General features: G+C 42.2%; 3 protein-coding genes across 4 annotated transcripts; 1 reads left to right on the top strand and 2 right to left on the bottom strand.

Annotated features, from left to right (window-relative positions):
• Window positions 1-8,842: 8,842 nt before the first annotated feature.
• On the bottom strand, window positions 8,843-20,978 carry LOC116365842 (zinc finger protein with KRAB and SCAN domains 1). Of its 2 annotated transcripts, XM_031818235.1 has the most exons (5): window positions 20,778-20,978; window positions 13,156-13,425; window positions 12,733-12,830; window positions 12,420-12,597; window positions 8,843-9,983 (listed from the first exon to the last, which is right to left on the bottom strand). In XM_031818235.1, exons 2-5 carry the CDS (start codon window positions 13,331-13,333, stop codon window positions 9,517-9,519), a joined length of 921 nt encoding a protein of 306 aa, XP_031674095.1. In that variant the 5' UTR covers window positions 13,334-13,425; window positions 20,778-20,978; the 3' UTR covers window positions 8,843-9,516. The 2 variants fall into 2 exon arrangements, with proteins under 2 accessions (XP_031674095.1, XP_031674096.1); XM_031818236.1 differs by lacking the exon at window positions 20,778-20,978 and having other exon boundaries at window positions 13,156-13,950.
• A 3,502-nt stretch (window positions 20,979-24,480) lies between these two features.
• On the bottom strand, window positions 24,481-30,247 carry LOC116365841 (piggyBac transposable element-derived protein 4-like). The gene is made up of 3 exons (XM_031818234.1): window positions 29,801-30,247; window positions 28,892-29,132; window positions 24,481-27,262 (listed from the first exon to the last, which is right to left on the bottom strand). Exon 3 carries the CDS (start codon window positions 26,910-26,912, stop codon window positions 25,902-25,904), a length of 1,011 nt encoding a protein of 336 aa, XP_031674094.1. The 5' UTR covers window positions 26,913-27,262; window positions 28,892-29,132; window positions 29,801-30,247; the 3' UTR covers window positions 24,481-25,901.
• Window positions 30,248-39,460: 9,213 nt separating this feature from the next.
• LOC116365843 (zinc finger protein OZF-like) lies at window positions 39,461-44,558 on the top strand. Its single transcript, XM_031818237.1, has 4 exons — window positions 39,461-39,470; window positions 41,470-41,567; window positions 41,701-41,878; window positions 42,821-44,558. Exons 1-4 carry the CDS (start codon window positions 39,461-39,463, stop codon window positions 43,894-43,896), a joined length of 1,362 nt encoding a protein of 453 aa, XP_031674097.1. The 3' UTR covers window positions 43,897-44,558.
• Window positions 44,559-69,314: the final 24,756 nt, after the last annotated feature.

Here is a 69,314-nt window from a genome sequence, read left to right as displayed (position 1 = left end):
TTGACAAAAATGGGGCAAAAAGGGGGTAAAAAAAAAGTTAAACATTCGCCCCAAATATTTCATTATTTTTATTTTACCCAAATACCATTTCATTAGTGATTAGTCAAATGATTAGTCTAAATCAAAAAAATTGCCATTTCAAACATCATGTGTCAAACCCTTGAGACAACGGGGAGATGTTAGAGGTGCTTTGTGTCTCCAATGAAAAAAAATTGTTTTGGAAAAAATTACTTTTAAGGAAGTGTGTAGATCGCATTCTGTATCCATACAGCTACGAAGGTTATATATTTAGAACCACCTGCTCGATAGGAATCCAGAGATGTCTGTGTCTTGAGTGTTGTAGAACTGTTTAGTTTGTTGTGTCTGACTTCTAAAACAGAATGAAAAATAAGAATATGAATATGAATAAGTAAGTAAACATATTACAAGGAAGCTCTACAATATTTGTTTTAAAATCACACCAAGATTGTTTTAAATGATGAAATGTTTGAAAACGGACCTCAGGTTATTGAGGGATCTGATTTGGATTAAACCTCATAATAAGGCAGTTTATGATGTTGAGATTTCATTCTGTTCTCTCTTTAAATAAACACTGTCTTTGGCAGGAGGAAAACCAAACTTGACGAACCAGAGACGTCCAAACCAGCAAGACGACATCTCTGCTCCCAGATTGGGAAAGAGTTTTGCCAAGTTAGGAAGCCTGAAAAGACATAAGAGTCTCACAGGGGAAAAGCCATACCACTGCTCCTTGTGTGGAAAGGGTTTTAGACAGCAAGGAAGCTGAAAGCTCACGGCCGAATACACACAGGGGAGAAGCCTTACCTGCTCCCATTGTGGAAAGGGTTTTAGACAGCAAGGAAGCCTGAAAGTTCACGGCCGAATACACACAGGGGAGAAGCCTTACCACTGCTCCATTGTGGAAAGAGTTTTAACAGGTTAGGAGGCCTAATAACTCATGAGCGAATACACACAGGGGAGAAGCCATACCGTTGCGCCCAGTGTGGAAAGAGTTTTGGCTCGTTAGGAAACCTGCAATCTCATGCAAGATTACACACAGGGGAGAAGCCATACCATTGCACCCATTGTGGAAAGAGTTTTCGCATGTTAGGAAACCTGCAGTCTCATCTGCGAATACACACTGGGGAGAAGCCATACCATTGTGCCCAGTGTGGAAAGAGTTTTAGCATGTTAGGAAACATGAAAGCTCATCAGCAAATACACACAGGGGATAAGCCTTACCACTGCTCCCAGTGTGGATCTAGGTTTACCAGGTTAGGAAGCCTGAAAAGACATGTGGACACACACCGAAGCCTTTCCATTGCGCCCTGTGTGGAATGAGTTTTAACCATTTAGGAAGCCTGAAAAGAAATGAGAGAATACACACAGGGGAGAAGCCTTTCCATTGCGCCCTGTGTGGAATGAGTTTTAGCTTGATAGGAAACATGAAATATCATGATCTAAATACACCCATGGGAGAAGCCTTACAAATGTCACTTATAAGGCAGGTGAGGATCCACACAGAGAAAAATAACTTCTCCTACTGTGTAAACTGATATTTCACATCACATTGACTTAAAATTCATCAGAGAACATACACAGTGCTCCCATTGTCTTATTTTAATGACTGTGTTTAATTGTTTATACCATATGAAATTGAATTGTACAAAGCATACTCTAAAATATATTTGTATGTTTTTATTAGAAAATAAAACTGAATATGGAGTCTGTCCGTTTGAATATAGAGTAGATCAGATTCCGTGTGTTTAAATGGTCCTTTTTTAAAGTCTGACATTGTGTGTTTATCTGGATGTGTCATTCCTCCAGCACCATTGATAATCAGAATAAGACCTTCAAATATGTCACCATCAATCATCATGTCACCACAACAACAGACATTTACAAGCCTACCACTGGTTGAATAAACGTTGTTACCCGAATGATGAGATTATTATTTTATTTGTCAAATGGCAACCAAGCATCGATCATCATGTCACCAGAATAAGGCCCTCAAAATGTATTGGAATGGAGCATTTTTATTTATAACTAGTCAAGTCAGCTAAGAACAAATGTTTATTTTCAATGACGGCCTAGGAACAGTGGGTTAACTGCCTGTTCAGGGGCAGAACGACAGATTTGTACCTTGTCAGCTCGGGGATATGAACTTGCAACCTTTCGGTTATTAGTCCAACGCTCTAACCATTAGGCTACCCTGCCGCCCCAAGCTCAACACATGCACTTTCACCACCCTGTGAAGTTCATAACTTATTTAATCTGTAGCCTAATAAACTACATGGGTTCCCAAGTTGTAGTGGGAGGACCACACAATATATCATCACGTGACTCCAAGTTAATTAAGATCTATCTGATTTAACTTCGATGTGATGGTTATTATATAAATATTTGCGCATAAAGGAGTTTCCATCGCCATTTCTCACTTATACATTTTTACTGACACAAAAACACCCAACCATGTCAAACAAACTAACAAATTGTCTGTTGGCATTGAAGATCAGTCAGTGAAGAGACTCCAGGGATGGTGATGAAGGCTGTAGGAATGAAGATCAGACAGTGAAGAGACTTCAGGGACAGAGATGAAGGCTGTAGGAATGAAGTCAGGTGGGGGAGTGGTCGAGGCAGCCAATGATTGTGAGGAAGCATGCGGGGAACAGGCTCCTTTCTACTACCATTCTGGGGTCTGGATGCATGCCAACAAAGACTACAACTGCTTCAAACAATGGGAGAGGCTTCCATTGACCACCACACTTTCTTTCATAACCAGGAAGCCCATATTGAGTCAGCAGAAGTTATTCAGGTGCATAATACATTGACCTCCTGTATATAGCCTCCACATTGACTCTGTACCGGTACCCCCTGTATATAGTCTCCACATTGACTCTGTACTGGTACCTCCTGTATATAGCCTCCACATTGACTCTGTACTGGTACCCCTGTATATAGCCTCCACATTGAGTCTGTACTGGTACCCCTGTATATAGCCTCCACATTGACTCTGTACTGGTACCCCTGTATATAGCCTCCACATTGAGTCTGTACTGGTACCCCTGTATATAGCCTCCACATTGACTCTGTACTGGTACCCCCTGTATATAGCCTCCACATTGAGTCTGTACTGGTACCCCTGTATATAGCCTCCACATTGAGTCTGTACTGGTACCCTTGTATATAGCCTCCACATTGTCTCTGTACCGGTACCCCCTGTATATTGCCTCCACATTAACTCTGTACCGGTATCCCCTGTATATAGCCTTGTTATTGTTATTTAAATAAATAAAAATTAAACTTGTTTATTTATTAAATATTTTCTTAACTCTTATTCAGAGTTTGCACACATGACTGCAAATCACTTTGGATAAAAGTGTCTGCTAAATGGCATATATTCTAGTCTGGAACAGCTGATGCCCTCATGCATGCCTCAGTTTTGCTTGCCTCGAAGCGAGCATAGAAGTGATTTAGCTCGTCTGGTAGGCTCGTGTCACTGGGCAGCTCGCGGCTGTGCTTCCCTTTGTAGTCTGTAATAGTTTGCAAGCCCTGCCACATCCGACGGGCTTCGGAGCTGGTGTAGTATGATTCAATCTTAGCCCTGTATTGACGCTTTGCTTGTTTGATGGTTCATCGGAGGGCATAGCAGGATTTCTTAGAAGCTTCCGGTTTAAGAGTTCCGTACATGGAAAGTGGCAGCTCCTACCCTTTAGCTCAGTGCGAATGTTTCCTGTAACCCATGGCTTCTGGTTGGGGTATGTACGTACAGTCACTGTGGGGACGACGTCCTCAATGCACTTATTTCTAAAGCCAGTGACTGATGTGGTGTACTCCTCAATGCAAAACAGTCCTGGCACTACACACCTGGCTAAAAGACAATTGTAGCTCTGCTGGAGTCACTTTTATTGATAACTTTGACACCTTCTGGAAACAGACGATACTCTACAGGAATGACGGAGTCCATCCAAATCTTCTTGGCTCCTGGACTGTGTCCACGCTTTTCAAGGCTGTGTTGAAACAGTGACTGGTAAATGATCCTAATCATCTTGGCTCTTGATCCAAGATCAGCTCAGTTAATCCCTTCCATTGTGACAATGAGTCATCATAATGCTGCATCAAATGTATATGATTTTAGGTGTATTGGAAAACACAATATAAGTCATTTAATTTATGTACCCCTAATTGCACCGAATACATGTGTTTCTCCTACAGCTATTGTAAGCAGTAATCATGAGTAATCATAAACCATTGTTACACTGTTAGCACTGAGGCAGTGTGCAATAGCAGTAAGACCACTTCATGCAGCTCACCCTATACTATCAGCTCCAATGTAAATAACAGGAGTAAGTCTATCTCTGATAAGCATTAAAAACCTTTGGTGATACAGTGGCAGCAACACATGGTTATAACATCTACCGAAAAGACAGAAATGCCAACGGAGGCAGTTTATATTCAGAACCACATTCCTGTAAAGATTAGAGACGATCTAATGTGAAATACTGTTGAAGTAATATGGCTACAGGTTCATCTGCCTCACCTAAAGCCCATTCTGGTGGGAAGTTGCTATAGACCACCAAGTGCTAACAGTCAGTATCTGGATAATATGTGTGAAATGCTTGATAATGTATATGATATCAACAGAGAAGTATATTTTCTGGATGATTTAAATATTGACTGGCTCTCATCAAGCTGCCTACTCAGGAATAAACTTCAAACTGTAACCAGTGCTGGCAACCTTGTTCAGGTTATCAGTCAACCTACCAGGGTAGTTACAAACAGTAGAGGAATGAAATCATCAACATGGTTTGATCATATCTTTACTAATGCTGCAGAAATGGGTTTTAAAGCAGCATCCAGATCCATCAGTAGTTGTGATCACAATATAGGAGCCATGAGTAGCCGCTAACTCGTCCAGTTTGTTATTTAATGACCTGCACATTTTGACAGGGTGATCACCCGGAGCGGGTGAGTTCTTCCCCGCCTCCGTAATCTGTTCCTGATAACACCTCTTGAGCCTCACTTCTTCTTAGCTCACCTTTTGTTTGTTTGTTGATTTTGTAGAACAACCATCTGGCAAGGCCATGCTGTTTTGGAGAGTGTGCGCTCCTTCTCCTTCTTCTCTTCTTTATCTGGGAAAGAGAACAGAAACTCACGGGAGTAGGTGATAGTGGTTGATTTACTCACTGAATCCATACAACCTCCGGTAGTGATTGTAACATTTCCGCATATTACAGCGATTAGGTGTCACGCCCTGACCTTCAGAGAGCTTTTCTATTTCTCTATTTGGTTAGGGTGTGATTTAGGTGGGCAATCTAGTTTTCTTTCTTTCTTTTTTCGGCCTGTTCTCAATCAGAGGCAGCTGTCTATCGTTGTCTCTGATTGGGGATCATACTTAGGCAGCCTTTTTTTTCCCACCTTAGGTTGTGGGATCGTGATTTTGTATAGGTGCTGTGTAGCAGAAGTTTACGTTCGTTTTTTTTTGTTCATTTTAAATAAAAGTAAGATGTTCGCCTACCACGCTGCACCTTGGTCTCATTCCAACAACGTACGTAACATTAGGATTAAGGTCGTCACACATGCCACCGAACAATATACTTTTAAACTGGCGACGGATTTACACAAAACGAAACAAAATGTAACATATAAGCAAACAAACAATTCACGCAGGTGAGCTCAGGGACTGGCGACGCCCCCAACAGGACACAACAGGTTCTTACTCATACAACAGGTTCTTACTCATACAACAGGTTCTATCTCATACAACAGGTTCTATCTCATACAACAGGTTCTATCTCATACAACAGGTTCTATCTCATACAACAGGTTCTATCTCATACAACAGGTTCTATCTCATACAACAGGTTCTATCTCATACAACAGGTTCTATCTCGTAGTATTGTGATCCTAGCGAGGCAACACAAACATTCTAAATTCTAAATGTTCTTTATGAGTAGTATTGTGACCCTGGGGTGGCAACACAAACATTCTAAATGTTCTTTATTAGTAGTAATGGGACCCTGGGGTGGCAACACAAACATTCTAAATGTTCTTTATGAGTAGTAATGTGACCCTGGGGTGGCAACACAAACATTCTAAATTCTAAATGTTCTTTATGAGTAGTATTGTGACCCTGGGGTGGCAACACAAACATTCTAAATTCTAAATGGTCTTTATGAGTAGTATTGTGACCCTGGGGTGGCAACACAAACATTCATTCAGTTGTCCTGAGTCTGCACGAAACTGCCAGGACCTCAGATAAATGGAAACACTAGATTTTTTAAATCTTGTATCGCTTGACACATTCCATTAAAATAGTCATGGCCTCTAAACCTTCAAGCTGCATACTGGACTGTATTCCAACTAAACTAGTGAAAAGAGCTACTTCCTGTGTTTGGCCCTCCTACATATACCAAACTCACTAAAAGTGACAGTAATAAAGCAGATCTGAGTCAAAAAAACAGAAGACACCTTGTCAGATATAGAGTTGAAATGTATTACATTTTGAGTTTGCATCCCAGTACTACAGTTTATATACAGGACCAGTCAACAGTTTGGACACACCTACTCATTCAAATCAAAATCAAATCAAATTTATTTATATAGCCCTTCGTACATCAGCTGATATCTCAAAGTGCTGTACAGAAACCCAGCCTAAAACCCCAAACAGCAAGCAATGCAGGTGTAGAAGCACGGTGGCTAGGAAAAACTCCCTAGAAAGGCCAAAACCTAGGAAGAAACCTAGAGAGGAACCAGGCTATGTGGGGTGGCCAGTCCTCTCCTGGCTGTGCCGGGTGGAGATTATAACAGAACATGGCCAAGATGTTCAAATGTTCATAAATTACCAGCATGGTCCAATAATAATAAGGCAGAACAGTTGAAACTGGAGCAGCAGCACGGCCAGGTGGACTGGGGACAGCAAGGAGTCATCATGTCAGGTAGTCCTGAGGCATGATCCTAGGGCTCAGGTCCTCTGAGAGAGAGAAAGAAAGAAAGAGAGAAAGAGAGAATTAGAGAGAGCACACTTAAATTCACACAGGACACCGAATAGGACAGGAGAAGTTCTCCAGATATAACAAACTGACCCTAGCCCCCCGACACATAAACTACTGCAGCATAAATACTGGAGGCTGAGACAGGAGGGGTCAGGAGACACTGTGGCCCCACCCGAGGACACCCCCGGACAGGGCCAAACATGAAGGATATAACCCCACCCACTTTGCCTAAGCACAGCCAAGGACGACACCCAGACAGGACGACCACATCAGTGACTCAACCCACTCAGGTGACGCACCCCTCCCAGGGACGGTATGAGAGAGCCCCAGTAAGCCAGTGACTCAGCCCCTGTAATAGGGTTAGAGGCAGGGGAACCGGCCAGGCAGAGACAGCAAGGGCGGTACGTTGCTCCAGAGCCTTTCCGTTCACCTTCCCACTCCTGGGCCAGACTACACTCAATCATATGACCCACTGAAGAGATGAGTCTTCAGTAAAGACTTAAAGGTTGAGACCGAGTTTGCGTCTCTCACATGGGTAGGCAGACCATTCCATAAAAATGGAGCTCTATAGGAGAAAGCCCTGCCTCCAGCTGTTTGCTTAGATGTTCTAGGGACAGTAAGGAGGACTGCGTCTTGGGACCGAAGCGTACGTGTAGGTATGTACGGCAGGACCAAATCGGAAAGATAGGTAGGAGCAAGCTTTGTAGGTCAGCAGTAAAACCTTGAAATCAGCCCTTGCCTTAACAGGAAGCCAGTGTAGGGAGGCTAGCACTGGAGTAATATGATCAAATTCTTTGGTTCTAGTCAGGATTCTAGCAGCCGTATTTAGCACTAACTGAAGTTTATTTAGTGCTTTATCCGGGTCGCCGGAAAGTAGAGCATTGCAGTAGTCTAACCTAGAAGTGACAAAAGCATGGATAAATTTTTCTGCATCATGTTTGGACAGAAAGTTTCTGATTTTTGCAATGTTACGTAGATGGAAAAAAGCTGTCCTCGAAATGGTCTTGATATGTTCTTCAAAAGAGAGATCAGGGTCCAGAGTAATGCCGAGGTCCTTCACAGTTTTATTTGAGACAACTGTACAACCATCAAGATGAATTGTCAGATTCAACAGAAGATCTCTTTGCTTCTTCGGACCTAGAACAAGCATCTCTGTTTTGTCCGAGTTTAAAAGTAGAAAGTTTGCAGCCATCCACTTCCTTATGTCTGAAACACATGCTTCTAGCGAGGGCAATTTTGGGCAATTTTGGGGCTTCACCATGTTTCATTGAAATGTAACAGCAAACTAATTTAACAGCAAACGTTATTTTTTGTGCACTACTACTAATTATAATAATAATCTCATCATGTAATCATGTAGGTAGCCTACCTGCACTGTATCTGTGAGCTGTTGGCTACAGAGCACGTTTTCTATATAATGAGAAGAGTTGAAAATGCGATAGAACACCTACTGCTTTTTCAAACCAGCCCACTGGGCACAGACGTCAGTTTAACATCTAGTTTCTATTTACATTTCTTTGAGTTGTCAAGTAAAGGGAATTCAACATGAAATCAACACAAAATGTCACCTGTCACTGGATTTAGGTTACCAGTTGGGTGAAACACAAAAACATAAAAATACCTGATTTTTACAAATCCAATCAGTTTTCTACATTGATCTAACACCATCACATGGATTTGTTTTGTTCAAATTACGTGGAAATTACGTTTATTGAACCAGTGGGAGGCTTGTAAATGAAAATGCCCCCAGGAAAGTCAAACGAGAAACTCCTCATTGAGACAATGATAAACAGCAATCCTTGGGAGAGTTGTGGTGGATATTATAAAATAAGAATCTGCTGGAGTCCAAGTCAAACCAAGATTCTTTATTTCTGAGCTCAGAGAGAATAACAGAGTTACACAGCGCAGTGTAGACAGTCTGATTTCCTGAAGCATTGAGTGATGAGCACATATCTTTATAGTTTCCTGTTCCTGGGCGGGACTTTATTCATACAAGGACGCAGGTGTAAATTGGTTTGCAACACAGGATGATACTCCCAAGAACAGGAGCTTATAATAGGACAGTTTCACAAGGTTAGTCACATACTCAGTTATGTGGACACACAAACAATTAACATTTTCCATTACAGAGTCTGAACATTTTCATTTCATTAAATCATCAGTGGGCCAACAATGCAAATGTCAACAATGGAACTAATGCATCACATCCAAATATCACTTGATTATCTGTAGTGCTGGAGGAATGACACACCCAGATAAACACACACAGAGTTTAAAAAAAGGACCGTTTAAAAGAAGGAACCTGATCTTCTTTATATTCAAACTGACAGACTCCATATTCAATTCATGTTTTCTAATAAAAACACACAACTATATGTTTAAGTATACTTTGTACAATTACATTTCATCTGGTAAAAACAGGTAAACACATTCTCAGTCAACAATATAAGACAACGGGACCACTGTGTATGTTCTCTGATGAAGTCAATGTGAAGTGAAATATCAACATACACGCTAGAAGTAATTATTCTCCTGTGTGGATTCTCACATGACGTTTAAGTGACCATGATGAGTAATATGTCTTCCCACAGTCTGAACATTTGTAAGGGTTCTCCTCTGTGTGCAGTCTCATGTGTTCTTTCAGCTTTCCTGAATGGTTAAAACGCTTTCCGCAGTGGGAGCAGTGGAAAGGCTTCTCCCCTGTGTGTATTCGCTCGTGAGCATTCAGGTTTCCTGACTCTCCAAAACTCTTTCCACACTGGGAGCAATGGAAAGGCTTCTCCCCTGTGTGTATTCGTTCGTGAGATTTCATGTTTCCTAACTGGTTAAAACTCTTTCCACACTGGATGCAATGGTGTGGCTTCTCCCCTGTGTGTATTCTCTCATGTCTTCTCATGCTAACGAACTGGTTAAAACTCTTTCCACAGTGGGAGCAGAGGTGTCGTCTTGCTGATTTGGACGTTTCTGGTTTCTCCAAGTTTGGTTTTCCTCCTGCAATAAACAGTGTTCATTTAAAGAGAGACCTGAATGAAATCTCTACATGATAAAAACTGCCTTGCTATGAGGTTTAATCCAAATCAGATCCCTCAATGTCCTGAGGTCAGCTTTCAAACATTTCATCATTCAAAACAATCAAATGATGTTGTAAAGCTACCTGGTAATTACTGATATGTTTACATTACCTATTATTATCTCTGTTTTATAAGTCGGAACACAAACAACTAGAATGTTCTAGATCACTCAAGACAGACATCGCTGGATTCCTATCAAGCAGGTGGTTGTAAATATATAACCTTCATAGTTGTACGATAATGAATGTGACCTACACACGTCCTTAAACCGAAAATAAGTAAAGTCCAAAACTTGGAGACAGGCACATAGCACATCAGTAACATCTCCCCCGTTGTCAATATAGTCGACACAATGGCTTTAAAAAAAAAAATTCTTCACACATATTTAATATTTTGACTACCATTAATGTCACGATAATTTGGGTAGATGTTCCAAAAAATATAAATATTTAAGTGAAAATATTATTTCTCTCAAATTTGGTGCACAAATTTGTTTTCATCCCTGTTAGTGAACATTTCTCCTTTGCCAAGAAAATCTATCCACCTGACAGGTGTGGCATATCAAGAAGAAGAAGAAGATTAAACAGCATTATCATTACTCAGGTGCACCTTGTGCTGGGGACAATAAAAGGCCACTAAATGTGTTTTGTCACACAACACAATGCCTCAGATGTCTCAAGTTTTAAGGGAGTGTGCAATTGGCAATGCAGGAATATCCACTGGAGCTGTTAACAGAGAATTGAATCTTAATTTCTCTACCATAAGCCACCTCAAACGTTGTTTTAGAGAATTTGGTAGTACATCAGACACAACCGCAGACCACGTTGATGATGATGATGAAACTGAGGAGTATTTCTCTCTGCAATAAAGCCCTTTTGTGGGGAAAAACGAATTCTGATTGGAGGTTCTGGGTTATGCCCACCCAATGGATTATTACCCTGCACTCCACCACTGGGAGGTAATACAGATTATTACCCCCCCCCCCCTACGTATAACCAATTGGCTGACTGCAGGAATATCCACTGGAGGTGTTTACTTAGGTGTTCACTGAGGGGTGTACTTACTTTTGTTGCCAGTGGTTTAGACATTAATGGCTGTGTTGAGTTATTTTGAGGGGACAGAAAATTTACACTGTTATACAAGCTGTACACTCACTACTTTACATTGTAGCAAAGTGTCATTTCTTCAGTGTTGTCACATGAAAAGAAATACTCAAATATTTACAAAAATGTGAGGGGTGTACTCACTTTTGTGATATACTGTGTGTATATATATATATAGCACCAGTCAGAAGTTTAGACTCACCTACTCGTTGAAGGGTTTTTATTTTTTACAATTTTCTACATTGTAGAATAATAGTGAAGACATCAAAACTATGAAATAACACAAATGGAATCATGTAGTAACCCAAAAAAAGTGATAAACAAATCAAAAATATATTTTAAATGTGGTATTCTTCTATTCTTCAAAGTAGCCACCCTTTGCCTTGATGACAGCTTTGCACACTCTTGGCATTCTCTCAACCAGCTCCATTAATTATGTAATGGTGGAGACGCAGGGCAGCGTTCATATATGGTCGATTCCGTGAGAAAGTCAGCCTGAACATGTGTAACGGAGGTACGAACGCACCGTAAGTTCACTCCACAGCTTGAAACGTCACAGATGGAGCTGTCCAACTGGTACCTTTTCTATAGCTCCATCGGTTCATTGTCAAGGAGAGTGGTCACATGTGATGAGAAGCAGAGGATCACTAGTTTGAGCACAGTATGGGGACAGTGACAATGGAGGCTAAACTGGCAAACTGGCGTCAGTTACACATGAACAAATAAATACATTTTGTCCATTACAGAGACCGAGGCAAAGTCTCACAAAAAATGCTTTTCATTCAACCATATTTCATGGCTTTTAGAAAATGTTTACGGAGCTTTAAAAAAATATATATATGTATTGGACATTTTTAACAAGTTCTGTAGATCAGATGTTAATGAAGCAATACAGACCACATTGAAGTGTCTTGAATTGTTCTTGCCTGTTCTACAGTCTTGTAAAGACAGGGGGGTTGACTGGGACAGGCAATGTAACATCCATCATGTTTTCTGGAAACGTTTTTGTAAAACAAGCACCTTACATCAGATCCTCTTGAAACTTTCCCTCTAAAGCTGACTTTCATCAAGGTTTTATATGGTCTACTGCTTTCTCTCTTTTCATTGGCAGAATCCTTTTTCAGTGTTATGATATTCATAACATCCATATCCACCAGTCCACCTTCCTGTCAACTAACAGAAGTCTGCTGGTTGTCCTGGTAACAGATACCAGTGGACAGATCTATTGTATTTGTTCCAACTAAACTACTTACTTTGATGTGTCAAATCTGATCCTTTCTTCTCTTCTCCTCCTCTCACAGTTCCACTCAGCCCCGTTGTTTTCCTGCAGTCCACCAGCAGCACAGACAACCTCTTCATACCCAGCAGTAAGGTGCTACCGGGAGAGGCACGACATGAGGACTCCGGGAGAGAGGAAGGGCTAGCGTTGTCCTGGTAACCATAAAGAGGGGACACAGACGCACATCATTATGGATGCTGATGTCACTGTTGTCATAAAGTGCTCTATAGAAACTCAGCCCAGAGCCCGATAGAGAAAGCTGTATGCTAGACCAGACCAAGCTGTACCATCTGGTGTTCTGATCTGGAGAGACTCTTCTCTGCCTCGTCAGCATCAGGATGTTGTTGAGGCTCCCCAGAGGATCCATAATAGTCATGTCTCTCTCCTGTGTGAATGAGAACAGCAACAGAGTCTTACAAAAGGCATGAATATTTCTAACATCATGATTTTATAAAATATTGTGTTAAAAGCCTGTTATATTAGATGAGGTGCACTTTAATGTAGACCACGTGGAGAATTCAATATATCTAATTTAAAAGTCCCAAAAATATATGTACCAATGGCGGATTGCACCTTTAACAATTCCTACAGTACTGAACAACATATTCAAGTGTAGAACGTTAGTAGAAAGCCCCTTAAAACCCCACGGTGGTTCAACAAATGCCTACTTTGTTGCCGTTATTAATTATTGTTTGTAAGACAATACTCACTGGTCTTAATCTGATATTCAGTCTCCTTTTTCACACCCAAAACGTCTTCCTTCTTCTCTTTTATTGAGACAGCCTCCTCTTCCTCTTTTACTCTAAAATGTTCTTCCAATGTTATGGCATCTTCCTCCTTTTTGACAACCTCCTTCACTGTAATATCATCCTCTTCCTCCTTTTTCATTCTGAAAGCTTCTTCCTCTCCGTTCACCAGGGCTTCTATCTCCGTCTTGCTAAGACCTCATGCTCCGGACGATTAGCCTCGTGCAGTATCAACTTAACACATTTGATAATTTAACAAGAAAATTACGTTTAAATTAACTAGTAGAAACGTAAACACATTTTTGTTCTAAACACTAAAGAGTAATATACACAAGATTGGTCTAAAAAGCTTCAATGTTTCGGTTTTATGTTAACTAGCAAGCTACCGCGTGGTTAAATCAGCATGTTGTTGCTGGTGAAGAAGCTGCCCGTCTCGTCCACTGGATTATACGTCACACAAGAAGCATTATCCTGAAAGACGCACATCACCATCTGCTGACTGGAGTGGGTAACGCAGACTGGAGAAAAATCTCCCTTACAATGTTTATTCTGGCAAGCAATGTCATAAGAAGTAATTTAAAAACAACAAGATGTTATGTTTTCTCATACTTCTTACTGCCAATACTTTAATACAGTTCATCCTCTATGGAGTTGACAGACCCTGGTGGAAAGCAGTGACCAGAGCCTCAGTAGTCCACCCACTCTCTGTGGCGACGCCTGTAGCAATATATACAGTTCATCCTCTATGGAGTTAGACAGACCCTGGTGGAAAGCAGTGACCAGAGCCTCAGTAGTCCACCCACTCTCTGTGGCGACGCCTGTAGCAATATATACAGTTCATCCTCTATGGAGTTGACAGACCCTGGTGGAAAGCAGTGACCAGAGCCTCAGTAGTCCACCCACTCTCTGTGGCGACGCCTGTAGCAATATATACAGTTCATCCTCTATGGAGTTAGACAGACCCTGGTGGAAAGCAGTGACCAGAGCCTCAGTAGTCCACCCACTCTCTGTGGCGACGCCTGTAGCAATATATACAGTTCATCCTCTATGGAGTTAGACAGACCCTGGTGGAAAGCAGTGACCAGAGCCTCAGTAGTCCACCCACTCTCTGTGGCGACGCCTGTAGCAATATATACAGTTCATCCTCCATGGAGTTAGACAGACCCTGGTGGAAAGCAGTGACCAGAGCCTCAGTAGTCCACCCACTCTCTGTGGCGACGCCTGTAGCAATATATACAGTTCATCCTCTATGGAGTTAGACAGACCCTGGTGGAAAGCAGTGACCAGAGCCTCAGTAGTCCACCCACTCTCTGTGGCGACGCCTGTAGCAATATATACAGTTCATCCTCTATGGAGTTAGACAGACCCTGGTGGAAAGCAGTGACCAGAGCCTCAGTAGTCCACCCACTCTCTGTGGCGACGCCTGTAGCAATATATACAGTTCATCCTCTATGGAGTTGGACAGACCCTGGTGGAAAGCAGTGACCAGAGCCTCAGTAGTCCACCCACTCTCTGTGGCGACGCCTGTAGCAATATATACAGTTCATCCTCTATGGAGTTGGACAGACCCTGGTGGAAAGCAGTGACCAGAGCCTCAGTAGTCCACCCACTCTCTGTGGCGACGCCTGTAGCAATATATACAGTTCATCCTCTATGGAGTTGGACAGACCCTGGTGGAAAGCAGTGACCAGAGCCTCAGTAGTCCACCCACTCTCTGTGGCGACGCCTGTAGCAATATATACAGTTCATCCTCTATGGAGTTGGACAGACCCTGGTGGAAAGCAGTGACCAGAGCCTCAGTAGTCCACCCACTCTCTGTGGCGACGCCTGTAGCAATATATACAGTTCATCCTCTATGGAGTTGGACAGACCCTGGTGGAAAGCAGTGACCAGAGCCTCAGTAGTCCACCCACTCTCTGTGGCGACGCCTGTAGCAATATATACAGTTCATCCTCTATGGAGTTGGACAGACCCTGGTGGAAAGCAGTGACCAGAGCCTCAGTAGTCCACCCACTCTCTGTGGCGACGCCTGTAGCAATATATACAGTTCATCCTCTATGGAGTTAGACAGACCCTGGTGGAAAGCAGTGACCAGAGCCTCAGTAGTCCACCCACTCTCTGTGGCGACGCCTGTAGCAATATATACAGTTCATCCTCTATGGAGTTAGACAGACCCTGGTGGAAAGCAGTGACCAGAGCCTCAGTAGTCCACCCACTCTCTGTGGCGACGCCTGTAGCAATATATACAGTTCATCCTCTATGGAGTTAGACAGACCCTGGTGGAAAGCAGTGACCAGAGCCTCAGTAGTCCACCCACTCTCTGTGGCGACGCCTGTAGCAATATATACAGTTCATCCTCTATGGAGTTAGACAGACCCTGGTGGAAAGCAGTGACCAGAGCCTCAGTAGTCCACCCACTCTCTGTGGCGACGCCTGTAGCAATATATACAGTTCATCCTCTATGGAGTTAGACAGACCCTGGTGGAAAGCAGTGACCAGAGCCTCAGTAGTCCACCCACTCTCTGTGGCGACGCCTGTAGCAATATATACAGTTCATCCTCTATGGAGTTGACAGACCCTGGTGGAAAGCAGTGACCAGAGCCTCAGTAGTCCACCCACTCTCTGTGGCGACGCCTGTAGCAATATATACAGTTCATCCTCTATGGAGTTGACAGACCCTGGTGGAAAGCAGTGACCAGAGCCTCAGTAGTCCACCCACTCTCTGTGGCGACGCCTGTAGCAATATATACAGTTCATCCTCTATGGAGTTAGACAGACCCTGGTGGAAAGCAGTGACCAGAGCCTCAGTAGTCCACCCACTCTCTGTGGCGACGCCTGTAGCAATATATACAGTTCATCCTCTATGGAGTTAGACAGACCCTGGTGGAAAGCAGTGACCAGAGCCTCAGTAGTCCACCCACTCTCTGTGGCGACGCCTGTAGCAATATATACAGTTCATCCTCTATGGAGTTAGACAGACCCTGGTGGAAAGCAGTGACCAGAGCCTCAGTAGTCCACCCACTCTCTGTGGCGACGCCTGTAGCAATATATACAGTTCATCCTCTATGGAGTTAGACAGACCCTGGTGGAAAGCAGTGACCAGAGCCTCAGTAGTCCACCCACTCTCTGTGGCGACGCCTGTAGCAATATATACAGTTCATCCTCCATGGAGTTAGACAGACCCTGGTGGAAAGCAGTGACCAGAGCCTCAGTAGTCCACCCACTCTCTGTGGCGACGCCTGTAGCAATATATACAGTTCATCCTCTATGGAGTTGACAGACCCTGGTGGAAAGCAGTGACCAGAGCCTCAGTAGTCCACCCACTCTCTGTGGCGACGCCTGTAGCAATATATACAGTTCATCCTCTATGGAGTTAGACAGACCCTGGTGGAAAGCAGTGACCAGAGCCTCAGTAGTCCACCCACTCTCTGTGGCGACGCCTGTAGCAATATATACAGTTCATCCTCTATGGAGTTAGACAGACCCTGGTGGAAAGCAGTGACCAGAGCCTCAGTAGTCCACCCACTCTCTGTGGCGACGCCTGTAGCAATATATACAGTTCATCCTCCATGGAGTTAGACAGACCCTGGTGGAAAGCAGTGACCAGAGCCTCAGTAGTCCACCCACTCTCTGTGGCGACGCCTGTAGCAATATATACAGTTCATCCTCTATGGAGTTAGACAGACCCTGGTGGAAAGCAGTGACCAGAGCCTCAGTAGTCCACCCACTCTTTGTGGCGACGCCTGTAGCAATATATACAGTTCATCCTCTATGGAGTTAGACAGACCCTGGTGGAAAGCAGTGACCAGAGCCTCAGTAGTCCACCCACTCTCTGTGGCGACGCCTGTAGCAATATATACAGTTCATCCTCTATGGAGTTAGACAGACCCTGGTGGAAAGCAGTGACCAGAGCCTCAGTAGTCCACCCACTCTCTGTGGCGACGCCTGTAGCAATATATACAGTTCATCCTCTATGGAGTTAGACAGACCCTGGTGGAAAGCAGTGACCAGAGCCTCAGTAGTCCACCCACTCTCTGTGGCGACGCCTGTAGCAATATATACAGTTCATCCTCTATGGAGTTAGACAGACCCTGGTGGAAAGCAGTGACCAGAGCCTCAGTAGTCCACCCACTCTCTGTGGCGACGCCTGTAGCAATATATACAGTTCATCCTCTATGGAGTTAGACAGACCCTGGTGGAAAGCAGTGACCAGAGCCTCAGTAGTCCACCCACTCTCTGTGGCGACGCCTGTAGCAATATATACAGTTCATCCTCTATGGAGTTAGACAGACCCTGGTGGAAAGCAGTGACCAGAGCCTCAGTAGTCCACCCACTCTTTGTGGCGACGCCTGTAGCACTGGGTGATGAGACTTGGGCTCCTCCTGGGTTGGAGTTACTACACTAATTAAATTGTACTACACCAGCTCCGACGCTCGTCTTATGTGGCTGGGCTTGCATACTATTACAGAGTACAAAAGGGAAGCACAACCGCGAGCTGCCCAGTGACACGAGCCTACCAGACGAGCTAAATCACTTCTATGCTCACTTCGAGGCAAGCAACACGTCGGTTCTCCATAGCATGAGTAACACCTTAAACAGGTCAACATTCAAAAGGCCGTGGGGCCAGACGGATTACCAGGACCATTGAGTAATACCTTAAACAGGTCAACATTCCCAAGGCTGTGGGGCCAGACGGATTACCAGGACCATTGAGTCTGCTGATAAGAATGTGGTGATTGACAGAGTCAAAAGCCTTGGCCAGGTGGATGAAGACTGCTGCACAGTACTGTCTCTTATCGATTGCTGTTATGGCGGTTATGATATCGTTTAGGACCTTGAGTGTACGGCTAAAGGCTATAAGAACTGGTCGTCTAGTGCCTTACGAACAGAGAGTAAAAGGAGCAGGTTTCTGGGTAGAATAGATTCAGGGCATAATGTACAGACAGGGGTATGGTAGGATGTGAGTACAGTGGAGTACAGTGGAGAACTAACCGAAACAGCAGTAGACAAGGCATATTGACATTAGAGAGAGGCATGTTGGGCAGGGCTGGGGGCTCTACAGTGAAATAAGACAATAAGAACTAACCGAAACAGCAGTAGACAAGGCATATTGACATTAGAGAGAGGCATGTTGGGCAGGGCTGGGGGCTCTACAGTGAAATAAGACAATAAGAACTAACCGAAACAGCAGTAGACAAGGCATATTGACATTAGAGAGAGGCATGTAGGGCAGGGCTGGGGGCTCTACAGTGAAATAAGACAATAAGAACTAACCAAAACAGCAGTAGACAAGGCATATTGACATTAGAGAGAGGCATGTAGGGCAGGGCTGGGGGCTCTACAGTGAAATAAGACAATAAGAACTAACCAAAACAGCAGTAGACAAGGCATATTGACATTAGAGAGAGGCATGTAGGGCAGGGCTGGGGGCTCTACAGTGAAATAAGACAATAAGAACTAACCGAAACAGCAGTAGACAAGGCATATTGACATTAGAGAGAGGCATGTTGGGCAGGGCTGGGGGCTCTACAGTGAAATAAGACAATAAGAACTAACCGAAACAGCAGTAGACAAGGCATATTGACATTAGAGAGAGGCATGTAGGGCAGGGCTGGGGGCTCTACAGTGAAATAAGACAATAAGAACTAACCGAAACAGCAGTAGACAAGGCATATTGACATTAGAGAGAGGCATGTAGGGCAGGGCTGGGGGCTCTACAGTGAAATAAGACAATAAGAACTAACCGAAACAGCAGTAGACAAGGCATATTGACATTAGAGAGAGGCATGGAGGGCAGGGCTGGGGGCTCTACAGTGAAATAAGACAATAAGAACTAACCAAAACAGCAGTAGACAAGGCATATTGACATTAGAGAGAGGCATGTTGGGCAGGGCTGGGGGCTCTACAGTGAAATAAGACAATAAGAACTAACCGAAACAGCAGTAGACAAGGCATATTGACATTAGAGAGAGGCATGTAGGGCAGGGCTGGGGGCTCTACAGTGAAATAAGACAATAAGAACTAACCGAAACAGCAGTAGACAAGGCATATTGACATTAGAGAGAGGCATGTAGGGCAGGGCTGGGGGCTCTACAGTGAAATAAGACAATAAGAACTAACCGAAACAGCAGTAGACAAGGCATATTGACATTAGAGAGAGAGAGAGGCATGTTGGGCAGGGCTGGGGGCTCTACAGTGAAATAAGACAATAAGAACTAACCGAAACAGCAGTAGACAAGGCATATTGACATTAGAGAGAGGCATGTTGGGCAGGGCTGGGGGCTCTACAGTGAAATAAGACAATAAGAACTAACCGAAACAGCAGTAGACAAGGCATATTGACATTAGAGAGAGGCATGTAGGGCAGGGCTGGGGGCTCTACAGTGAAATAGGACAATAAGAACTAACCGAAACAGCAGTAGACAAGGCATATTGACATTAGAGAGAGGCATGTAGGGCAGGGCTGGGGTCTCTACAGTGAAATAAGACAATAAGAACTAACCGAAACAGCAGTAGACAAAGCATATTTACATTAGAGAGAGGCATAAAGCAATCAAAGCGGGTAAATGGTGATGAATGGGCAGAGGGGGTCACTTAGGTACACACAGGACCTGAGTTCGAGGCCGGGGCCGACAGATAAACTAAATGAGGTACAGTCTTAATGAACAATCCAGCAGGCATCAGCTGTGTAGCCGAGTGATCATAGGGTCCGATGAGCAGCAATAGGTGAGTCAGGGAGCCGTTCGGTAGTCGCTACTACGCTAGGCAAGCGGGAGACACGGCGTTCAGAAAGCTAGCGGGCCGGGGCTAGCAGATGGGTCTTCGGCGATATCGCAACGGAAAAGCCTATTGAAACCACATCGGGCGATTACGTCGGCAGAACAGTCGTGAATGACCGGCGGGGCTCCGTGTTGACAATAAAGGGTCCAGGCCAATTGGAAAAAGAGGTAGTGTAGCCCAAGAATTAGCTGTTATTACTTCGTCGGCTAGCCGGGAGATGCGCCTAGCTCAAGGCTAACTGGTGCAGGCTTCGGGACAGAGGCGTTAGCCACAATAGCCACTCGGTTGCAGCAAGCTAGCAGCAATGATCTGGTGTAATGGTCCAGATCATGCGGCAGGAATCTTGGTGATGTGGTAGAGAAAAGCAGTCCGATATCCTCTGGGTTGATATCGCGCTGTGCAGACTGGCAGGAAGCTGGTGTCTGAGCTAAAGGTGAAGACCGCTAGCAGTGGCTAACAATGACTAGTAGCTAGTTAGCTGGCTAGCGTCTGATGGAGGTTCCAGTTATAAGGTATATTTAAAAAATGATTTAAAAAATGATGAACCAACTCCTTTTCCATATTTCTATAAGAGCCCCCGTGACCCAATTCACATCGGACTAAGCAAACCCCAGCATGAGCTGTGGTTGCGGATAGTTAAATATCCACTCTACATAACGAAAAGTGAGCTGTGGTTGCGGATAGTTAAATATCTACATAACGAAAAGTGAGCTGTGGTTGCGGATAGTTAAATATCCACTCTACATAACGAAAAGTGAGCTGTGGTTGAGGATAGTTAAATATCTACATAACGAAAAGTCACTTACGTTCCAAATAACGGGGGATGGACCAGGAAATGTAGGAGACTTGTTCTCAACCATACAGGAAACGTGGGAGCTTTTGCTCTACACGTGAAATGTTATGAACTCTGAAATATTGATCACTCAAGAAGAAGTGAGTCCTCGGTGACAGCCTAACAGACAGCAGCTGGAAAGGTCGCAAATCTAGTACGACAACACTGACCTAGAGAGAGATGGACCTTTCAGACCACGTGACCACACCACAAGAGTATATTCAGGAAAATTATAACTTTGTAATCTGAACATTTTCCGTGGTGCCCCGACTTCCTAGTTAGTTAAATTTACATGATTTGTTTAATCACGTAATAATAACTACAGAGAATTGATTTGATAAAATAACAGTCTTCCCCTTTAATGATACTAAAGACAAGACAATATAGTTATTGTACAGTCGTGGCCAGAAGTTTTGAGAATGACACAAATATTAGTTTTCAAAGTCTGCTGCCTCAGTTTGTATGATGGCAATTTGAATATACTCCAGAAAGTTATGAAGAGTGATCAGATGAATTGCAATTAATTGCAAAGTCCCTCTTTGCCATTCAAATGAACTGAATCCCCCAAAAACTTTTCCACTGCATTTCAGCCCTGCCATAAAAGGACCAGCTGACATCATGTCAGTGATTCTCTCGTTAACACAGGTGTGAGTGTTGACGAGGACAAGGCTGGCAATCACTCGGTCATGCTGATTGAGTTCGAATAACAGACTGGAAGCTTCAAAAGGAGGGTGGTGCTTGGAATCATTGTTCTTCCTCTGTCCAACCATGGTTACCTGCAAGGAAACACGTGCCGTCATCATTGCTTTGCAGGCAAGGATATTGCGGCCAGTAAGATTGCACCTAAATCAACCTTTTATCGGATCTTCAAGAACTTCAAGGAGAGCAGTTCAATTGTTGTGAAGAAGGCTTCAGGGTGCCCAAGAAAGTCCAGCAAGCACCAGGACCGTCTCCTAAAGTTGATTCAGCTGCGGGATCGGGGCACCACCAGTACAGAGCTTGCTTAGGAATGGCAGCAGGCAGGTGTGAGTGCATCTGCATGCACAGTGAGGCAAAGACTTTTGGTGGATGGCCTGGTGTCAAGAAGGGCAGCAAAGAAGCCACTTCTCTCCAGGAAAAAACATCAGGGACAGACTGATTTTCTGCAAAAGGTACAGGGATTGGACTGCTGAGGATTGGACTGCTGAAGACTGGGATAAAGTCATTTTCTCTCATGAATCCCATTTCCGATTGTTTGGGGCATCGGGGAAAAAAGCTTGTCCGAAGAAGACCAGGTGAGCCCTACCATCAGTCCTGTGTCATGCCAACAGTAAAGCATCCTGAGACCATTCATGTGTGGGGTTGCTTCTCAGCCAAGGGAGTGGGCTCACTCACAATTTTGCCTCAGGACACAGCCATGAATAAAGAATGGTACCAACACATCCTCCAAGACCATCTTCTCCCAACCATCCAGGAACAGTTTGGTGACGAACAATGCCTTTTCCAGCATGGTGGAGCACCTTGCCATAAGGCAAAAGTGATAACTAAGTGGTTTGGGGAACAAAACATCAATATTTTGGGTCCAGAGGTCTTGAAAAAGAAGGGTCAACACTGCAAATATTGACTCTTTGCATCAACTTCATGTAATTGTCAATAAAAGCCTTTGACACTTATGTAATGCTTGTAATTATACTTCAGAATTCCATAGTAACATCTGACAAAAATATCTAAAGACACTGACGCAGCAAACTTTGCGGAAATTAATATTTGCGTCATTCTCAAAACCTTTGGCCACGACTGTAGGATACATGATAGTGGCAACACATGGAGTTGGGTTGGATATAGTCATGGTAGGATACATGATAGTGGCAACACATGGAGTTGGGTTGGATATAGTCATGGTAGGATACATGATAGTGGCAACACATGGAGTTGGGTTGATATAGTAATGGTAGGATACATGATAGTGGCAACACATGGAGTAGGGTTGATATAGTCATGGTAGGATACACTGAGCGGCAAGATTCGGCCATCAGATTTGCCAACAATGCTCATTTTTGGACACCTCACTGCACTCTATACTCCTCTGTAAACTGGTTCTCTCTGTATACCTGTCGCAAGACCCACTGGTTGATGCTTACCTCACTCCCCTCTCTCTCTCCCCTCTATCCGAGATACCTACCTACCTAAATACTTATTTTCCACCATAATTTGCAAATAAATTCATAAAAAATCCTACAATGTGATTTTCTGTATTTTTGTCTGTCATAGTTGAAGTGTAACTATGATGAAAATTACAGGCCTCATCTTTTTAAGTGGGAGAACTTGCACAATTGGTGGCTGACTTAATACTTTTTTGCTCCACTGTATGTTTGTCTGGACTAAAGTTTTTGAATAAAATAACATTTTTGAAATAAAATGTAATTTACCTTCAATGAATTAAATCTCTCTCACCTTGGGTAGGAATGTTAAGGGTCAAGAAGTTGTGAATCTAGGGGGGCCCTTGCACACAGGGGAACTATATGTACACAAAATAATTAACGACCTGGCCCCCCAAGTGTCTTTGAAAACATCTGTTTTACTAACGACCGAAACAGATTACTTTGACAATTTTAAAAATAGTTCTCAGGGTGGATGTGACGTGATGTGTCAGTCTTTGAAAGTGTCATTGTAATATTTAAGATGTCCCCTTTACTGATGACCTAAACAAATACATTCTACCCCTATAAAAGAGGGATGTCTCAGTCAACCCCCCCCCCCAGAAATCCCCAGAGGTCTCACACCATCCTCTTTGAAAGTGTCATTGTAATATTTAAGATGTCCCCTTTACTGATGACCTAAACAAATACATTCTACCCCTATAAAAGAGGGATGTCTCAGTCAACCCCCCCCCCCCAGAAATCCCCAGAGGTCTCACACCATCCTCTTTGAAAGTGTCATTGTAATATTTAAGATGTCCCCTTTACTGATGACCTAAACAAATACATTCTACCCCTATAAAAGAGGGATGTCTCAGTCAACCCCCCCCAGAAATCCCCAGAGGTCTCACACCATCCTCTTTGAAAGGTTCATTGTAATATTTAAGATGTCCCCTTTACTGATGACCTAAACAAATACATTCTACCCCTATAAAAGAGGGATGTCTCAGTCAACCCCCCCCCAGAAATCCCCAGAGGTCTCACACCATCCTCTTTGAAAGTGTCATTGTAATATTTAAGATGTCCCCTTTACTGATGACCTAAACAAATACATTCTACCCCTATAAAAGAGGGATGTCTCAGTCAACCCCCCCCCCCCCCAGAGGTCTCACACCATCCTCTTTGAAAGGTTCATTGTACTCTTTAACAATACATCCTTTACTGGCGACCTGAACAGATCACCTTTGACCTTTAAAAAATAGTTGTCAGCTATCCAGATATAATGGTCAAGAGGTCGTGAACCTAGAGGGGCCCTTGAACACATGTTGTGTTTAAGTACATATGTTTTCTGTTTATGAAGGAATAAATGATTGAGAGGATATAGACCACAAAATAATATATAATTGTAGTCTTTAACGATGTGCCCTTTACTAATGACTTAAACAGATCATTTTACCCTTTTACTGCAGGGGGCAAATTCAGGGCCCTTCAATGCTGCAGAAATGTTTTGGTACCCTTCCCCAGATCTGTGCCTCAACACAAAGGGTCTGAACAATTATGTAAATGTGATATTTGTTTTTAATGTGTTTAAAAAAAAAATACATTTGTTTTATTTAATCAATTGTAGAATAAGGTTGTAACATAACAAAATGTGGAAAAAGTCAAGGGGTCTGAATACTTTCCAAAGGCACTGTAAGTGATTCAGAGAGCATCATTTCTATATTCTAATTCAAAATAATTGACCCACAGCATTCTATGATTCTATATTCTAATTCAAAATAATTGACCCACAGCATTCTATGATTCTATATTCTAATTCAAAATAATTGACCCACAGCATTCTATGATTCTATATTCTAATTCAAAATAATTGACCCACAGCATTCTATGATTCTATATTCTAATTCAAAATAATTGACCCACAGCATTCTATGATTCTATATTCTAATTCAAAATAATTGACCCATAAGAGAACATGACCAAAGCCAGGCGTGACCCATATAGAATTAAAACATTATTCTTAATGAGAAATATAATCTAATAAACAAATGTTTGCAAAACCAAAAGACATCAAAACTGACACCAACATTGTATTTAGCTTGGCTTTCATATGGCCAGGAAGGTCATTTAGAACAACAATAGACAATAGTTATTGTTGCTAGTTTAGCGATGAAGACAGTGAAGGTTCATCAATGTTGGATCCACCCATTGTTTTCCATTTTCACCTTCATTATTGACAAACACAAATCCACCTGCCTGTAGCTCAGGACCTGAAGCAAAGATATGCAGATTCTTGATACCATTTGAAAGGAAAGACTCTGAAGGTTACGGAAATGTGAAAGGAATGTTGGGGAATATAACACATTAGACCTGGTTAAAGATAACACAAAGAGAAAAAAAAACTATTTTTTTTGTAACATCATCTTTGAAACGCAAGAGAAAGGCCATACTGTATTATTCCAGCACAGGTGCTATTTAGATTTTGGCCACTAGATGGCAGCAGTGTGTGTGTCAAGTTTTAGACTGGTAACGTCAGGAATGAGCGAGCGATATGACATTTAGTATGAAGTCACCCAGGTGTCCCACACAAGTTGCCCAAATGTACCCAAGTGGCCGAATTGGTAAAGTGATACATTTTCAATAATAATTTTCAAATAACTATATACACAACATACAAAAATGCTATGCTAACACCCCCCCCCCCCAAAGAAATGAAGGAGAAAAAACATCCAAATTACACACTTTAGAATGACAATATTTGGAAGATCCTCAGTCCTCTACACAATATCCTGCTGCTGATGCCAAGTCCCATAGCAGTCTCTTTCTGGTGTAGATCCTCAGTCCTCTACACAATATCCTGCTGCTGATGCCAAGTCCCATAGCAGTCTCTTTCTGGTGTAGATCCTCAGTCCTCTACACAATATCCTGCTGCTGATGCCAAGTCCCATAGCAGTCTCTTTCTGGTGTAGATCCTCAGTCCTCTACACAATATCCTGCTGCTGATGCCAAGTCCCATAGCAGTCTCTTTCTGGTGTAAAGCAGAGGGTAACAGAACAAGCGGTGCAGGCGACAGAGCATTTCCTGTGACACAGAACACAACGACGCATCCCCACTGTGCCCTTTTTACCCCGAGGCACATTCATGCCTGCAGATAAGAATTTGGGAATGTGAACACCACTGGTGGCAGGAGTAGAAGGGACAGAATGTGATGCAGTGGACATGTTGTAGCCAGCAAGCTCCTGGATGAGCAGCTCTCTGAAGGCTAGCTGTGAGATGGGGGGCTGTCCACAGCTCTGAGCCATTTCCTTCTGGAGGATGAAGGCATTCATCACAGCAATGTCAATGAAGTGATAGAACAATGTCCTGTACCATTTCATTGTCTTGTGAAGAACATTGTTGTAGCCTATTATCAGAGCGTCTGACTGGTCCACACCTCCCATGCTCTTGTTGTAATCCTTTATAGCAGCAGGAATGGGGACCCTTTTTGTGGCCCATGCACCATTGGCATCCTTCACACGCCTGTTGACGTGATCGCCACTGAAGGATTTGTGGATACTGGAGCACATGACCACCTCTCTGGCATCCATCCACTTAACAAAGAGCAGGTCATGTTTACGAATCCATCGCATGGTCCCCCGATCAGCCCTCTTAGGCATGTCATTCACCTTGGTTTTCGGAAAGCCCTGTCTGTTGGTACGGATGGTGCCACAAGCCCACACATCCTGCTTCCTCAGGTCTGTGAACAGGGTAGGGCTTGTGTAGAAGTTGTCCATAAACAGTTTGTAGCCCTTCCCCAGCAGTTGAAAATCCAACAACTCCATAACGGAATCATAACTGAGTCCCTTACCGGTCGCAAAACTGCTTTCCCCCTCACAAACAAACAAATTCCAAGTGTAGGCACACATAGAATCGGCCAAAACAAAGAGTTTGTACCCACACAGCTTGTTACACATATGTTGTTTGAGGCCAATTCTAACCTTTGAGGCTACCATCCTCTCATCTATGGACAGGTTCTGGTTGGGCTGAAACTCTGTACTCTGCAGTCATGTCCAGCTGAGGTCCTGGCTGCCTGTTCGGTCTAAATGTTGGTGGAAGTGATTCAACATCATCTTCTAGCACAGTGTGCCAACGGTCCTCTGTCTCGATGGTAGTTGTCGCTGGTTCACTGGCCCTCCTCCGCTTCTGGGCTGGCTTCTTCACACCTCTAGATGGCCGGGCGGGGGAAGGTGTGGAGCCGGAGGCAGCAGGGGTCCGGCTGGATGAACCAGCTTCAGCGTCTGAATTAGTGGGGGATGGACATCTTGACATTGTGGGTTCCCATTGTTCATCCGAGTCCCTGGCACTGTGTAAGAAAAAACCATCAGTAAGAATACTTTTACAGATGAGCCCGGTATCAACACGTCAGTTAAACAGATGTCTATTATATAGAGTAGAGGGAACACAATCACTATGGTGAAGTGCTGTTCCATTCCACTCCGGCCATTGTTGTAGGCCGCCCTCCCCTCACCAGCCCCCAATGGATATTTATATAACAATGGAATGGAGTGAATGGAACAGCAAACTCACCTCACCACAGTGACCGTGTTCCCTCTACTCCACACAGTCACCTCACCACAGTGACCGTGTTCCCTCTACTCCACACAGTCACCTCACCACAGTGACCGTGTTCCCTCTACTCCACACAGTCACCTCACCACAGTGACCGTGTTCCCTCTACTCCACACAGTCACCTCACCACAGTGACCGTGTTCCCTCTACTCCACACAGTCACCTCACCACAGTGACCGTGTTCCCTCTACTCCACACAGTCACCTCACCACAGTGACCGTGTTCCCTCTACTCCACACAGTCACCTCACCACAGTGACCGTGTTCCCTCTACTCCACACAGTCACCTCACCACAGTGACCGTGTTCCCTCTACTCCACACAGTCACCTCACCACAGTGACCGTGTTCCCTCTACTCCACACAGTCACCTCACCACAGTGACCGTGTTCCCTCTACTCCACACAGTCACCTCACCACAGTGACCGTGTTCCCTCTACTCCACACAGTCACCTCACCACAGTGACCGTGTTCCCTCTACTCCACACAGTCACCTCACCACAGTGACCGTGTTCCCTCTACTCCACACAGTCACCTCACCAGTGACCGTGTTCCCTCTACTCCACACAGTCACCTCACCACAGTGACCGTGTTCCCTCTACTCCACACAGTCACCTCACCACAGTGACCGTGTTCCCTCTACTCCACACAGTCACCTCACCACAGTGACCGTGTTCCCTCTACTCCACACAGTCACCTCACCACAGTGACCGTGTTCCCTCTACTCCACACAGTCACCTCACCACAGTGACCGTGTTCCCTCTACTCCACACAGTCACCTCACCACAGTGACCGTGTTCCCTCTACTCCACACAGTCACCTCACCACAGTGACCGTGTTCCCTCTACTCCACACAGTCACCTCACCACAGTGACCGTGTTCCCTCTACTCCACACAGTCACCTCACCACAGTGACCGTGTTCCCTCTACTCCACACAGTCACCTCACCACAGTGACCGTGTTCCCGTATGATCTCTGTTTTTGCAAACAAAGGTTTCTGTACCAAATATTAAGTTATGCTTTTCTGATGTATCAAATACTTATGTCATGCAATAAAATGCAAATTAATTACTTAAAAATCATACAATGTGATTTTCTGGATTTTTGTTTTAGATTCCGTCTCTCACAGTTGAAGTGTACCTATGATAAAAAATTACAGACCTCTACATGCTTTGTAAGTAGGAAAACCTGTCAAATTGGCAGTGTATCAAATACTTGTTCTCCCCACTGTATCTACACATTCACCCACAATGTATAGCCAATGTCTTTACACATTTCATTACTGATTATAATGTAAAAATTCTCTAATTGATAATATTTTATATTATTAATTTCAGATCCCGGCATTTTCATGAGAAGAACTTACCAGTCCAAAACCATGTCCTCGCCATGTAGAAACATATCTTCCGTCTGGGAGTCAAAGCTGTGTTCCCTCAGTGACTCGTCTTCGTCCTGTAGTAGTTCTGTGTCACTTTCCCCATCTTCAGTGTGAGTCTCCTCATGTCTGTTCAGGCTTCCTAACTTGGTAAAACTCTTTCCAATCTGGGAGCAGAGGTGTCGTCTTGCTGGTTTGGACGTCTCTGGTTCCTCCAAGTTCGGTTTTCCTCCTGCCAAAGACAGTGTTTATTTAAAGAGAGAACAGAATGAAATCTCCACATGATAAAACTGCCTTGCTGAGGTTTAATCCAAATCACATCCCTCAATAACCTGAGGCCAGTTTTCAAACATTTAATAATTTAAAACTATCTTGGTGTGATTTTAAAACAAATGTTGTAGAGCTTTCTGGTAATATGTTTACTTACTAATTAATTCTGTATTAGAAGTCAGAATACACACAACTAGACAGTTGTGGGACACAGACGTGGATGGATTCCTATCCATCAGGTGGTTCTAAATATATACAACCTTCATAGTTGTAAGATACATCAGTTCACTTATTTCGTACGCGCAAAAGCTTATTTCAATCATTTTGTGCTTACATTTTTTGGTAGCCCTTTGCCAAGATAATCCATCCACCTTACAGGTGTGGCATGTCCTTGGTATTTAGGCGGTCTCGCCGTTGTTCACTTTAATGTAGACCACGTGACCACATGGAGAATTCAATACGTCTAATTAAAAAGTCCCACAAATATATGAACCAATGGCAGATCGCCCCTTCAACAATTCCTACAGTAATGAACAACATTTAAGTGTTTAACTTAAGTAGAATATTCCTTTAAAAACACATTAGTTCAACAACTGCATAGTTTGTGCCCGTTTTTAAATCAGTACTCACTGGTGGTAATCGGAGTTCAGTCTCCTCCTCCTCCTTTTTCACTCCCAAAACGTCTTTCTTCCCCTTTTTTACTGAGATAGCCTCCTCTTTCACTCCAAAATGTTCGTCCTCTTTTTTCACTACATTCTCTTCTTTCAATGTTATGGCATCTTTCTCCTTTTTCATTCTGAAAGCTTCTTTCTCCGTCTTGCTTAGTGAGTTTATGCTCCGGGAGATTAGCCAAATGCTGTATCAATGTTGCTAATTTCACAAGCAAATTACGTTGAAATTAGCTAGTAGATAGGTAAACAGAAGTATGTTCAAAACACGAAGAGTAATATACAACAAATTGGTCTAAAACGCTTCAATGAATCGGTTTTATGTTTGCTAGCACACCACCACGTTGGTCAAATCAGTAGCCTTTTGTCGCTGTTGAAGAAGCCTCCAGTTCCGTCCACTAGATTATACGTCACGCAAGAAGCATCACCTGAAAAACTCACTTCGCCATCTGCTGACTGGAGTGGGTAACGCAAATTGGAATCTCCATGACTACGTTTATTCTGGCAAACAATGTCATAAGAAGTCATTTAAAAACAACCAGATGTTATGTTTTCTCATACTTCTTACGGCCAATATTTTAATCCGGGGCTGGCCTGCCCATTAGGCAGGATTAGGTGACAGATTGACGAGGGTGTTATATTCCGAGCTAAATGGACCAAGGCTCATCGCTAACAACAAATATTAACACCTCACATAATGATGCCCAAAAACAATGCTAACTTCTCTCACCCAGCGGCATGTGGGCTATTTATGTGAGTATTGGTGTTTCCACATAAAGCAGTGCCCACTAGGACTCTACCTGTGTAGAGAAAGATGCCCCTTTGCCCTTCCAGTCTCTAAAGTGCCCTTTTGGGTGGTGGAATAGTTTGTATTCATTTTTTCTCATCGCTGAACTCACTGCCTGCAAGTCGTCGTTAAATTTTTTCTCAGTGATTTGTATTTTCCTTCAACATTCTGAAGAGGAAACAGCCAGGAAATGCCCCTGTCTGAGTGCATTTGTCTACCACTATATGTAGCTGTTAGCGATGATACTAATGATCCACTATGTGTAGCTGTTAGCGATGATGCTAATGACAACCATCTTCTAGTTGATGGAAAAGCTTTCCCAAAAACGTCATTTAAATGTTAACTACAAAGTAGTCTATGCCTCCCTGGCAGAATAATATCATGACGATTTGCATGAATCCAGTTGTGATTTGTTCAGCAGACTCTGCAATCACATGTGTGCTACAGAGACACTACAAACCAAGCAAGGCTCTTGCTGGTGCCACTTGAATTAAAGGGTATCTACACCCCAAAATACAATTTTCAGATTTTCCTCAGACTTCAAACGTGTTCTCCTGATGTGGTTTAATTATTGTTGTGGACTTAGAACATCCAATGTTGTTGTTAACCATTATATTAACAGTGTGATTTTGTCAAAAAGAAGGAAAAAAACAGCGCAGAAAAAAACAAAACAAATCAGAAACCTGGAAAAACTAAATGGGAGAAAATAGAATTAGGTACAACATTTTTTTTTTTAAATAAAGAATTAGGTACAACATTTTTTTTTTTAAATAAAGAATTAGGTAAAAACAAAAAGATTTGATAAGGCCTGAAATAATCTCATTACTTGATTATTTATGGATTGTGTATCCTGAAGTGACTGGATTATCTAGGGATAGTGTAGAGTAACAGCTGTTTCCTGAAGTGACCTTTAACCTCCCTGCTCCTCAATACTTCTTCCACTGGATCAAAGCTTCAGCCAAGTAGGATCCATGATAGTGGCAACACATGGAGTTGGGTTGGATATAGTCATGGTAGGATACATGATAGTGACAACACATGGAGGTGGGTTGGATATAGTCATGGTAGGATACATGATAGTGGCAACACATGGAGTAGAGCTTGCTATAGTAATAGTAGGATACATGATAGAGACAACACATGGAGTAGGGTTGATATAGTCATGGTAGGATACATGATAGTGGGCAACACATGGAGTTGGGTTGGATATAGTCATGGTAGGATACATGATAGTGGCAACACATGGAGTTGGGTTGGATATAGTCATGGTAGGATACACTGAGCGGCAAGATGTTCTTTACGATTCGGCCATCAGATTTGCCAACAATGCTCCTTATTGGACACATCACTGCACTCTATACTCCTCTGTAAACTGGTTCTCTCTGTATACCTGTCGCAAGACCCACTGGTTGATGCTTACCTCACTCCCCTTTCTCTCTCCCCTCTATCCGAGATACCTACAGCAGCCCTCATCCTTCACATACAACACCCGTTCTGCCAGTTACATTCTGTCCCCAAAGCAAACACATCCCTGGGTAGCTCCTCTTTTCAGTTTGTTCCCAAAGTAAACACATCCCTGGGTAGCTCCTCTTTTCAGTTTGTTCCCAAAGCAAACATATCCCTGGGTAGCTCCTCTTTTCAGTTTGTTCCCAAAGCAAACACATCCCTGGGTCGCTCCTCTTTTCAGTTTGTTCCCAAAGCAAACATATCCCTGGGTCGCTCCTCTTTTCAGTTTGTTCCCAAAGCAAACACATCCCTGGGTCGCTCCTCTTTTCAGTTTGTTCCCAAAGCAAACATATCCCTGGGTCGCTCCTCTTTTCAGTTTGTTCCCAAAGCAAACATATCCCTGGGTCGCTCCTCTTTTCAGTTTGTTCCCAAAGCAAACACATCCCTGGGTAGCTCCTCTTTTCAGTTTGTTCCCAAAGCAAACATATCCCTGGGTCGCTCCTCTTTTCAGTTTGTTCCCAAAGCAAACATATCCCTGGGTCGCTCCTCTTTTCAGTTTGTTCCCAAAGCAAACACATCCCTGGGTCGCTCCTCTTTTCAGTTTGTTCCCAAAGCAAACATATCCCTGGGTCGCTCCTCTTTTCAGTTTGTTCCCAAAGCAAACATATCCCTGGGTCGCTCCTCTTTTCAGTTTGTTCATATAGGCTATTTAGGTGAGTGGTGGTGTTACCACATGAAGCAGTGCCCACTTTGCAAAAGGCAACATGGACAGATAGGACTCTACCTGTGTAGAGCACATGCCCCTTTACCCTTCCAGTCTCTAAAGTGCCCTTTTGGGTGGTGGAATAATCTGTATTCATTTTTTCTCATCGCTGAACCCACTGCCTGCAAGTCGTCGTTAAATTAGCCTCAGTGATTTGTATTTTCCTTCAACATTCTGAAGAGGAAACAGCCAGGAAATGCCCCTGTCTGAGTGCATTTGTCTACCACTATGTGTAGCTGTTAGCGATGATGCTAATGATCCACTATGTGTAGCTGTTAGCGATGATGCTAATGATCCACTATGTGTAGCTGTTAGCGATGATGCTAATGATCCACTATGTGTAGCTGTTAGCGATGATGCTAATGATCCACTATGTGTAGCTGTTAGCGATGATGCTAATGATCCACTATGTGTAGCTGTTAGCGATGATGCTAATGATCCACTATGTGTAGCTGTTAGCGATGATGCTAATGACAACCATCTTCTAGTTGATGGAAAAGCTTTCCCAAAAACGTTGTCAATTAAACGTCAACTACAAAGTAGTCTATGCCTCCCTGGCAGAATGATATCATGACTATTAGTAGTCTATGCCTCCCTGGCAGAATGATATCATGACTATTAGTAGTCTATGCCTCCCTGGCAGAATAATATCATGATTATTAGTAGTCTTTGACTCCCTGGCAGAATGATATCATGACTATTAGTAGTCTATGACTCCCTGGCAGAATGATATCATGACTATTAGTAGTCTATGCCTCCCTGGCAGAATGATATCATGACTATTAGTAGTCTATGACTCCCTGGCAGAATGATATCATGACTATTAGTAGTCTATGCCTCCCTGGCAGAATGATATCATGACTATTAGTAGTCTATGCCTCCCTGGCAGAATGATATCATGATTATTAGCATCAATCCAGTTGTGATTTCTTCAGCAAACTCTGCAATCACATGTGTGCTACAAAGACACCACCAACCAAGCAAGGCTCTTGTGTGCTACAGAGACACCACTAACCAAGCAAGGCTCTTGTGTGCTACAGAGACACCACTAACCAAGCAAGGCTCTTGTGTGCTACAGAGACACCACTAACCAAGCAAGGCTCTTGTGTGCTACAGAGACACCACTAACCAAGCAAGGCTCTTGTGTGCTACAGAGACACCACTAACCAAGCAAGGCTCTTGTGTGCTACAGAGACACCACTAACCAAGCAAGGCTCTTGTGTGCTACAGAAACACCACTAACCAAGCAAGGCTCTTGTGTGCTACAGAGACACCACTAACCAAGCAAGGCTCTTGTGTGCTACAGAGACACCACTAACCAAGCAAAGCTCTTGCTGGTGCCACTTAAATTAAAGGGTATCTACACCCAAAAATCAAATTTTCAGATTTTCCTCAGACTTCAAAAATGTTCTCCTGATGTGGTTTAAGTTGTTGTGGACTTACATCCAATTGTGTAGTTTCTCTATTAACAGTGTGATTTAGAGAGAGAAGAACAGGGACTCGGAAACGAAGGGGGAAACACTTGTGGAACGTACAATTCCTTCGACCTCATGGCTTGGTTACTGCTCTGACAAGCATTGTCAACTGTGGGACCTTATATAAACAGGTGTGTGCCTTTCCAAGTAATGTCCAATCAATTGAATTTACCCCGGGTGGACCCCAATCAAGTTGTAGAAATATCTGAAGGATGATCAATGGAAACAGGAGGCACCTGAGCTCAGTGTGGAGTCTCATATAGCAAAGGGTCTGAATACTGATGCAAATAAAGTATTTCTGTTTTTTTTTGTTTTTAATACATTTGCTAAAATGTTTAAAAAACCTGTTTTCGCTTTGTCATTATGGGGTATTGTGATGTCATTATGGGGTATTGTGATGTCATTATGGGGTATTGTGATGTCATTATGGGGTATTGTGATGTCATTATGGGGTATTGTGATGTCATTATGGGGTATTGTGATGTCATTATGGGGTATTGTGTGTTAGATTGCTGAGGAAATTGTTTCATTTAATACATTTTAGAATACGCATGGAAAGTCTGAATACTTTCCGAAAGGCCCTGTCAGTGATTGAGGAAAGAGCATTATTGCTATATTCCAATTAAAATAATTGATCCATAAGAGATCACATGACCAAAGCAAGACGTGACCCATATAGAATTAAAACAATATTATTCATAATGAGAAATATAATCTAAGAAACAAATGTTTGCATAACCAAAGACATGAAAACGGGTGGGAACATTGTATTTAGAGAGAGAGAATAGTTATTGTTGCTAGTTCAGGGATGAAGATAGTGAAGGTTCATGAATGTTAAAGATGTGTGGATGTTGACAGAGGGGGATTAGAACCCCAAAGTAAAAAGGGTACAAAAGAACCTGTTGTATGAGTAAGAACCTGTTGTATGAGTAAGAACCTGTTGTATGAGTAATAACCTGTTGTATGAGAAAGAACCTGTTGTATGAGTAAGAACCTGTTGTATGAGAAAGAACCTGTTGTATGAGATAGAACCTGTTGTATGAGATAGAACCTGTTGTACTCATAAAGAACATTTAGAATGTTTGTGTTGTCACCCCAGGGTCACAATACTACTCATAAAGAACATTTAGAATTTAGAATGTTTGTGTTGCCACCCCAGGGTCACAATACTACTCATAAAGAACATTTAGAATGTTTGTGTTGCCACCCCAGGGTCACAATACTACTAATAAAGAACATTTAGAATGTTTGTGTTGCCACCCCAGGGTCACAATACTACTCATAAAGAACATTTAGAATTTAGAATGTTTGTGTTGCCACCCCAGGGTCACAATACTACTCATAAAGAACATTTAGAATTTAGAATGTTTGTGTTGCCTCGCTAGGATCACAATACTACTCATAAAGAACATTTAGAATGTTTGTGTTGCCTCGCTAGGATCACGCACAACTCATAAAGCAATTTTAGAACTTGTATTATTCAAAAGCTAAAAATACTGTCAGATACTGTCATACCATCCTTGAAAAAAAATTTAATACCATGATATTTTGGCTATCCACAAAGTCAAAATGCCCTCCAGGCCTGGTGGTGGCAGCAGTGTACTACAACCACTGTTTATACCGGAGCTTCCCGAGGAGAATTGGGCTGTATTCTGCTTGATTGACCATCCAAAAATGTTATGTGAGTAAAGTCATACATTATAAAACAAACTTGCGACAGATGTGATAGAAACAGGTTTTCAGAAGACAGGTGGGTTTTCCTCCAACTTTTTACCTGGGCTTTGCTCCTTTCATATTTATTTTGATCCTGACAAACTCCCGAGTCCCTGCCTGTGACAAGCATACCCATAACATGATGCTGCCACCACAATACTTGTTGTGTGGTTAATGTGTGGTCTGTCTCCAGGTCATCAGACTGTTAAATAATCACCTCTAGCCGGCCTCCGCCCAGTACCCTGCCCTGAACTTTAGTCACTGTTACTAGCCGTCTACCACCCAGTACTCCACCCTGTATTCTAGTCAAGGCTCATCCTATATAACTACTACTGTTGACACCTTTCCTATTAAAATACTCTCCATGATGTCTAGACACACCATCATATAGATTGTAAACAAACTGTATATATTTATATTCCAGACTCTGACATTAATCGTTCCACTAATTCTATATTTCTTCATCCTTAAAATAACTTGTGGGGATTTGCATGTATTGTTTTGGGTCGTTAGATATTACAGCACTGTTTCTCTACACCCGTGATGACATCAGAGAAATATGTGTATGAGACCAATAACATTTCATTTGATCTGATCTGTGGTCAGAGGTGTGCAGACAACAGATGGTGTTTATGGTGGAGAGGACTGTGGACTCAGTGGAGGACATCCCAGCCACTTGGCAGTGTTGACACGGCTACTTCCTATCTGACTGAAAATAGGACTTCACTGCTACTTCCTATCTGACTGGTAGTAGGACTTCACTGCTACTTCCTATCTGACTGGTAATAGGACTTCACTGCTACTTCCTATCTGACTGGTAGTAGGACTTCACTGCTACTTCCTATCTGACTGGTAATAGGACTTCACTGCTACTTCCTATCTGACTGGTAATAGGACTTCACTGTCACTATCATGTATCCTACCCTTGACAATGCCCAACTCCATGTGTTGCCACTATCATGTATCCTACCATGACTATATCCAACCCAACTCCATGTGTTGCCACTATCATGTATCCTACCATGACTATATCCAACCCTACTCCATGTGTTGCCACTATCATGTATCCTACCATGACTATATCCAACCCAACTCCATGTGTTGTCACTATCATGTATCCTACCATGGCTATATCCAACCCTACTCCATGTGTTGCCACTATCATGTATCCTACCATGACTATATCCAACCCTACTTCATGTGTTGCCACTATCATGTATCCTACCATGACTATATCCAACCCTACTTCATGTGTTGCCACTATCATGTATCCTACCATGACTATATCCAACCCTACTTCATGTGTTGCCACTATCATGTATCCTACCATGACTATATCCAACCCTACTCCATGTGTTGCCACTATCATGTATCCTACCATGACTATATCCAACCCAACTCCATGTGTTGTCACTGTCATGTATCCTACCATGACTATATCCAACCCAACTCCATGTGTTGTCACTGTCATGTATCCTACCATGACTATATCCAACCCACCTCCATGTGTTGCCACTATCATGTATCCTACCATGACTGTATCCAACCCAACTCCATGTGTTGCCACTATCATGTATCCTACCATGACTATATCAACCCAACTCCATGTGTTGCCACTATCATGTATCCTACTTGGCTGAAGCTTTGATCCAGTGGAAGAAGTATTGAGGAGCAGGGAGGTTAAAGGTCAATTCAGGATACAGCTGTTACTCTACACTATCCCTAGATAATACAGTAATGAGAGGAAATGTATAGAATATTTAGGGCCCTATAACATCTCTATCTATATATAACATCTCCATCAAATCCATTTTTATATTTTTAACCTCATGCCGTTAGTTTTTTTCTCAAATTCCATTTTCTCTGTTTTGTTTTTCCATGTTTCTGATTTGTCCATGTTCTGTTTTTCTCTCTCTAAATCACACTGTTAATAGTACTTTTAGTAAGAATTGTACGTTCCACAAGTGTTTCCCCCTTCGTTTCCGAGTCCCTGTTCTTCTCTCTCTAAATCACACTGTTAATAGAGAAACTACACAATTGGATGTAAGTCCACAACAACTTAAACCACATCAGGAGAACATTTTTGAAGTCTGAGGAAAAAAATCTAAGTAAATGTTACTTTGGGGTGTAGATTCCCTTTAATTAAAGTAGCACCAGTAAGAGCCTTACTTGGTTTGTGGTTGGTTCTCTGTAACACAAATCAAATCAAACTTTATTTGCCACATGCGGCGAATTAAACAAGTGTAGACTTTACCGTGAAATGCTGAATACAACAAGGGTAGACTTTACTGTGAAATGCTGAATACAACAAGGGTAGACTTTACTGTGAAATGCTGAATACAACAAGTGTAGACTTTACCGTGAAATGCTGAATACAACAAGGGTAGACTTTACCGTGAAATGCTTTACTGACAAGCTCTTAACCAGCAGTGCAGTTCAAGAAGAAGAACATATTTGCCAAGTAGACTAAAATAAAAAGTAGCACAATAAGAACAACAATAACGAGGCTACATACAGGGGCACCGGTACCCGGGTCAGTGTGTAGGGGTACAGGCTACATACAGGGGGCACCGGTACCCAGGTCAGTGTTCAGGGGTACAGGCTACATACAGGGGTACCCGGGTCAGTGTGCAGGGGTACAGGCTACATACAGGGGTACCCGAGTCAGTGTGCAGGGGTACAGGCTACTTGAGGTAATCTGTACATGGTGGTGGGGGCGAAGTGACTATGCATAGGTGACTATGATATCATGTAAATTGTCCGGTGGCGATTTTTTATGAAATGATCAGCAGTCTAATGGCTTGGCGGGTAGAAGCTGTTGAGGAGCCTTTTGGTCCTAGACTTGGTGCTCTGGTACCGCTTGCCGTGCGCTACCAGAGAAAACAGTCTATAACTTGGGGGACTGGAGTCTCTGATTATTTTATGGGCCTTCCTCTGACACCGCCTGGTATAGAGGTCCTGGATGGCAGAACAAATCACAACTGGATTGATGCAAATAATCATGATATCATTCTGCCAGGTAGGCCAGGGAGGCATAGACTACTTTGTAGTTAACATTTAATTGACAAGGTTTTTTGGATTAAGCTTTTCAATCAACCAGAAGATAGTTGTCATTAGTATCATCGCTAACAGCTACACATAGTGGTAGACAAACTCACTCAGACAGGGGCATTTCCTGGCTGTTTCCTCTTCAGAAAGTTGAAGGAAAATACAAATCACTGAGGTGAATTTAACGATGACTTGCAGGCAGAGGGTGTAGAATAACTGATGAGAAAAAATGAATACAGATTATTCCACCACCCAAAAGGGCACTTCAGAGACTGGAAGGGCAAAGGGGCATCTTTCTCTACACAGGTAGAGTCCTATCTGTCCATGTTGCCTTTTACAAAGTGGGCACTGCTTCATGTGGAAACACCACCACTCACATAAATAGCCCATATGCCGCTGAGTGAGAGAAGTTAGCATTGTTTTTGGGGCATCATTATGTGAGGTGTTAATATGTGTTGCTGATCAATTTAGCTCCGGGATCTGCCTCCCTTGTCTATCTGTCACCCAATCCTGCCTAATCGGCCGTGGCGTGCCGTGGGCTTGGGGCCTAATGGGCCGGGGGCTTGGGGCCTAAAGGGCCGGGGGCTTGGGGCCTAATGGGCCGTGGACTTGGGGCCTAATGGGCCGTGGGCTTGGGGCCTAATGGGCCGTGGGCTTGGGGCCTAATGGGCCGTGGCGTGCAGTGGGCTTGGGCCCTAATTGGCAGGTCAGCCCTGGAGAAAAGTATTGACTGTAAGAGAAAACATAACATCTGGTTGTTTTTTAAATTACTTCTTATGACATTGTTTGCCAGAATTAACATTGTAATGGAGATTTTTCTTCCAATCTGCGTTTCCCACTCCAGTCAGCAGATGACGATGGGAGTATTTCAGGTGATGCTTCTTGCGTGACGTATAATCTAGTGGACGGAACTGGAGGCTTCTTCAACAGACAAAAGGCTACAGATACAACCGACGCGGTGATTTGCTATCGAACATAAAACTGAAATATTGAAGCTTTTTAGACCAATCTAGTGTAATAATAATAATAAGTAATCAAAGTAAAGTAAGTAAGAAAGTAATAGTGTAATAAGTAATCTTGTATATATTACTCTTAGTGTTTAGAACACAACTATGTTTACGTTTCTACTAGTTCATTTAAACGTAATTTGCTTGTTAAATTAGCACATGTTACATTGCTAAAGCACAAGGCTAATCGCCCGGAGCATGAGGTCACTAAACTAGACGTAGAAAGAAACTGGTGAAAGGAGAGGAAGAAGCTTTCAGAATGGAAGAGGAGGCTATCACATTGAAAGAAGAAGAGGATGATATTACAGAGAAAGAGGAAGATGGGAAAGAGGTTGTCAGAGTGGAAAAGGAGGAGGTAGAATCTTTTAGAATAAAAAATGAGGAAGATGCCGTAACATTGAAAGAAGAGGAAGAACATGTTGGTGTAAAAGAGGAAGAGGAGGCTATCTCAATAAAAGAGGAGGAGGAGACGGAAGTTCCGATTACCACCAGTGAGTACTGTCTTATAAACAGGGCCACAAACGATGTTGTTGTTGAACTAATGGGGTTGGTATAATGTATTGTCCCAACGGGAATCTGTTCCAAAAACTTCGTAAAGTACAAGGTTGCCAACAAACGCGGCATTCAAAGTAGCATGATCAATTCACCGAGCTAACTAACTAGCTGCCGAATAGGCATCAACTCACCACGTAGTTTATTCTTAATGATTGTCCGTAGGCTACCAGAGTGGATTAACGTGGTGAGTGTAAAACGTCTTAAAATAGCCCACTCCCTACCCGGTATCTCATTCTACTGTAATACGACTCTGTATGCGTTGCTTGTTGGCAGCCTTGTTATTTACGAAGTTTTTGGAGCAGATTCCTGTTGGAACGTTCCACAAATTATACCCAGCTGAGCTAATGTGGGTACTGTCTTAAACAGGGACACAAACTATGCCGTTGTTGAGCTAATGTGTGGTTTTAAAGTGGCATTCTACTGAAGTTCTACACTTGAATATGTACTGTAGGAATTGTTAAAGGGTCAATCTGCCATTGGTACATACATTTTTTGGGGGACTTTTAAATTCGATTTATTGAATTATCTATGTGGTCTATAATGAAGTGCACTTAATTTGGTATAACAGGCTTTTAAAATTCACTGTTGGAGCTTCATTTCTACTTAAAATATCAAAGGGGTGAAAAAAAGGCATCCATTCGTGGAACGACCCTTTTGCATTTGCATCACAAACAATATATATATAAAAAAACATAATTGAGTTTAATAATTAAACTAATTTAAACTAAATTAAACTAACATAATTTAGGTCCTTTTTAGACATATTAATGGCTCTTATAAGACCCTATGATTGCAATAAAAAATCATAAGTTGACTTTGATGTTCTCAATCACACAGGAGAGAGACATGACTATCGTGGATCCTCTGGGGAGCCTCAACAACATCCTGATGCTGACGAGGAAGAGAAGAGTCTCTCCAGATCAGAACACCAGATGGTACAGCTTGGTCTGGTTTAGCAAACAGCTTGCTCTATCTGAGTCTGGGTCTGGGCTGGGTTTCTGTAAAGCACTTTGTCAACAGTGACATCAGCATCCATAATGATCTGTGTCCCTTCTTTATGGTTACCAGGACAACGCTAGCCCTTCCTCCCTCCTGGAGTCCATGTGTCGTGCCTCTCCCAGTTGCTCCTTACTGCTGGGTATGAAGAGGTTGTCTGTGCTGCTGGTGGACTGCAGGAAAACAACAGGGCTGAGTGGAACTGTGAGAGGAGGAGAAGAGAAGAAAGGATCAGATTTGACACATCAAAGTAAGTGCTGATACAAATACAACTAATACAAATACAATAGATCTGCCCACTCGTATCTGTTCCCAGTAGGTCTGTCCCCGACTAATACAAATACAATAGATCTGCCCACTGGTATCTGTTCCCAGTAGGGCTGTCCCCAACTAATACAAATACAGCTTTGCAGACTCTTGGCATTCTCTCAACCATCTTCACCTGGAATGATTTTCCAACCGTCTTGAAGGAGTCCCACATATGCTGAGCACTTGTTGGCTGCTTTTCCTTCACTCTGCGGTACAACTCATTCCAAACCATCTCAATTGGGTTGAGGTCAGTTGATTGTGGAGGCCAGGTCATCTGATGCAGCACTCCATCACTCTCCTTCTTGGTCAAATAGCCCTTACACAGCCTGTAGGTGTGATGGGTCATTGTCCTGTTGAAAAACAAATGATAGTGACTACTAAGCTCAAACCAGATGTGATGGCGTATTGCTGCAGAATATTGTGGTAACCATGCTGATTAATTTCCCCCAGCACAAGGTGCACCTGTGTAATGACCATACTGCTTAATCAGCTTCTTGATATGCCTGTCAGGTGGATGGAATATCTTGGCAAAGCGATGTAAACAAATTTGTGCACAAAATCGGAGAGAAATAAGCTTTCATGCGTATCGAAAAAGTCACATTCTGTATCGTACAGCTATGAAGGTTATATATACAATCACCTGCATGAAAGGAATCCAGCGATGTCTGTGTCTTGAGTGTGGTAGAACTGTCTAGTTCTTTGTGTTCTAAAACAGAATGAGTAAAATAAGTAATGTAAACATATTATCATTAATTACCAGGAAGCTGTACCACATTTTGTTTTCAATTTTGAAATGTTTGAGAACTTAAACCTCATAGCAAGGTGTTTTTTATAATGTGAAGGTTTCACTCAGGTCTCTCTTTAAATAAACACTCTTTAGCAGGAGGAAAAACAAACTCGGAGGAACCAGAGCCAGAGACGTCCAAACCAGCAAGACGACACCTCTGCTCCCAGATTGGAAAGAGTTTCATCAAGTTAGGAAACCTGAAAGTTCATGAGCGAATGTACACAGGGGAGCAGCCATACCATTGCGCCCACTGTGGAAAGAGTTTTAAACGGTTAGACACCCTGAAATCTCATGAGCGAACACATACAGGGGAGAAGCCTTTCCATTGCTCCCAGTGTGGAAAGAGTTTTAGCCAGGTAGGAAACCTGAAAACTCATGAGAGAATACACACAGGGGAGAAGCCTTTCCATTGCTTCCAGTGTGGAAAGAGTTTTAGCCACTTAAGAAATCTGAAATCTCATGAGCGAACACACACAGGGGAGAAGCCTTTCCATTGCACCCATTGTGGAAAGAGTTTTAGCCAGTTAGTTAACATGAAAAGACATCAGCGGATACACACGGGAGCAAAGCCACACCATTGCTCCCAGTGTGGAAAGAGGTTTAGCCAGCCAGAAAAGCTGAAAGCTCATGAGCGAATACACACAGGGGAGAAGCCTTTCCATTGCTCCCAGTGTGGAAAGAGTTTTATGCGGTTAGACACCCTCAAAACTCATGAGCGAATACACACGGGGGAGAAGCCATACCATTGTGCCCAGTGTGGTGAGAGTTTTAGCCAGTCAGGAATCCTGAAAGCTCATGAGCGAACACACACAGGTGAGAAGCCTTTCCATTGCTCCCAGTGTGGAAAGAGTTTTAGCCAGTCAGGAATCCTGAAAGCTCATGAGCGAACACATACAGGGGAGAAGCCTTTCCATTGCTCCCAGTGTGGAAAGAGTTTTAGCCACTTAAGAAATCTGAAAGCTCATGAGCGAACACATACAGGGGAGAAGCCTTTCCATTGCTCCCAGTGTGCAAAGCGTTTTACCCATTTAGGAAATCTGAAAGAACATGTGAGACTGCACACAGGGGAGAAACCTTACAAGTGCTCAGACTGTGGGAAAACATATTGCTCATCACAGTCACTTAAACGTCATGTGAGAATCCACACAGGAGAAAATAATTACTTATCCTAGTGTGTAAATTGATATTTCACATCACATTGACTTAAAATTCATCAGAGAACATACACAGTGCTCCCATTGTCTTATATTGTTGACTGAGAATGGGTTTACATGTTTATACCATATGAAATTAAATTAATAATTGTACCAAGTATACTCAAACATATATTTGTATGTTTTTATTAGAAAACATTAATTGAATATTGAGTTGTCAGTTTCAATATAGGATAGATCAGATTCCATGTGTTTAAATTGCCCTTTTTTAAACTCTGTGTGTGTTTATCTGGGTGTGTCATTCCTCCAGCACCACAGATTAATTAACAAGTGATATCTGGATGTGATGCATTTGTTCCATTGTTGACATCTGCATTGTAGCCCACTGATGATTTAATTAAATGAAAATGTTAGTTGTATGTGTGTCCACATAACTGAGTATGTGACTAACCTTGTGAAACTGTCCTATTATAATCTCCTGTTCTTGGGAGTATCATTCTGTGTTGCAAACCAATTTACACCTGTGTCCTTGTATGAATAAAGTCCCGCCCAGGAACAGGAAACTATAAAGATATGTGCTCATCACCCAATGCTTCAGGAATTCAGACTGTCTACACTGTGCTGTGTAACTCTGTTATTCTCTCTGAGCTCAGAAATAAAGAATCTTGGTTTGACTTGGACTCCAGCAGATTCTTATTTTATAATATCCACCACAACTCTCCCACGGATTGCTGTTCCATTATTGTCAAAATGAAGAGTTCCTCTTTCCACTTTCCTGGGGGCATTTACAAGCCTCCCCACTGGTTAAATAAACATTATTTCCACATTTCAACAAAACAAATCCATGTGATGATGTTTGATCAATGTCGACAACTGATTGGATTTGTAAAAAGCATCAACATCAGGTATTTTTATTTATTTTTCACCCAACTGGGAACCTGAATCTAACGACAGCTGACATTTTGTGTTTCACCCAACTGGGAACCTAAATCTAACGACAGCTGACATTTTGTGTTTCACCCAACTGGGAACCTAAATCTAACGACAGGTGACATTTTGTGTTTCACCCAACTGGGAACCTGAATCTAATGACAGCTGACATTTTGTGTTTCACCCAACTGGGAATCTAAATCTAACGACAGGTGACATTTTGTGTTTCACCCAACTGGGAACCTAAATCTAACGACAGCTGACATTTTGTGTTTCACCCAACTGGGAACCTAAATCTAACGACAGGTGACATTTTGTGTTTCACCCAACTGGGAACCTAAATCTAACGACAGGTGACATTTTGTGTTTCACCCAACTGGGAATCTAAATCTAACGACAGCTGACATTTTGTGTTTCACCCAACTGGGAACCTAAATCTAACGACAGGTGACATTTTGTGTTTCATCCAACTGGGTACCTAAATCTAACGACAGGTGACATTTTGTGTTTCACCCAACTGGGAACCTGAATCTAACGACAGGTGACATTTTGTGTTTCACCCAACTGGGAACCTAAATCTAACGACAGGTGACATTTTGTGTTTCACCCAACTGGGAACCTAAATCTAATGACAGGTGACATTTTGTGTTTCACCCAACTGGGAACCTAAATCTAACGACAGGTGACATTTTGTGTTTCATCCAACTGGGTACCTAAATCTAACGACAGCTGACATTTTGTGTTTCACCCAACTGGGAACCTAAATCTAACGACAGCTGACATTTTGTGTTTCACCCAACTGGGAACCTAAATCTAACGACAGGTGACATTTTGTGTTTCACCCAACTGGGAACCTGAATCTAATGACAGCTGACATTTTGTGTTTCACCCAACTGGGAATCTAAATCTAACGACAGGTGACATTTTGTGTTTCACCCAACTGGGAACCTAAATCTAACGACAGCTGACATTTTGTGTTTCACCCAACTGGGAACCTAAATCTAACGACAGGTGACATTTTGTGTTTCACCCAACTGGGAACCTAAATCTAACGACAAGTGACATTTTGTGTTTCACCCAACTGGGAACCTAAATCTAACGACAGCTGACATTTTGTGTTTCACCCAACTGGGAATCTAAATCTAACGACAGGTGACATTTTGTGTTTCACCCAACTGGGAACCTAAATCTAACGACAGGTGACATTTTGTGTTTCACCCAACTGGGAACCTAAATCTAACGACAGGTGACATTTTGTGTTTCACCCAACTGGGAACCTAAATCTAACGACAGGTGACATTTTGTGTTTCACCCAACTGGGAATCTAAATCTAACGACAGCTGACATTTTGTGTTTCACCCAACTGGGAACCTAAATCTAACGACAGGTGACATTTTGTGTTTCATCCAACTGGGTACCTAAATCTAACGACAGGTGACATTTTGTGTTTCACCCAACTGGGAACCTGAATCTAACGACAGGTGACATTTTGTGTTTCACCCAACTGGGAACCTAAATCTAACGACAGGTGACATTTTGTGTTTCACCCAACTGGGAACCTAAATCTAATGACAGGTGACATTTTGTGTTTCACCCAACTGGGAACCTAAATCTAACGACAGGTGACATTTTGTGTTTCATCCAACTGGGTACCTAAATCTAACGACAGCTGACATTTTGTGTTTCACCCAACTGGGAACCTAAATCTAACGACAGCTGACATTTTGTGTTTCACCCAACTGGGAACCTAAATCCAACGACAGGTGACATTTTGTGTTTCACCCAACTGGGAACCTAAATCTAACGACAGCTGACATTTTGTGTTTCACCCAACTGGGAACCTAAATCTAACGACAGCTGACATTTTGTGTTTCACCCAACTGGGAACCTAAATCTAACGACAGCTGACATTTTGTGTTTCACCCAACTGGGAACCTAAATCTAACTAGACAGCTGACATTTTGTGTTTCACCCAACTGGGAACCTAAATCTAACGACAGCTGACATTTTGTGTTTCACCCAACTGGGAACCTAAATCTAACGACAGCTGACATTTTGTGTTTCACCCAACTGGGAACCTAAATCTAACTAGACAGCTGACATTTTGTGTTTCACCCAACTGGGAACCTAAATCTAACGACAGGTGACATTTTGTGTTTCACCCAACTGGGAACCTAAATCTAACGACAGGTGACATTTTGTGTTTCACCCAACTGGGAACCTAAATCTAACGACAGGTGACATTTTGTGTTTCATCCAACTGGGTACCTAAATCTAACGACAGCTGACATTTTGTGTTTCACCCAACTGGGAACCTAAATCTAACGACAGGTGACATTTTGTGTTTCACCCAACTGGGAACCTAAATCTAACGACAGGTGACATTTTGTGTTTCATCCAACTGGGTACCTAAATCTAACGACAGCTGACATTTTGTGTTTCACCCAACTGGGTACCTAAATCTAACGACAGCTGACATTTTGTGTTTCACCCAACTGGGAACCTAAATCCAACGACAGGTGACATTTTGTGTTTCACCCAACTGGGAATCTAAATCTAACGACAGGTGACATTTTGTGTTTCATCCAACTGGGTACCTAAATCTAACGACAGCTGACATTTTGTGTTTCACCCAACTGGGTACCTAAATCTAACGACAGCTGACATTTTGTGTTTCACCCAACTGGGAACCTAAATCCAACGACAGGTGACATTTTGTGTTTCACCCAACTGGGAATCTAAATCTAACGACAGCTGACATTTTGTGTTTCACCCAACTGGGAACCTAAATCTAACGACAGGTGACATTTTGTGTTTCACCCAACTGGGAATCTAAATCTAACGACAGGTGACATTTTGTGTTTCACCCAACTGGGAACCTAAATCTAACGACAGGTGACATTTTGTGTTTCACCCAACTGGGTACCTAAATCTAACGACAGCTGACATTTTGTGTTTCACCCAACTGGGAACCTAAATCTAACGACAGCTGACATTTTGTGTTTCACCCAACCGGGAACCTAAATCTAATGACAGGTGACATTTTGTGTTTCACCCAACTGGGAACCTGAATCTAACGACAGCTGAAATTTTGTGTTTCATCCAACTGGGAACCTAAATCTAACGACAGGTGACATTTTGTGTTTCCCCCAACTGGGAACCTAAATCTAATGACAGGTGACATTTTGTGTTTCACCCAACTGGGAACCTAAATCTAATGACAGGTGACATTTTGTGTTTCACCCAACTGGGAACCTAAATCTAACGACAGGTGACATTTTGTGTTTCACCCAACTGGGAACCTAAATCTAACGACAGCTGACATTTTGTGTTTCACCCAACTGGGAACCTAAATCTAACGACAGCTGACATTTTGTGTTTCACCCAACTGGGAACCTAAATCTAACGACAAGTGACATTTTGTGTTTCACCCAACTGGGAACCTAAATCTAACGACAGCTGACATTTTGTGTTTCGCCCAACTGGGAATCTAAATCTAACGACAGCTGACATTTTGTGTTTCACCCAACTGGGAACCTAAATCTAACGACAGCTGACATTTTGTGTTTCACCCAACTGGGAACCTAAATCTAACGACAGCTGACATTTTGTGTTTCACCCAACTGGGAACCTAAATCTAACGACAGGTGACATTTTGTGTTTCACCCAACTGGGAACTTAAATCTAACGACAGCTGACATTTTGTGTTTCACCCAACTGGGAACCTAAATCTAACGACAGCTGACATTTTGTGTTTCACCCAACTGGGAACCTAAATCTAACGACAGGTGACATTTTGTGTTGAATGTAAATAGAAACTAGATGTAGAACTGACATCTGTGCCCAGTGGGCTGGCAGCAGGTGTTGGATCAATATCCACCTTTAGTAGCTAAGTTTCCACCTGCTGTTAAAGTATGTCAGTGTTTCTATCAAGTAGCTAAGTTTCCACCTGATGTTAAAGTATGTCAGTGTTTCTATCAAGTAGCTAAGTTTCCACCTGCTGTTAAAGTATGTCAGTGTTTCTATCAAGTAGCTAAGTTTCCACCTGCTGTTAAAGTATGTCAGTGTTTCTATCAAGTAGCTAAGTTTCCACCTGCTGTTAAAGTATGTCAGTGTTTCTATCAAGTAGCTAAGCTAAGCTAAGCTATGTATTTTTTGCTGTGACATTCTGCATGACTAAATAAGAAATACAAGTTAAATGGGTTTCCATCGCATTTTCAACTCTACTGATGGTTTTAAAAAACTGTTGCGTTATATAGAAAACGCGCTCTTGTCCCCGTGCACTGTAGCCAGCAGCTCACAGATACAGTGTGGGTGATTACAGTGATTATTATGGATAAGAGAGATATTATTTCATTTGTCAAATGGCAGCCAAGCATCGGTCATCATGTCACCAGAATAAGACCCTCAAAATGTATTGGAAAGGAGCATCAAGCTCATCACATGCACTTTCACCACCCTGCGAAGTTCATAACTTATTTCATCTGTAGCCTAATAAGTTGCATGGGTTCCCAAGTCGTAGTGGGAGGACCACACAACATATCATCACGTGACTCCAAGTTAACTAAGATGTGATGGTTATTATATAAATATTTGCTCATAAAGGAGTTTCCACCTCCATTTCTTGCTTATAAATGTTTACTGACACAAAATGATCCCACCATGTCAAACAAACTGACAAATTGTCTGTCTGCATTTATAAAAATGTTCAGGCATATCCTGTTTCCATCAGCTCGGTCATTACTTTTGAAATGGTTGGATCAATATCCACCTTCATGATGTGGATGAAGCCTGATTTGGAATGTCTGGAGTAGTTCTATCTGATGTCATAATTCACCCCTCTGATAATCAAGTGATATTTGGAATGTCTGGGTAGTTCTATCTGATGTCATAATTCACCCCTCTGATAATGTTGTTAGGTTCTTATTGTTCAGAGTAATTAACCCACGGACACTAGAGAAGCTTTAACCAAGTTTAATTCTTCCCAAAGGTTCTGTACAGCTGTATTCAGACAGCAAAACATTTCTCTCCATCATAGTTATATACATCCTACTTAAGACACGCCTTCTCTCCAATCCTTACATCTTATGTTTCAACAGAAAGAGGGTAACAGGATACCAAACCCTTATTACTCCCTGATGAGAATCTGTCCTCACCTCCTGACCTCAACCCCTCCATCTTTTATTTCACCTTTATTTAACCAGGCAACAGAACACACAGAACACATATAACACACAGAACACACAGAACACACAGAACACATATAACACACAGAACACATATAACACACAGAACACACAGAACACACAGAACACACAGAACACATATAACACACAGAACACATATAACACACAGAACACACAGAACACACAGAACACATATAACACACAGAACACACAGAACACATATAACACACAGAACACACAGAACACATATAACACATAGAACACATATAATACACAGAACACATATAACACACAGAACACATATAACACACAGAACACATATAACACACATATCACACACAGCGGCAGCGTAGCCTAGTGGTTTGACCGTTGGACTAGTAACCGGAAGGTTGCGAGTTCAAACCCCCGAGCTGACAAGGTACAAATCTGTCGTTCTGCCCCTGAACAGGCAGTTAACCCACTGTTCCCAGGCCGTCATTGAAAATAAGAATGTGTTCTTAACTGACTTGCCTGGTTAAATAAAAGTACAATGAAAAAAAATATAACACACAGAACATACAGAACATACAGAACACACAGAACACATATAACACATATATCACACAGAACACATATATCACACAGAACACATATATCACACAGAACACATATAACACACAGAACACATATAACACACAGAACACATATAACACATAGAACACATATAACACACATATCACACAGAACACATATATCACACAGAACACATATAACACACAGAACACATATAACACACAGAACACATATAACACACAGAACACATATAACACACAGAACACATATAACACACAGAACACACAGAACACATATAACACACAGAACAAACAGAACACACAGAACACATATAACACACATATCACACACAACACATATATCACACAGAACACATATAACACACAGAACATACAGAACACATATAACACACAGAACACATATAACACACATATCACACACAACACATATAACACACAGAACACATATATCACACAGAACACACAGAACACATATATCACACAGAACAGACAGAACACATAACACATATATCACACAGAACACACAGAACACACATAACACACAGAACACATATATCACACAGAACACACAGAACACATATAACACACAGAACACACAGAACACATTTAACACACAGAACACTTATAACACACAGAACACATATAACACACAGAACACATAGAACACATATATCACACAGAACACACAGAACACATATATCACACAGAACACACAGAACACATATAACACACAGAACACACAGAACACATTTAACACACAGAACACTTATAACACACAGAACACATATAACACACATAACACATATAACACACAGAACACATATATCACACAGAACACACAGAACACATATAACACACAGAACACACAGAAAACACAGAACACATATAACACCCAGAACACATATAACACATATAACACACAGAACACACAGAACACATATATCACACAGAACACATATATCACACAGAACACATATAACACACAGAACACATATAACACACAGAACACATATAACACACAGAACACATATAACACACAGAACACACAGAACACATATAACACACAGAACACATATAACACACATATCACACACAACACATATATCACACAGAACACATATAACACACAGAACACACAGAACACATATAACACACATATCACACACAACACATATAACACACAGAACACATATAATACACAGAACACATATAACGCACAGAACATACAGAACACATATAACACACAGAACACATATAACACACATATCACACACAACACATATAACACACAGAACACATATATCACACAGAACACACAGAACACATATATCACACAGAACACACAGAACACATAACACATATATCACACAGAACACACAGAAGACACATAACACACAGAACACATATATCACACAGAACACACAGAACACATTTAACACACATAACACTTATAACACACAGAACACATATAACACACAGAACACATATAACACACAGAACACATATATCACACAGAACACACAGAACACATATAACACACAGAACACACAGAAAATACAGAACACATATAACACCCAGAACACATATAACACATATAACACACAGAACACATATATCATACAGAACACATAAATCACACAGAACACATATAACACACAGAACACACAGAACACACAGAACACATATAACACACAGAACACATATAACACACAGAACACATATAACACATATATCACACAGAACACACAGAACACACAGAACACATATAACACACAGAACACACAGAACACATATAACACACAGAACACATATAACACACAGAACACATATAACACACAGAACACATATAACACACAGAACACACAGAACACATATAACACACAGAACACACAGAACACACATAACACACAGAACACACAGAACACATATAACACACAGAACACATATAACACACAGAACACACAGAACACATACAATCCACAGAACACATATAACACACAGAACACATATAATACACAGAACACATATAACACACAGAACACACAGAACATACAGAACAAATATAACACACAGAACACATATTAAACACAGAACACATATAACTCACAGAACACACAGAACACATATAACACACAGAACACACAGCACACACAGAACACACATAACACACAGAACACACAGAACACACAGAACACATATAACACACAGAACACACAGAACACATATAACACACAGAACACACAGAACACACAGAACACACAGAACACATATAACACACAGAACACATATAACTCACAGAACACATATAACACACAGAACACACAGAACACATATAACACACAGAACTCACAGAACACACAGAACACACAGAACACATATAACACACAGAACACACAGAACAAACAGAACACATAGAACACATATAACACACAGAACACATATAACTCACAGAACACATATAACACACAGAACACACAGAACACATATAACACACAGAACACATATAACACACAGAACACATATAACACACAGAACACATATAACACTTATAATTACACATATAATTACAATTTAGCAGATTAACACTGGCGTGATAAATGAGCAGATGATGATGTGCAAGTAGAGATACTGGTGTGAAAAAGAGCAGAAAAGTAAATAAAATAAAAACAGTATGGGGATGAGGTAGGTAGATTGGGTGGGCTATTTACAGATGGACTATGTACAGCTGCAGTGATCGGTTAGCTGCTCAGATAGTTGATGATTAAAGTTGGTGAGGGAAATAAAAGTCTCCAACTTCAGTGATGTTTGCATTTCGTTCCAGTCACTGGCAGCAGAGAACTGGAAGGAACGGCGGCCAAATGAGGTGTTGGCTTTGGGGATGATCAGTGAGATATACCTGCTGGAACGTGTGCTACGGGTGGGTGTGGTTATCGTGACCAGTGAACTGAGATAAGGCAGAGCTTTACCTAGCATAGACTTATAAATGACCTGGTGCCAGTGGGTCTGGCGACGAATATGTAGCGAGGACCAGCCGACTAGAGCATATACAGTGGGGCAAAAAAGTATTTAGTCAGCCACCAATTGTTCAAGTTCTCCCACTTAAAAAGACGAGAGAGGCCTGTAATTTTCGTCATAGGTACACTTCAACTATGACAGACAAAATGAGAAAAAGAAAATCCTGAAAATCACACTGTAGGATTTTTAATGAATTTATTTGCAAATGATGGTGGAAAATAAGTATTATTATTTGAATAAGTATTATACAGAGTCCCAAAACTTTCTGGAGTTACAGGATGCTAATTTCTATTTGAAAAAGCTAGCCTTTGCTAGCTTTGACTGCATGTATTGGTTCCTGACTTCCCTGAAAAGTTGCATATAGCGTGTGGACTATTCAATGCTACATGATGTTTTTGTGCGGGTCGAGGGCAGTCAGGTGTGAAGTGAACCTGTATCTGTTCTTAGTTCTACATGTTTGTTGAAAGGTGCACACTTATTTAAAGAACAAAGAACTTTTTGGAGTTACAGGATGCAAATTTCTGCCTGTAGAAGCTGGCCTTTGCTTTGCTGACTGACTGCCTGTATTGGTTCCTGACTTCCCTGAACAGTTGCATATCGCGGGGACTATTCGATGCTATTGCAGTCCGCCACAGGATGTTTTTGTGCTGGTCGAGGGCAGTCAGGTCTGGAGTGAACCAAGGGCTATATCTGTTCTTAGTTCTGCATTTTTTGAACGGAGCATGCTTATCTAAAATGGTGAGGAAGTTACTTTTAAAGAATGACCAGGCACCCTCGACTGGTGGGATTTGGTCAATATCCTTCCAGGATACCCGGGCCAGGTCGTTTAGAAAGGCCTGCTCGCAGAAGTGTTTTAGGGAGCGTTTGACAGTGATGAGGGGTGGTCGTTTGAGGCAGTGATCCCTGAGATCCTGATTGAAAACACACATTAACACACATATTAACACACTACCTATTCATATAAGTATTTATTCATCATCAACATATTCATATTGTAATGAAACAGCGGGGAGCAGGTCTTGAACCCTCGACCTTCGAGCCCGAGGTCCGTCGCGCTATCGACTGTGCCGCAAAAGCTCGTGCGGCAGGGTCGATTTCCGCGCTTATAAACCCAGGGTCGTTACAATATTACGCTTCTACGTCTGTGTACAGGGAAGTATTATTTGTAAGACGTAAGAGAAAATATATCAGCTTATAGTTAAATTATTATGACGTTCTTTCCAATGCAAAAAGTGTAGTAACTATTGTTTCCAAACTGCGTAACCCACTCCAGTCAGTAGATGGCGATGAGCGTCTTTCAGGTGATGCTTCTTGCGTGACGTATAATGGACTGGACGGGACGCTTCTTCAGGAACAACAACACGGATACTATTTCAACCATCTCGGTAGCTTGCTAGCCAACATAAAACTTACAGATTGACGTTTTAGACCATGTTTGTGTACATTCGGCAAACCCAGTGTTTAAAACACATGTCAGCTGACGTATCAACTGGTTAACTTTAATCTAATTTGCCTTTTCAATTTGCAAACCTGTTAAATATTGATACTGAGCCTAGCACTCGGCTAGTCGCTAATGCTAACTAGCTAGTTAACTAACATCCCGACCATGAGTTCACTAAACTACTATTCCCCTGCTAAGGAAGAGGATGTCTGCTGTACGAAGAAAGAAGCTCTAGAGATGAACATTGTCGTGAAAGAAGAAGAAGAGGTGGATATTACAGTGAAAGAAGAGAATGAACCTTTTAGAGAAGAAGAGGATGCTATCTCAATAAAGGTGAAGGAGGAAGACGTTTTGGGAGTGAAAGAGGAGACAGAATATCAGATTAACACCAGTGAGTACTGTCTTAAAAACAGGGCCACAAACTATGCCGTTGTTGAACTAATGTGTGGTTTTAAAGTGGCATTCTACTGAAGTACTACCCTTGAATATGTTGTTCAGTACTGTAGGAATTGTTAAAGGGTCAATCTGCCATTGGTTCATATATTTGAGGGACTTTTAAATTAGATGTGTTGAATTCTCCATGTGGTCTACATTAAAGTTCCCCTCATCTAATATAACAGGCTTTTAAAATTCAATATTGGTGCATCATTTCTACTTAAAATATCAAAGGGACGCAAAAGGCACCCATTTCGCGGAACGACCCTTTTACATTTGCATTTTAGGCCCTGTTTAGAGCGACTAATGCCTCGTCTAAGACCCTATGATTTTAATAGACAGTCATAAGTTAACTATCTGTTTGATGTTCTCATTCACACAGGAGAGAGACATGACTATTATGGATCCTCTGGGGAGCCTCAACAACATCCTGATGCTGATGAGACAGAGAAGAGTCTCTCCAGATCAGAACACCAGATGGTACAGCTTGGTCTGGTCTAGCATACAGCTTGCTCTATCTGGGTCTGGGCTGGGTTTCTGTAAAGGCACTTCATGACAACAGTGACATCAGCATCCATAATGATATGTGTCTGTGTCCCCTCTTTATGGTTACCAGGACAACGCTAGCCCTTCCGCACTCCCGGAGTCCCGGTGTCGTGCCTCTCCCGGTAGCAACTTACTGCTGGGTATGAAGAGGTTGTCTGTGCAGCTGGTGGACTGCAGGAAAACAACGGGGCTGAGTGGAACTGTGAGAGGAGGAGAAGAGAAGAAAGGATCAGATTTGACACATCAAAGTAAGTGCTGTAGTTTAGTTTGAACAAATTAAATAGATCTGCCATCTAGTATGTTACCAGGTATATTTCCACTACAGTAGACAGAGTTCTGTTAGTTGTTACCAGGACAACCAGCAGAGTTCTGTTAGTTGACATGAAGATGGACTGGTATCTGTTACCAGGTATATTTCCACCACAGTAGACAGAGTTGTGTTAGGTGTTACCAGGACAACCAGCAGAGTTCTGTTAGTTGACATGAAGATAGACTGGTATCTGTTACCAGGTATATTTCCACCACAGTAGACAGAGTTGTGTTAGGTGTTACCAGGACAACCAGCAGAGTTCTGTTAGTTGACATGAAGATGGACTGGTATCTGTTACCAGGTATATTTCCACCACAGTAGACAGAGTTGTGTTAGTTGTTACCAGGACAACCAGCAGAGTTGTGTTAGGTTCTAAATAAACAAACAGAGTAAATAAACTCAGGGACGGTTAGTAAAGCTTAAACCAAGTTTAAATCACCCATTGGGTCTTACAGCTGCATGAGACAAGCAACCTATTCACACCAGCGCTGGTATTTAACTCTTCCAAGGCTGAGTCTCCTCCTCACATATGGTCAGACCAATACCTCTCTGTTGCTCGGCAGAACTGTAGTGATGACTGTTCTTTCTCACGTCATCTGACCTCATCCTTGAATTCCTTAATCCTCCCTAACTCAGAGCTGTCCTGTTGACTCGTACCGGTCTGTGACCCCACCCCTCCTTTCCATATGATCCCTGATGTCAATAACATGTTCTGACAGTATTTACACGTCCGGCACCTTCTCTCTCTCCCGCCGTGACATCATCAAGGATGTTTGAAGTTTATAGGTCAAAACCCATCAGTTGACATGAAGATAGACTGCAAAAATATTTCCTTAAAATCATGATGGATGTTACAACGCCTGTCCCATTTCCTTAAAATCATGATGGATGTTACATTGCCTGTCCCATTTCCTTAAAATCATGATGGATATTACAACGCCTGTCCCATTTCCTTAAAATCATAATGAATGTTACATTGCCTGTCCCATTTCCTTAAAATCATGATGGATGTTACATTGCCTGTCCCATTTCCTTAAAATCATGATGGATATTACAACGCCTGTCCCATTTACTTAAAATCATAATGAATGTTACATTGCCTGTCCCATTTCCTTAAAATCATGATGGATGTTACATTGCCTGTCCCATTTCCTTAAAATCATGATGGATGTTACAACGCCTGTCCCATTTCCTTAAAATCATAATGAATGTTACATTGCCTGTCCCATTTCCTTAAAATCATAATGAATGTTACAACGCCTGTCCCATTTCCTTAAAATCATAATGAATGTTACAACGCCTGTCCCATTTCCTTAAAATCATAATGAATGTTACATTGCCTGTCCCATTTCCTTAAAATCATAATGAATGTTACATTGCCTGTCCCATTTCCTTAAAATCATAATGAATGTTACATTGCCTGTCCCATTTCCTTAAAATCATAATGGATGTTACATTGCCTGTCCCATTTCCTTAAAATCATGATGGATATTACAACGCCTGTCCCATTTCCTTAAAATCATAATGAATGTTACATTGCCTGTCCCATTTCCTTAAAATCATGATGGATGTTACATTGCCTGTCCCATTTCCTTAAAATCATGATGGATATTACAACGCCTGTCCCATTTACTTAAAATCATAATGAATGTTACATTGCCTGTCCCATTTCCTTAAAATCATGATGGATGTTACATTGCCTGTCCCATTTCCTTAAAATCATGATGGATGTTACAACGCCTGTCCCATTTCCTTAAAATCATAATGAATGTTACATTGCCTGTCCCATTTCCTTAAAATCATAATGAATGTTACAACGCCTGTCCCATTTCCTTAAAATCATAATGAATGTTACAACGCCTGTCCCATTTCCTTAAAATCATAATGAATGTTACATTGCCTGTCCCATTTCCTTAAAATCATAATGAATGTTACATTGCCTGTCCCATTTCCTTAAAATCATAATGAATGTTACATTGCCTGTCCCATTTCCTTAAAATCATAATGAATGTTACATTGCCTGTCCCATTTCCTTAAAATCATAATGAATGTTACATTGCCTGTCCCATTTCCTTAAAATCATGATGGATATTACAACGCCTGTCCCATTTCCTTAAAATCATAATGAATGTTACATTGCCTGTCCCATTTCCTTAAAATCATAATGAATGTTACATTGCCTGTCCCATTTCCTTAAAACCATGATGAATGTTACATTGCCTGTCCCATTTCCTTAAAATCATAATGAATGTTACAATGCCTGTCCCATTTCCTTAAAATCATAATGAATGTTACATTGCCTGTCCCATTTCCTTAAAATCATAATGAATGTTACATTGCCTGTCCCATTTCCTTAAAATCATAATGAATGTTACACAGCCTGTCCCATTTCCTTAAAATCATAATGAATGTTACATTGCCTGTCCCATTTCCTTAAAATCATAATGAATGTTACATTGCCTGTCCCATTTCCTTAAAATCATAATGAATGTTACATTGCCTGTCCCATTTCCTTAAAATCATAATGAATGTTACATTGCCTGTCCCATTTCCTTAAAATCATAATGAATGTTACATTGCCTGTCCCATTTCCTTAAAATCATGATGGATATTACAACGCCTGTCCCATTTCCTTAAAATCATAATGAATGTTACATTGCCTGTCCCATTTCCTTAAAATCATAATGAATGTTACATTGCCTGTCCCATTTCCTTAAAATCATAATGAATGTTACATTGCCTGTCCCATTTCCTTAAAATCATAATGAATGTTACATTGCCTGTCCCATTTCCTTAAAATCATAATGAATGTTACATTGCCTGTCCCATTTCCTTAAAATCATGATGGATATTACAACGCCTGTCCCATTTCCTTAAAATCATAATGAATGTTACATTGCCTGTCCCATTTCCTTAAAATCATAATGAATGTTACATTGCCTGTCCCATTTCCTTAAAATCATAATGAATGTTACATTGCCTGTCCCATTTCCTTAAAATCATGATGGATGTTACATTGCCTGTCCCATTTCCTTAAAATCATGATGGATATTACAACGCCTGTCCCATTTCCTTAAAATCATAATGAATGTTACATTGCCTGTCCCATTTCCTTAAAATCATAATGAATGTTACATTGCCTGTCCCATTTCCTTAAAATCATAATGAATGTTACATTGCCTGTCCCATTTCCTTAAAATCACGATGGATGTTACATTGCCTGTCCCATTTCCTTAAAATCATGATGGATATTACAACGCCTGTCCCATTTCCTTAAAATCATAATGAATGTTACATTGCCTGTCCCATTTCCTTAAAATCATAATGAATGTTACAACGCCTGTCCCATTTCCTTAAAATCATAATGAATGTTACATTGCCTGTCCCATTTCCTTAGAATCATAATGAATGTTACATTGCCTGTCCCATTTCCTTAAAATCATAATGAATGTTACATTGCCTGTCCCATTTCCTTAAAATCATAATGAATGTTACATTGCCTGTCCCATTTCCTTAAAATCATGATGAATGTTACATTGCCTGTCCCATTTCCTTAAAATCATGATGGATGTTACATTGCCTGTCCCATTTCCTTAAAATCATAATGAATGTTACATTGCCTGTCCCATTTCCTTAAAATCATAATGAATGTTACATTGCCTGTCCCATTTCCTTAAAATCATAATGAATGTTACATTGCCTGTCCCATTTCCTTAAAATCATGATGGATATTACATCGCCTGTCCCATTTCCTTAAAATCATAATGAATGTTACATTGCCTGTCCCATTTCCTTAAAATCATAATGAATGTTACATTGCCTGTCCCATTTCCTTAAAATCATAATGAATGTTACATTGCCTGTCCCATTTCCTTAAAATCATGATGGATGTTACATTGCCTGTCCCATTTCCTTAAAATCATGATGGATATTACAACGCCTGTCCCATTTCCTTAAAATCATAATGAATGTTACATTGCCTGTCCCATTTCCTTAAAATCATAATGAATGTTACAACGCCTGTCCCATTTCCTTAAAATCATAATGAATGTTACATTGCCTGTCCCATTTCCTTAGAATCATAATGAATGTTACATTGCCTGTCCCATTTCCTTAAAATCATAATGAATGTTACATTGCCTGTCCCATTTCCTTAAAATCATGATGAATGTTACATTGCCTGTCCCATTTCCTTAAAATCATGATGGATGTTACATTGCCTGTCCCATTTCCTTAAAATCATAATGAATGTTACATTGCCTGTCCCATTTCCTTAAAATCATAATGAATGTTACATTGCCTGTCCCATTTCCTTAAAATCATAATGAATGTTACATTGCCTGTCCCATTTCCTTAAAATCATAATGAATGTTACATTGCCTGTCCCATTTCCTTAGAAAAGAGCTTGTTTTACGGCGCTTGTTTTATTGCAATATTGCAGTTTTTTAACAAGTTCAAGGTAGGGTGGTGTATAGAAGACCAAGTCCATATTATGGCAAGAACAGTTCAAATAAGCAAAGAGAAACGACAGTCCATCATTACTTTTAAGACATGAAGGTCAATCAGGAAAATTACGAACTTCGAAAGTTTCTTCAAGTACAGTCGCCAAAAGAAATCAAGTGCTATGATGAAACTGGCTCTCATGAGGACCTCCACAGGAAAGGAAGACCCAGAGTTACCTCTGCTGCAAAGGATCATTTTGAAGGTCAGTCAATACTCAAGAACTTTCAAGAACTTTGAAAGTTTCTTCAATTGCAGTCGCAAAAACCATCAAGGACTATGATGAAACTGAAACTGTCTCTCATGAGGACCGCCACAGGAAAGGAAGACCCAGACTTACCTCTGCTGCAGAGGATGAGTTCATTAGAGTTACCAGGCTCTCATGAGGACCGCCACAGGAAAGGAAGACCCAGAGTTACCTCTGCTGCAGAGGATGAGTTCATTAGAGTTACCTGGCTCTCATGAGGACCGCCACAGGAAAGGAAGACCCAGAGTTACCTCTACTGCAGAGGATGAGTTCATTAGAGTTACCAGGCTCTCATGAGGACCGCCACAGGAAAGGAAGACCCAGAGTTACCTCTACTGCAGAGGATGAGTTCATTAGAGTTACCAGGCTCTCATGAGGACCGCCACAGGAAAGGAAGACCCAGAGTTACCTCTGCTGCAGAGGATGAGTTCATTAGGGTTACCAGGCTCTCATGAGGACCGCCACAGGAAAGGAAGACCCAGAGTTACCTCTGCTGCAGAGGATGAGTTCATTAGAGTTACCAGGCTCTCATGAGGACCGCCACAGGAAAGGAAGACCCAGAGTTACCTCTACTGCAGAGGATAAGTTCATTAGAGTTACCAGGCTCTCATGAGGACCGCCACAGGAAAGGAAGACCCAGAGTTACCTCTACTGCAGAGGATGAGTTCATTAGAGTTACCAGACTCTCATGAGGACCGCCACAGGAAAGGAAGACCCAGAGTTACCTCTACTGCAGAGGATAAGTTCATTAGAGTTACCAGGCTCTCATGAGGACCGCCACAGGAAAGGAAGACCCAGAGTTACCTCTACTGCAGAGGATAAGTTCATTAGAGTTACCAGGCTCTCATGAGGACCGCCACAGGAAAGGAAGACCCAGAGTTACCTCTGCTGCAGAGGATGAGTTCATTAGAGTTACCAGGCTCTCATGAGGACCGCCACAGGAAAGGAAGACCCAGAGTTACCTCTGCTGCAGAGGATGAGTTCATTAGAGTTACCAGGCTCAGATAGTACAGCCCAAAGTAAAGCTTCAAAGTTCAAGTAACAGACACATTCTCAACAACATCTGTTCAGAGGAGACTGCGTGAATCAGGCCTTCATGGTCGAATTGCTGCAAAGAAACCACTACTAAATCAAATCAAATCAAATGTATTTATATAGCCCTTCGTACATCAGCTGATATCTCAAAGTGCTGTACAGAAACCCAGCCTAAAACCCCAAACAGCAAGCAATGCAGGTGTAGAAGCACGGTGGCTAGGAAAAACTCCCTAGAAAGGCCAATACCTAGGAAGAAACCTAGAGAGGAACCAGGCTATGTGGGGTGGCCAGTCCTCTTCTGGCTGTGCCGGGTGGAGATTATAACAGAACATGGCCAAAATGTTCAAATGTTCATAAATGACCAGCATGGTCGAATAATAATAAGGCAGAACAGTTGAAACTGGAGCAGCAGCACAGTCAGGTGGAAGTTGAAACTGGAGCAGCAGCATGGCCAGGTGGACTGGGGACAGCAAGGAGTCATCATGTCAGGTAGTCCTGGGGCATGGTCCTAGGGCTCAGGTCCTCCGAGAGAGAGAAAGAAAGAGAGAAGGAGAGAATTAGAGAACGCACACTTAGATTCACACAGGACACCGAATAGGACAGGAGAAGTACTCCAGATATAACAAACTGACCCCAGCCCCCCGACACATAAACTACTGCAGCATAAATACTGGAGGCTGAGACAGGAGGGGTCAGGAGACACTGTGGCCCCATCCGAGGACACCCCCGGACAGGGCCAAACAGGAAGGATATAACCCCACCCACTTTGCCAAAGCACAGCCCCCACACCACTAGAGGGATATCTTCAACCACCAACTTACCATCCTGAGACAAGGCTGAGTATAGCCCACAAAGATCTCCGCCACGGCACAACCCAAGGGGGGGGGCGCCAACCCAGACAGGATGACCACAACAGTGAATCAACCCACTCAGGTGACGCACCCCCTCCAGGGACGGCATGAGAGAGCCCCAGCAAGCCAGTGACTCAGCCCCTGTAATAGGGTTAGAGGCAGAGAATCCCAGTGGAAAGAGGGGAACCGGCCAGGCAGAGACAGCAAGGGCGGTTCGTTGCTCCAGAGCCTTTCCGTTCACCTTCCCACTCCTGGGCCAGACTACACTCAATCATATGACCCACTGAAGAGATGAGTCTTCAGTAAAGACTTAAAGGTTGAGACCGAGTTTGCGTCTCTGACATGGGTAGGCAGACCGTTCCATAAAAATGGAGCTCTATAGGAGAAAGCCCTGCCTCCAGCTGTTTGCTTAGAAATTCTAGGGACAATTAGGAGGCCTGCGTCTTGTGACCGTAGCGTACGTGTAGGTATGTACGGCAGGACCAAATCAGAGAGATAGGTAGGAGCAAGCCCATGTAATGCTTTGTAGGTTAGCAGTAAAACCTTGAAATCAGCCCTTGCTTTGACAGGAAGCCAGTGTAGAGAGGCTAGCACTGGAGTAATATGATTACATTTTTTGGTTCTAGTCAGGATTCTAGCAGCCGTATTTAGCACTAACTGAAGTTTATTTAGTGCTTTATCCGGGTAGCCGGAAAATAGAGCATTGCAGTAGTCTAACCTAGAAGTGACAAAAGCATGGATTAATTTTTCTGCATCATTTTTGGACAGAAAGTTTCTGATTTTTGCAATGTTACGTAGATGGAAAAAAGCTGTCCTCGAAATGGTCTAAAGGACATCAATAATAAGAAGAGACTTGCTTGGGCCAAGAAACACGAACAATAAACCTTAGACCTGTGTAAATCTGTCCTTTGGTCTGATGAGTCCAAATTTGAGATTGGGTTCAAACCGCCATGTCTTTGTGAGACGCAGAGTAGAATGATCTCTACATGCGTGGTTCCCACCGTGAAGCATGGAGGAGGAGGTGTGGGGTGTGATGGTGTGGGGGTGCTTTGCTGGTGACACTGTCAATGATTTTTAGAATTCATTGCACACTTAACCAGGTTGGCTACCACAGCATTCTGCAGCGATACGCCACCCCGTCTGGTTTTGGCTTAGTGGGACTGTCATTTGTTTTTCAATGGGACAATGACCCAAAACACACCTCCAGGCTGTGTAAGGGCAATTTGACCAACGAGAGTGATTGAATGCTGCATCAGATGTCTTGGCCTCCACAATCACCCAACCTCAACCCATTTGAGATGGTTTGGGATTCCTGACATTTAATCTGACATTTAATCTTATTCCTGACATTTAATCTTAGTAAAAATTCCCTGGTTTAGGTCCGTTAACATCACTGTTACGCCTCTATGAGTAAGGAAACGCAACACCCTGCTACAATTCAACGTGAAGCGAAAGAGGTCTGTGGGACTGTAGCTGTAAGTAAGGAAACGCAACACCCTGCTACAACGCAACGTGAAGTGAAAGAGGTCTGTAGGACTGTAGGTGTGAGTAAGGATGACAAAAGGCAGAGAATTTACCATTTACTAGGAATTTATTCCTTCACACGTTAATATGGGTCTGGATGGAACCAAAGCAAAGAAAGTAAATATCAATGCCCCCTCTCCCATCTTACCTGCCTAACCACTACTTACCTAACCTCTCCAATCTTACCTGCCTAACCACTACTTACCTAACCTCTCCAATCTTACCTGCCTAACCACTACTTACCTAACCTCTCCAATCTTACCTGCCTAACCACTACTTACCTAACCTCTCCAATCTTACCTGCCTAACCACTACTTACCTAACCTCTCCCATCTTACCTGCCTAACCACTACTTACCTAACCTCTCCCATCTTACCTGCCTAACCACTACTTACCTAACCTCTCCCATCTTACCTGCCTAACCACTACTTACCTAACCTCTCCAATCTTACCTGCCTAACCACTACTTACCTAACCTCTCCTATCTTACCTGCCTACCCACTACTTACCTAACCTCTCCTATCTTACCTGCCTACCCACTACTTACCTAACCTCTCCTATCTTACCTGCCTAACCACTACTTACCTAACCTCTCCCATCTTACCTGCCTAACCACTACTTACCTAACCTCTCCCATCTTACCTGCCTAACCACTACTTACCTAACCTCTCCTATCTTACATGCCTAACCACTACTTACCTAACCTCTCCTATCTTACCTGCCTACCCACTACATACCTAACCTCTCCAATCTTACCTGCCTAACCACTACTTACCTAACCTCTCCCATCTTAACTGGCTTACCACTACTTACCTAATTTAGCACCACCTGGTGCCCTAACCAAAATACAGGGGGGGGGGTCCACCCAGGTCTTACCTAGTGTGCCTAGACAGTAAATGTACTACGGGTATATGGATGCCTGCGGGCCTCTTGCCTAAGCACTTCCTAGGTGCCTTCCCCTTCCCCCTTGGGAACAAATTAAAACACTTCACAAACACACTGAGAACACAGGACATCAAATAGGCTCTGACTGAGCAACACACTCACACAGAACCTACCAAAGCTGCTTCCATCTACAACTAACATAATACATACCAACTGTCTGAGAAACAACCAACATATGCTATAACCATCAGCCTCCTCTCTCAGCAATCATCTTTCTTCAATGATCTCTCTTCCGAACAGAACAATGGCTTTCATATAGCTTCTGAAGGAATGGGTAATTGGAGACAGCTGCATCTTGACAGGGGGTCAGTTCCAATTAGCCATGGAGTCGACCAATCAGCTGCTTAGGGGATTTCAGGAAGCCGCCCTGAAACACACAACAAACCACAACCCAGAAACTGGGGAACGTAACAATCACCACTTTATTTTAAGAATGTGAAATGTCAGAATAATAGTCACATTCCCAGTGGGTCAGAAGTTTACATGCACTCAATTAGTATTTGGTAGCATTGCCTTTAAATAGTTTTTCTTGGGTCACATGTTTCGGGTAGCCTTCCACAAGCTTCCCACAATAAGTTGAGTGAATTTTGGCCCATTCCTCCTGCCAGAGCGGGTGTAACTGAGTCAGGTTTGTAGGCCTCCTTGCTCGCACACACTTTTTTCAGTTCTGCCCACAAATGTTCTATAGGATTAAAGGTCAGGGCGTTGTGATGGCCACTCCAATACCTTGAATTTGTTGTCCTGAAGCCATTTTGCCACAACTTTGGAAGTATGCTTGGGGTCATTGTCCATTTGGAAGATCCATTTGTGACCAAGCTTTAACTTCCTGACTGATGTCTTGATATGTTGCTTCAATATATCCACATAATTGTCCTTCCTCATGAAGCCATCTATTTTGTGAAGTGCACCAGTCCCTCCTGCAGCGAAGCACCCCCACAACATGATGCTGCCACCCCCCGCGTTTCACAGTTGGGATGGTGTTGTTCGGCTTGCAAGCCACCCCCTTTTTCCTCCAAACGCAACGATGGTCATTATGGCCAAACAGTTCTACTTTTGTTTCATCAGACTTCATCAAATTTCTCCAAAATGTACGACCTGTTTCGCAGCCGGCTATGACCGGGAGAGCCATGAGATGATGCAAAATTGGCCAACAACCATTGTCGTCCTGGTGAGGGGAGGGTTTGCCCAGTCGGGGTGTCCTTGTCCCATCACGCTCTAGCGCCTCCTGTGGCGGCCGGGCACATGCACGCTGTCACGGTCGCCAGTGTTTCCTCCAACACGTGTGGCTGGCTTCTGGGTTGGCTCTTGATGTTCGCCTCTCCCGAGACATTACAGGAGTTGCAGCAAGGAGACAAGACTGTAACTAGCAATTTACAAAAACAGTTGTTTATAATAATATATATTTTAATCTGCCCCAAATATTTCATTCTTTTTACTTTACCCGAAATATCATGACATTATTAGTCAAAATGTTTGAAGATTTGTGAACAGCATGTGTCGAACACTTGAGACAATTGGGAGATGTTACTGATGTGCTTTGTGTCTGTCTCCAATGTAAAACATATTTTATCTTCCACACCAAATGACTTCTTTAGTTATTTTATGTTTAAGGAAGTGTGTAGGTCACATTCTGTATCATACAGCTATGAAAGTTATATATATAAGCTCTACAACATAATCTGCTTTAAAATCACACCAAGATTGTTTTAAATTATGAAATGTTTGAAAAATGGCCTCTGGTTATTGAGGGATCTGATTTGGATTAAACCTCATTGCAAGGCGGGTTTTATCATGTGGGAGGTTTCATTCAGGGCTCTCTTTAAATAAACACTGTCTTTGGCAGGAGAAAAACCAAATTCGGGGAACAAGAGACATCCAAACCAGCAAGACGACACCTCTGCTCCCAGATTGGAAAGAGTTTTACCAAGTTAGGAAGCCTGAAAGCTCATGAGCGAATACACTCAGGGGAGAAGCCTACCACTGCTACCATTGTGGAAATAGGTTACCAAGTTAGGAAGCCTGAAAAGACATGAGAGGATACACACTGATGGGAAGCCTTTCCATTGCACCCTGTGTGGAACGAGTTTTTAACCTTTTAGGAAATCTGAAAAGACACAAGAGAATACATACTGGGGAGAAGCCTTTCCATTGCGCCCAGTGTGGAAAGCGTTTTAGCTTGTTAGGGAACCTGCAATCTCACGAGCGAATACACACAGGGGAGAAGCCATACCATTGCGCCCAGTGTGGAAATAGTTTTAGCGAATTAGGACACCTGAAAGTGCATGAGCGAATCCACACAGGTGAGAAGCCTTACAAATGCTCCCAGTGTGTAAAGAGATTTAGCCACTTAGGAACCTGAATGAACACATGAGACTGCAACACAGGAGAGAAGCCTTACCACTGCATCCAGTGTGGAAGGGATTTAGCCACTTAGGAAGCCTGAAAGCTCATGAGCGAATACACACAGGGGAGAAGCCTTACACATGCTCAGACTGTGGGAAGACTTATTTCTCATCACAGTCACTTAAAATACATGAGAGTATCCACACAGGGGAGAAACCTTACCACTGCTTCCAGTGTGGGAAGAGTTTTAGCAAAGGTAGGAAGCCTGAAAGCTCATGAGCGAGTACACACAGGGAGAAGCCTTACAAATGCTCAGACTGTGGGAAGCATATTACTCATCCCAGTCACTTAAAAGGCATGTAAGAATCCACACAGGAGAGAAGAATTACTTATCCTAGTGTGTTCATTTATATTTCACATAACATTAACTTACAATTCAGCAGAGAACATACCCAGTTCTATCAATGTCTTATATTGTGAATGAGAATGTGTTTAACTTGTTTATACCATATCAAATTGAATGGTACAAAGTCATTAGAAGACATGAATTGAATTGAAGGCTGTCAGTTTGAATATAAAGAAGGTTGGCTGTAGGTTCCTTGTGTTAAAATGGTCTTTTTTTAAACTCTATGTTTGTGTTTATCTGGGTGTGTCATTCCATGAATAAAGTCCCGCCCAGGAACAGGAAACTATAAAGATATGTGCTCATCAACCCAATGCTTCAGGAATCAGACTGTCTACACTGCGCTGTGTAACTCTGTTATTCTCTCTGAGCTCAGAATAAAGAATCTTGGTTTGACTTGGACTCCAGCAGATCCTTATTTTATAATATCCACCACAACTCGCCCAAGGATTGCTGTTTCATCATTGTCTCAATGAAGAGTTCCTCTTTCGACTTTCCTGGGGCATTACAAGCCTCCCACTGGTTTGAATAAACGTTGTTACCCGAATGATGAGATTATTATTTTATTTGTCTAGAATAAGAATCTCAAAATGTATTGGAAAGGAGCATCAAGCTCATCACGTGCACTTTCAACACCCTGTGAAGTTCATAACTTATTTCATCTGTAGCCTAATTAAACTACATGGTTTCTCAAGTCATAGTGGAGGACCACACAACATGTCATGTGACTCCAAGTTAACTAAGATGTGATTGTTATCATTAAGGAGTTTCCACACCATTTCATTTCCTCACTTAGACATTTTACTGACACAAATATACAAACAAATTGTCAAACGAAGTAACAAATCGTCTGTCAGCATTTATAAAAGTGTACAGGCATATCCTGTTTCCGTCAGCCGGTCATTATTTTTGAAATGGTGGATCAATATCCACCTTCATGATGTGGATGAAGCCTGATTTGGAATGTCTGAGTAGTTCTATATGATTGTCATAATTCACCCCTCTGAAATCAAGTGATATTTGGAATGTCTGAGTAGTTCTATCTGATGTCATAATACACCCCTCTGATAATCAAGTGATATTTGGAATGTCTGAGTATTTCTATATATGTCATAACACCCCTCTGATAGTGATACATTTGCTCCATTGTTTC

The sequence above is a fragment of the Oncorhynchus kisutch genome, unplaced genomic scaffold (assembly GCF_002021735.2).
Source record: "Oncorhynchus kisutch isolate 150728-3 unplaced genomic scaffold, Okis_V2 scaffold1301, whole genome shotgun sequence".
In the NCBI taxonomy this organism is placed as follows: domain Eukaryota; kingdom Metazoa; phylum Chordata; class Actinopteri; order Salmoniformes; family Salmonidae; genus Oncorhynchus; species Oncorhynchus kisutch.
Note: the sequence above shows the minus strand (reverse complement) of the source record. Positions and strands in the feature narration are given on the sequence as shown.

What these genes read in the sequence shown, in the direction of transcription:
- LOC116365843 (XM_031818237.1), top strand. An exon ending in CCAGATCAGAACACCAGATG is followed by an intron (nt 41,568 to 41,700) that starts GTACAGCTTGGT and finishes TATGGTTACCAG; the next exon opens with GACAACGCTAGCCCTTCCTC. An exon ending in ATCAGATTTGACACATCAAA is followed by an intron (nt 41,879 to 42,820) that starts GTAAGTGCTGAT and finishes ACTCTTTAGCAG; the next exon opens with GAGGAAAAACAAACTCGGAG.
- LOC116365842 (XM_031818235.1), bottom strand. Translation starts at nt 13,333, where the DNA reads ATGAAAAAGGAGGAAGAGGATGATATTACAGTGAAGGAGGTTGTCAAA. An exon ending in TGAATATCAGATTAAGACCA is followed by an intron (nt 12,831 to 13,155) that starts GTGAGTATTGTC and finishes TCATTCACACAG; the next exon opens with GAGAGAGACATGACTATTAT. An exon ending in ATCAGATTTGACACATCAAA is followed by an intron (nt 9,984 to 12,419) that starts GTAAGTAGTTTA and finishes TGTTTATTGCAG; the next exon opens with GAGGAAAACCAAACTTGGAG.
- LOC116365841 (XM_031818234.1), bottom strand. Translation starts at nt 26,912, where the DNA reads ATGGTAGCCTCAAAGGTTAGAATTGGCCTCAAACAACATATGTGTAAC.